This window comes from Cajanus cajan, chromosome 11 (assembly GCF_000230855.2).
Source record: "Cajanus cajan strain Asha chromosome 11, NIPB_CcT2T_4, whole genome shotgun sequence".
NCBI lineage: Eukaryota > Viridiplantae > Streptophyta > Magnoliopsida > Fabales > Fabaceae > Cajanus > Cajanus cajan.
Window position 1 is genome coordinate 38386753 of NC_138527.1, and position 70312 is coordinate 38457064.

Below are 70312 nucleotides of genomic sequence, written 5' to 3' on the forward strand. Positions count from 1 at the left end.
CGTTAGCAAATAAAACTTCATATTTGTGATGTTATTGTCACATAAAAACATTAACTTCACAAAAATTATGTGAATGGACTTATTTCCTCACTCTTAATTTATTTGAAGATTGTTCAAAGTTATTTAATCATGTTATAATACATTTTATATCTATACTAATAATAAAATGGATTCCTTCATGTTGAAAATCTCATATCAATCGGTGATAATTGATAAGATCAACAAAGTGTATATAAGTGGAGATCAATCATCATCTTACAAGTCGATTTTAGAAGTTAGAGTTAGGTCCTTAAACCATTTTCTTAAGATGATATCAAAATATATCTTAACAATTCATGTTGTTTGACTAACTATCAAACTGTTATAGATTCACTTATAGATGCCCAGTCTTGCAAACTTCACACTCAAGAGTCCTCAACATAAGAAAGAAATGTTAGAGATCTTATATCGACTAATGATAAGGTCAATAAAGTATATACAAGTGAAGAGCGATTCCCACCTTTTAAGTCATATTTATAAAATTAAGTTATATTCTTAATTTACTTTTCTAAGACCTCATTTGATGTTCACTTTTATCTTTCTGATTTTACGTTTAATAACTATACATAACCTCTAATTAATAATCGGACAAATTACTATAATATATTTATTATTTTATCTTTTTTTTTTAAGGAGACACATATATAAGATATTTTTTTTGATAATTATTATTACGTTATTTCAATTCCAATACCACTTTATTATTATTAAGTTGTTATATATTATAGTTGAATAAGGATATAATTGTTTCGAATAAAAAAAATATATCCTTTTTATATATTGTTATAAATTATAATTATGCAAGGATATATATCATTGTTAAAATAAAAAAAAAACCAAAATACAAAATATCCTATTTATATATTGTTATGGATAAACTATACATTATCCTTGAATAAGGATACAATTACCTAAAAACTCAGAAACATATATAATCGAAACAAGATATCTCCCTTTTTTTTTCTTAAATACAGATTATATTATACTATACAAAATAGCAAAACATATATAATAAAAATAACATATTATTGTATTGAATATTAATTTATAAAAATATATAGTAATATATATTATATTTGAAAAGATCAAATTACACTAATATAATTGTTATCTGTTATATCATTTAATAATTTTATATAAAAAGTGAATTTTATTAATTCAATCATTAAATTATAATCTTATATTACATGAAATATGTATATCAAGTTTTGTTAAAACTAAACAATAATAAGAAATAATCAAATCATCTATATTTTAGTATATTTCAAAATGTAATATTATTTCAATTTTAATATATATAAATATATTATTAAATAATTTAGATTAATATAAAATTTTGTATACATATTATAGGAGAAATAAATTTTCAATCTAACATTAAATTTTGATAAATAATCATTTAATTAAATGTTATTAAGTAATATAATAATCGGTAAAATTCACATTCATATAATTTAATCTATCTTCATATTTTATATAATATTATCTTTTATAGTAACATGTATAATATTATACTATATATGTGTGTAAAGAGGGATCTGTTTATTCCATGATTAAGTTTATCTAAACTTACTTTATTCAATAATTCATGTCATGTATCAGATTTTAACGATCTAACTGTTAAATTTAATTTTTTTAATATATATTAGATTTGTAAATTTTTTAAAAATTTAAAAACTTTGATATTTTATTTCATTAATTCAATTCAAGTATAAAATATTTTTATGATTATCCATCAATTCAAACTTATAAAATAAAATATCAAATAATTTTTAAATTTTTTAAAATTTAAAGACTTGATTTAAGTATGAAAAAATTTAAATTTAATAATTAAATCATATAAAATATGAATTATTAATTAAAATAAATTTAAATAGATTTTCTTTTAAAATAAACCGATATCTTTTCTCTTTTCTATGTGCATATAAATATCCTTGAAATGGACCTAACATTGATTAAAGAAAATAAAAAAAGTATATCCTTGAAATGGACCTAAAAGAGAAAAAGAAAAAGTAGCTTGGTTATGTTTATGTTAGTTTTGTGGGCGGTTTTTGTCCTTTAAAGCTTTATTTACCAAATACAGCAACAAGCTAGGGTTGAAGAGCTGAAACCTGAAGAAAATCTCGGTGCAAACGGTTGGGTAGCCAGAATTTGGTGTGAGCACCGACAGAGAAAAGGGTTTTGAGTTCCTTAACAGAGGTTGGCAACAACATCTCCGAACACGAACCATAGCCAGCACCTTCCACTGCCCTCAAAACCACGTTCTCTATTACACCCACAACGGAGCCAGAAACCACAACACCATCAACAAGCTCAACGTACATCTCAGCCATCTTCAAAGCCACGTACCCACCATAACTGAACCCAACCACCACGCACTTCTCCACTCCCTGCTTCCCTAACCCCGCCGCCACACACTCCGCTTGAAACGCCGGCGACCGATCCGCCTTGTCGCTGACGGAACCGCCGAAGAAGAGAAGGTCCGGCACGTAAACCGCGTAGTCTTTGGCCAATGCTGTAACTTGGAACTGCCAGTTCATGATACCGTCGCCGCAGAAACCGTGCAGGAGAACCACCACCGGCTTCGAAACGGCGTCGCATGGGACCCAGAATCTCATTACCGTCCCTGGCTCTATCTCCACCGTGGAGGGTCTCAACCCCACCCTCTTTATCAACCACTGCAACAACCACCCATATGCTTTCACTAAGTTAACCATCTTCTTCACCAGTATGCTATCTCTCTCTCTTGCTCCAACCAGTTTAGTTTACGTATTTAAAAGGATAAGACTCACTTCCCTTACCATTCTTAATTATTTTTCATTCCTCTTATTTTCTTATCAGAATTAAAATTTTATTTTAATAGACTTACATTAAATATAAATATAAATATAAATATATATTATTAAATAAAATAAGAGGTTATAGCTGGTCCCAGACAGTGAACTCCATCAGACATTTGTCACTTAATGCGTTTCAGCATTACTTGTGCTAGTTGTTTCAATAATTTTCAGAAGCATGGGCTCCTTTACCAATTATAGTGTGTTGCTACCTTACAATGAGGGACGGGTGTGCCACAGTAGATAAAGTGGTGGGTGTACAAGTCCTAGGTGGCGACGACGAGCTCATTCTGCTTCTTGTACCGGAAGGGGTGGCAGAAGGAGACTTTGCTCACCGAGGCACCGCGGCCTATGGGGATGATGGAACGGGAACCATTGCCCCAAACTGCATTTTTTTAAAATTCATATTTTATCTTTATTTAATTCACATGCTAACATATTATTTGTCAGAACAGAAGAGGCATTACACCATGACAGTGAATAGCGAGATACTCTTATTATATATATATATAGAGAGAGAAAGTAGGAAAAAAAAAAAAAGATTATAATAACAGGTGTATAACTTTGACAAAGTATTATATTGTTCAATATTTAATATTAAATGTCAATTTTAAAAATCTAACCGTCATATTAAAGTTCATATCACTTTATATATGTGTATATTAAATTTTGTTAAAATTGAACAACAAATTGAAAGTAATCAACGTGTTCATTAGTGTAACTTTTACTAAGTATTATATCGCTCAATAATTTTATATTAAATGTGAATTTTGTAAGACCATCAAATTGAAATTTCTTTATTCTTAGATTATATATACAAAATTTTATAGCAATTTAAGATAATTTGATACTCAATTTGCCGAGCTGACCGAACAGTGCATACCTTCCTGGTCCCATCCGACCGAGCAACCCAAACTTTAGGCTAGTCATTGACGTATTGATAGAGTGAGTTCCGATAAAACTATATGATTCTTGCAATTCTTGCGTAGATTTGATTACAATTATAAATACGGTTCATAGGCCCATTATAGAGAGGGATCCGAGCGCATTTAAGGGGATGAGGATCAAAGATCCGATTTACGTATATGGGACCCATATAAATAAGGAGAAAGGGGACTGGTGAAAGTTAGGGTTTTTCTCATTCTTGAATGTTCTAGGTTAAGACGGTAGCTAAGTTCTCTTAAGGTTCACGTGACTAAGGGTTCTCTGATTGTTATCCCTTTACTGGAATAGATACTTAATTCTTATAAAATAAAATTGACATAATATATATATTTCAAAATATACTAAAATATGAATATTTTGATTACCTTCAAGTTATTGTTTAATTTTAACAAAATTTGATATAAACATATAAAGTGATATAAACTTTCAATCTAACGGTTGGATTTACAAAATTTACATTTAATATAACGTTATTAATGTGTAATACTTAGTAAAAGTTATACCGGTATTATTACACCATTTAATAACGTTGTATTAAATGTGAATTTTGTAAATTCAACCATTAGATTGAAATTTAATTTATATCACTTTATACGTATATATTAAAATTTGTTAAAATTGAACAATAATTTAAAGATAATTAAAATGTTCATGTTTTTGTATATTTTGAGATGTATATATTATGTCAATTTTATTTTATAAGAATGAAGTATCAAATCATCTTGGATCAATATAAAAATTTGTATATATAATCTAAGAGAGAGTTTTCAATTTAACTGTTGAATTTACAAAATTCACATTTAATATAAAATTATTGAATAGTGTAATACTTAGTAAAAATTACACCTGTATTATTATAATTCCCTCTCTATATATATAATTTATAACATTAATTAATAATATACATATAAATATAGAATTATAATTTAATTTATATATTAAATATTTTCAATAATAAAAAATTATAGTAGTTAAATAAAATAAAAATTAAGAAAATAAAATACTTAAGATCTTATATTAAATTTTTATTACTTAAAATATTATTTGAATTATATTAATAATTAAAAATAAAGAGAAGTTACTGCCTAAAAAAAATAGAGAAGTAAAAAAAATTTACCTATGTCCATTAACCAAATAAAATAAAAAAAATTAGTGACTATCTAACTGAAAGTTCTTGATAAGTCCCATACCCCAAAACACACATATATGATCGATAACTAAAAAGATTCAAACCTTAACTTTTCGTAAAAAACTCGAATGCAACTTCCAAATTTATGGCGGTGAATATTAAAGTAGGAAAATAATTAAATGAATCCTACATCAACAATGCAACCTTTGTAAAAAAATAAAATTCCTTCACTCCAGCTTGCTAGTAATAATAATCTGACACGCTGACAAAGTGAATTTTATAATTCTAAAACGCCCACATCCTGGTCGGCCAACACTTTTTTAATAAGTAATAAATAACTGATAAGTATTTATCTCATATAATTTTATTATTTTGCAGATATTTTTGCAAAATTGTAAACAATAAATTAATAATTAATAATTTAATTTTTGGTTTAGTTGATGAAAAATTATTCAAATAAAGATAAATAAATAAATTAATTAAAATATAAAAGGAAAAATATTTTATATTCTAAAAATATCAGAATTTGATATAATTGTATTTTAACTTGAAGATAATTTATGAATATCTCATTATATTTAATGTTATTTGAATAAATGTAAATTTTGATTCAAACATAAGTATATACCGTAAGAAAATTCAGCCCACGATGAGAAAGTACATAATTTCATTAAGATAAAAGTATAAAGTGACTTAATAAAAGGTGTAAAAAAAAACACCACTTAATAAAAAAATATGATAGACAAATTTAGGGTTTAGGATTTAAGAGGTTTGATTGGGAGAGGCTTTAAATAAGATGATCCCTTATCACTTTTTTTGTTTTTAATAGCAGCTGAAGGAAGGTTTAGGAGGTTATTTGATGCGTAATGCGGTGTCAAAAGGCCTTTTCAAGGGAATTAAGCGGACGATGGACTTGAAATTTCTTTGCTTCAATTTATAGATGGCACGTTGTTGATAGGAGAAGTAACAAAGAGGAATTTATGGACATTAAAGGCAGTGTTACGTTGTTTTGAATTAATTTCAAGTTTGAAGGTTAATTTTCATAAGAGTTGTTTGATTAGAGTAAAGGTGGACCAATATTTTTTATTGACAACGGCTGCTCTTTTAAATTGTAAAGAGAGGACTTTGCCTTTTCGTTATTTGAGGTTGTATGTTGGTGATAAGCCTAGGCGTAAGATGGTTTGGGAGCGCTTGTTAGAGGTTTTGCGTAATAAGTTCGGTTCTTGGAGTGATAAGGGTGGTCCAAGTGGCTTGGGGGGAGGGACATAGGGTTGGAGTGATAAGGAGGGTGTGGGTTCGAATCCCCCCACTAACAACTAACAATTAACAATTAACATTTGCTGTTTCAAAAAAAAAAAAAAAAGTTCGGTTCTTGGAAACACAAATATGTTTCTATTGGGGGGAGGGTGAATCTTTTTAATGTTGTCCTAAACAGTCTCCCTTTACGTTATTTGTCTTTTTTGAAAATGCCTCCGCCTATTATTAAAGAGGTGATGAAGATTCAAAGACGTTTTTTGTGGATTAGGGTCAAGGAGTCCTCTAAAATTTGTTGGGTAAAATGGGACCAAGTTTGTAAACCTATAAAAGAAGGTGGCCTTGGGATAAAGAACGTGGCTTGGTTCAATATGAGCTTATTAGGAAAGTGGGTGTGGCACGATTTGAAATTTCCAAATTCTTTATGGGTACAAGTTCTCAAAGCACGATATGGTGAATTTTCATCGATGATGAGACATGATAGTGTGGATCAAAAAGCATCGGATTGGTAGAAGGATGTAACGTGGGTGTGTCAACAGACTAATTTTTGGGTGGATGTTAGTTTAACCGTGTTATTGGTGATGGTACCACAATGAGGTTTTGGGTGGACAAGTGGGTTGGAGGTGTTGCTCTTAGAGAGGTTTTTCCTAGACTATTTTTTGTGGCTGCAAATAAAGAGTCCAAAATTAGTGAAAATGGTCGATTTGTTGAAGGTGTTTGGATGTGGGATTTCCAATGGCGAAGACAAATAATTTTTCAACGGGAGGAGACAATGATTTGTGAATTGATAGGGTTCATTGGTGATGTACAACTGGGATTATACATGCCAGATATGTTAGTGTGGAACTGTGATACATCAAGGGCATATACGGTGAAATCTGCATATGATTTTTTGCATGATTATTTTTTGCAGGCTATGTTGTTGATAACGGTGTGGTGTTGGCATTGCGCCGTATGTGGAAGACACTGGTTCCCAAAAAGGTTAGTTTGTTCTCTTGGCAATTGTTATTACAAGCCTTGCAGGTACATAAGGAGCTTGTGAAGTGTGATATGTTGTTCTTAAATGAATCTTGTGTCCTATGTAATTATGAAGACGAAGAGGTGAATCACTTATTCTTGCATTTTCTATTTTTAACAGTATATGGTATTCGATTTGGTATTGGTTGAGCTTTTCTTCATGTATGCCAAAGTATTTAGAGGATCTTTTATTGGATATGTGTGATTTTGTGGGTGTAAAAAAGAAATGAAAGTATGTAGTAACTATTTGGGTAGTTATAGTATGGAGTATTTGATTACATAGAAATAACATTGTCTTTAACAATGATTTAGTAAATATTAGGGAGATTATAGATGCTATCAAATATAAGTCATGAAAATGGTTGACAGCAGGTCTAAACGATAGATAACTAGTATATATAAATTAATTAAATGAACTATTGATATGTATTCGGTCGTTATCTTAAATTTTGTACATAGATTGGAATATCCTTTATACTCTATTTTCTTAATATTGTTTTTTTCTTATAAAATATAATAAATTAAGGTTTAAGGTTGGATTTGTGAATTCGGTTAACATTGGTGATTTTAATTATTACTATATGAGTATAAAAAGATGTACCGTCAATCATGTTAGGTTTTATGATGAAAAGCTCAATTCCAGCTAGAAAGCTACTGCAGCATAAACTTTCACTGGACGATTAGATTCAATGCGGTATTCCAAGAAGATAAAGATATTATGTCACTGTATGCACTGGCACACTGCTATGCAAAAGAGATACAATTGAATATATAACAAAATATATTAATATATTGCACCAATAATTTTAATACATTATCTTGACATGATTTTAAGAAAAACCTTTATATAATCATCATTAAAAAATCAAAGAAAAATAGTAGTACAACATTTAATATAAAGTCCTTCATAAACGTGTCTTAATAAATAAATAAATTTTGGATGAAAAAACTTTATTGAAATATTTCAAAAGAAGTATGGAGAGTACAGTAATAATGTTTTTTAACTAAGAAATTGTAATTTTTTTAAGATTTAAATATGTTTTTAGTCTTTCAAATTTAGGATAAATATGTTTTTTTTTTAAATTTAAAATTATTATTTTTAGTCTTTATAATTTGAAAAAAAATTATTTTAGTCTTTATATTCAATTTTTGTTAATAAATTTATCAAACATTAACTATTACATAAAATTTACTTATTAATGTTCTTATTAGTGAAAATATTACATTAAATTCGATTGATATTACATAACTGTCTTAATTAGTCACTTTCAAATATGTTCCTGGTAATTTAAGAGACTAAAACAAGATTTTTAAAAATTATAAGGACTAAAAATAACAATTTTAAATTTGAGGGACCAAAATTAAATTTATCTTAAATTTGAGGGACTAAAAACATATTTAAATCTTTTTCTAATTATAGCCTCATCCTCATGATAGAAATTTTAATTTTGTAACAGTAATTGTGTGGTTGAGAGAGGTAATTTAGTGAGGAATGAAAAAAAAATAGATAAATTATCAAATAATTTTTAAAAAAATGTGTGTTTGATAGAGATGATTAAAGTGAATTTGTGATGGAATTCATATAATACTAATTTTAATCTCTTAAGGGTGAATTTGTGTGAAATTTTAACCCAAAATGTATGGACAAAATTTGCCTTAAACTATTATTATCTAAATAAATAATTAATTAATTAATAAAAAATAAATATTTAATAATATATTTTACATAAAAATCTAATTATATAAAATATATTTTTAAAATATCAATTTCTCTTTTTTTTTAAACTAATTATATTCTATTAAATAATTACAAATTTTATATTATTTCTTATTAATGGTGTGATAAAAATTCAAATCGATTCAAATTCATCCATACTAAAAAAAAAAAAGAAGAAAAACTTGATTCATTTTTAAAAAGTTCCACACCAATTCATTTTATAAAATTAGATCTATTTTTATAAAACGTTGATTAATTTTGATTCTCCCAAACACATATCGATATTTAAGTACATAATAGATAATTGTACTGAAATTGATTCAACATGGAACTAATATATTTTATAAAAGAATGGATCAATTAATCAATATTTAAAAATTAAAAAAAACCGGTTACATTCGAATTAAATTCTTTTTAAAAATATAAACATTCCTATTTTGTATTAAATTAATTGTGGTGAAGTGTAAAAAATAGGATTTATCATTAAAAGAAATAAGTTTTCCTGTTCTGAAGTGCAGTGTCCAGTTCAGAGAGAACCGTGATCCAACGTTGACTCATTGGACCACCAGAACGAAGTAAATGCACCTGTATCTATTTATGTTGGTTCGGGTATGAATGTCTGTGCTGTAGAAATCAGAAAAATGAAAACAACCACCCAAAAGTTTCAGACTCTGCTTAAGCATAAACAAACAGTTTGCTCTAAGAGGTAATCATGGTCACGTGTAACACATAACACCTGCAAAATGCTTACTAAGTTATAAATATCTTTGTAAATTGTAATCAAATGATTCAAACGGTCCATACATATATGTGATGGTCAACAAGAACTATATATATAAGCCAACAGGGAAAGTGAAGCAACAAAAAAGTAGGTTATATGTAACTGAAAGAGAAAGTTAAAGAAATAGTAAGTCCAAAGGATCGAAAAACAGGCTAAGAATATAGAATTATCCATTCTCACACCAAGAGGGAGAGAAGGAAGAAGCAAACAAAACGGAAAAGCTAAAAAGTAAAAAAAAGAAACATAATCTCGACGAGACCGACCGTAACCATCGCAATCAAAAACATCATCGTAAAACGTTGACGTATAACTGCCTCTTGACCGGTTCATGGTAACTACACGTTACTACCTCCTTTTGTAATCTTCTCTTCTGTCATTATTCTTATATATGCTTTATTTTAATTCTTTTTTTTTTTTGTTTTTCTTTTTCAACGTTCATCTGGTGAAGTCGTGAACGAGGCTGGTTCTGTCCGTCACGTTGAGTCTCCAAGAGAGAAACGGAATGCCGTTCTCGGCGTCTCGATCGGCGTCCTCCACGAAACGGAACTCGCTCCCCATCCCCGGCGAGAAGCACTGCATCTTCTGACTCTGCTGCTGCGCGTACCACGAGTTATTGTACGCCTGCGCCGACTCCATCACGCCGCCGGATGCCGCCGCCGCGCTCGCTCTTCTCTCCTCCTTCTTGAATCTTATCCCGCACGCATTGCACAGCGACTGCAATCCAATTCACACAAAAATAATTAGTACCTCGTTGAGTCTCATGATTAATATAGTTATTTAATAACTAGTTTCAAAGCTTGTTACAGGCAGGTAAAATAAAAATGAAAAAATAGTAATATAGTTTTTAGGTAATTAATTACCTTGGGGCCTCGGGGTCCATTTCTCCAAAGAGGCGTGGAAGTGGTGTCGCAATTGGCGCAGCGGCGAGCGAGGAGAGAGTCGGTGGTATTCGTGGGACGTGGGGATTTGGTTTGGGATTGGGGGTTGTTGTGTTTGGATTGTTGTAGTATGTCCCAGCAGAAGTTGGAGACGGAGCGGCGTTTGGTTGGTTTTTCTTGGTCCTGGGAGAAACGGGTGGAAGGGGTTCCGAGGGAGAGGGTGCAGTCGACGGAGGGGGAGGAGGAGTAGTCGTAGATTTGGGATTCGTGGTTGGGCATGGAGAAGAGCATGGAGAAGGAACTTGTTTGGGTGTGGAACATCCCACATGTGCAGGGTCCCAGTCCCATGACGTGCCCCTGGGAGCCACTACTGCAGCACCGATGCATGTTATTGATAGATAATAATATTGATCCTCCGAGTGAGGTCAGGGGAGATTTAAAGGAGTGGGGATTGCAATAATACAACGTTAGACTTGGAACAAAGAGCTGAGTGGTACGGAGAAATGAGAAGAGGGTGTTGTCGTGAGCTTATAAGATGTCGAAATACCAGTCAGCACCTGCAGTCCACCTTGTCGTTAATTGCAAATGGAGGGATAGGATATATATATATAGAGAGAGAGAGTGTGTGAGTGAGAGTGAGGGGGCTTTAGGTTAAAGTATATGATATGAGACTTGTAACTAGTAATAATAAATATTAAAGAAAGAATGAGAGGGACCCAGTGGCAATGGCAATGGCAATGGCAATGGGTGTGTTGAGTTTCTAGTTTCTATGTATGGCACCGTGGGTGACTTTATGCAAGATTTGGGCTTGCGTAGTTTCATTTTATAGCACTAGCGAGTAGCCAGTAGCGAGTAGCCAGTAGCCAGTAGCAGGTAAGCAGTGAGAAAAGAAAAGAGAGGGTGGAGAGGTTTTGTTTTGGTCATTGGGTAATGGGTAGTCAAAAGAACCCACGTGACCAGCGGGAACAGTCTTCCATGGATCTGCCTTTTCCGATCACGAGGTTTTAGTGTCTCAAACCCAATATCCGTATCTCTGCCTCTGCCTCTGCCACTGCCTTATTCTCACGCTCCTCTCCCTTCCCTCTTCCACCACGCTCTAATCCCAATATTACACTATACCTGCATCCTTGGATTTGCAAATCCACTATCAATTGATTCAATTCCCAACGCTCTCCTAATCAAACATTCAATTCTATATTCTCTTTTTCATTCATCATATACTATACTATGTCTTTTAATTTTTATTTTTATGTCATATTGAATAGTATTTGTGAGTGTGGGTGTCACGCACCACGTTAATGAAGGTGGGGTATGTGTCCATGGGATGATACATTTTCAACAGAACAATGACCACTCCTAGCTCCAAAGACCCCCACTCCGTTAGTTGTTATAGGGAGTCCAATCCATCAAATCTGCACCAACAATAACCACAACAACCAGTTTTTCCTACCGTACCGTGCGAATCACGTGAATCCGAAACAAAAGCCAAGCTTGTCATCATAGTACCTCATGCCCCGAATCCCAACCTCATCACAACATTGCTTTTTAAGAGCAGTTGCTTATGCGAGAACAGTACAAGTTGTAGAAGATCCCTCAGATTTTGAATCATCAGAGCAAGCAACCTTGTGTTAGTTCGGGTCAAAGAAGGCATTGCAAAAAGAAAAGAAAAGAAAAGGGCAAGAAAAAAAAAATAAAAGAAAATCCAAAACTAAGAGTTGTTTTAAAAAGAAAAACAGAGAGGTGCCCCACATCATGATTCATGATAGCCAAGCCCAAACAAAGTCCTCTGGAACATGGATGAAAAGATTCAAAAACATTCACTGAGAGTGAGAATCAGATCGTCTAGAGATTGATGACCACCACCGCTTTCCAAAAGATGCTCTATATATCTTTGCTTTGTATCGTAAACTACGAGCAAAAACTAGGATTAGAAAAAATAAATTTAGAACTCAGATCTGTCCATAGAATATATTCGCCAGGCCTGGGGGAGTATCAACTCTCCAATCCAAGTTTCAAATCATGTGAAAGGGGAAATAAAATAACATAACATTGTCCAAATTTGAAATGATTGGAATAGGCTACTCCGAAGACCAGCAACAACACAAGCGACATTCAATATTCACTTTAATCTCGTGATCATCTGCAAAAGGGCTTCAAAACCATGATTCCAAGTTTACGTACACAACTCAAAATTCTAACGGCAATCTGAGAAGAAAAAAAAAAGCTCCCGAAAAAGTTCACACAACATATATAGGATCCAACGCTATGTTGCCATCGTTAGTGTCCCACTTCAACCTTTGATACATGTCGGTACTGTTGCAAAATGCAAATAATTTAGCTCAGTATTAATTTATTTTTCAAAATCTCATTTTGAGAAAGTGTTACTTAAACTGAGACACTATTTAGAATTAATTTCTATTCATTTGGATACCCTCAAGGCTTCACTATCTTACCAACAAATTGGCCAGAAATAAAAGAGGCTGAAATTCAGTTTTAATTGTATCTAGTCCTACTCAAATAATGAATTAAAAGTTTGCTGTTTTAATTTGTACAAAGTTAGATGAAATTATAAAATGAGAATATGTAAACAAAGAGACATTGAGTAAAAATTATAAATGCATATCAAATTCATTTAAGATTTCAAGCAAGCGACAGTTGCGATATAGCGATTAATATTTAGTCTAATGTTTTGAGAACATCGGTGGCAAGCTAAAAAAAAGTCATTTAAGAAATTTTAAAATAAAAAAATGTCGAGAATCTAATATTTGCATTTATGACAAAAGATATTTTATAAAAAAATATATTATATTTTGTTTTTTATCTATAGGCTTCATAATATCCGAGCTTTATATAATTAAATTAATACATTTGTTGATCACTAAAATCAATATATATAATGGTTAGAGAGAAAGATTAAAATAAAAGTAAGAGAACTTAAATTCAATCTTCATCTATATAATTTTTTATGAATAAAAGAAATTAATTAATGCATTTGCAAATTAGCAAACAGCATACATTAGTTTAAATGTGATTACAAAAAAAAATCTAATTGATTGAGGGTTTTTTCAAAAAATTGACACATAAACCCTAAACTCGTAACACCGTTTCAAATATGAAAATGTGAATAGCAAGCAAGGGATCAATATTAATTAATGGATCAATATATATATACAGCCACTTGCCATAAAGTACGTACTTGATGATTAATTTAAAAATAAGCAAACTTGTTTGATTAACTCTTTACATAATTACTTCCAAACATGAACGACAAATGGCAATATAATAAGAAATTTAAAAATGGAAAGATAAAGAAATGTTCTTTTAAGGTGCATACTATAAACACAGGGGTTTAAGACCACCTTTGACCAGTTGACCAAAAGGTTAGACCTCCATAGAGGAGACAATTAGATGTTACAGAGTGTGGTCTCAGATGTTATGATACTGACAAGAAGTTAACTTTCTTAGGTAGCGAGGTTTCTCCTACAATACGGTACCCTTTTTCTATATGTTGGTTCTTTGCCTCCCACTTTAGATTTTGTTCCTTCTTTTCCTCCCTCTCTTATTCCTATTCTTCAATGTTGTTGCTACTTTGAAACCTTACCAATCTCTGCCAAAGAAGATCCCGTCAACAACAAAATCACTGGACCAATCCGATCCCAATCCACCAAGCCAAAAGGTCTCCATGGAACAAATTTAAACACAAAAAGAATAGAAAAATAAAAATATCCCAAACCCCCAGGTGAGAGAAAGACAGACATTCCAGTTGTATCTTGTTGCTTTTGAGGAATGTAATTTTATTCGTTCCCAAAGTTTATTTTAGTGATAATTCTGTTAATACTTGTTTTATGCACTAATAAAATACTATGAAAGTGTGGCTCCAGGCAATAGGCATTGTTGAACACATTTGCATGCATTGCATGCAATGCGAGGAAGTTGTTCGACGACACCCACGTGGCATCTTGGTGGATGATATTATTATGGAATTGATTGATTTTAGGAATTTTGTCGGATTAGGCGTTAGATGCTGCTTTGGCAATTGTCGTATAAATTTTCAATTGGTGAGACCCACCAAATCCAACGAGCCACGTAATATGATGATTAATTAACCAAACCATTACATGTAAGACCGTGCAAAACTGCGCTTCTGAGTTCTGAGGCGGTGACCAATACTGACACAAACCCCGTAACGCACACTCTCGTTTTCGGTTTCACCATTTCGTAATGCTGCGTGCGGATTTACTTACTATTTATCATCTATTTTATACTTTAAGTTGATCATCTATTATAAATAATAAATATTTAAAATAGTTTCTTAATTTTTATTTATTATGAATTTTTCTTCTTTCAAATTATAATTAGTATAATTTATTAAATATATTTAAATAATGTTATTAATAATTTCTTATATTAATTAAATTGTAATCTTAAATAATATTCGTTCACAAATACTAATAAATAATGCGCGAGATTCTGTAGCCTACGCTCGCGCAGAGCGTGTGACCCGCCCTTCGAACGGAAAGAGAAGTAGAACTGTATAGGTGTTGTGTTTCGTAATATTACAGTATAGCAATTTTATTTTGTTTAAAATTTTAATAAAATCATTAATTTGACCTACGGTCTGTTTTTAAAATTGTTTCGGTCTGAAAAGATGCATTAAAGATAACCTATCTCCTTATTCAAAGTAAAAATATTTAAAATTGTATTTTTCTTCTTTTTATCTCAGTATAAAAACTTTATACTTAATTATTATATTTTTTTGGCATTTAAAATCACGAGATTTTGTTAAAATTTCGTCTTATTATTAAACAATGTATTTTGATACTCAATTATTGTCATTAACTACTAGATTTGGTACAATATAAATTCTTAGTCGATAAAATGATGAGTTATTCTAAGTGCATAAATTAAGTCAGTTATAAAAAATAATTTTCTAGCAAAACTCTTCAGATAACACATTTTAGTTATAGGTCAAAATAGCTCACTTGCCTGTCAGTCTATAGCATGAAGTGATTGACGCTAAATCCAATAATATATAAGATAACACATATGAGTTATGTCGAAATAATCCACTTGTGTCCACCAACTTATAACATAAAATACATAAAGGTTAAGTCAAATAATATATTAAATAACATATCCCGGTTAAAGGTCAGGATAGTTCACTTGCCTACCGGCCTATAACATGAAATACGTAAAAGTTAAGTCAAATAACATTATAGATAACATGTTTCGATTGTAGGTCGGGATAGTCCACTAAGGTAGACACATAACAAAAAGTTTTCAAGTTTTGAAAGGCGAAGTATAGGTCTAGTTTTGGCTAGGATTCCATGTCAACTTTACGCGTAATGGTCAGGTTGTCTCTAACTTGCATAACTTTTTAAGTCGACTTTGTGCATGATATGGTCGAGTTATTTTTAACTTACACATTTTTTTGAAACAATTTTGTGTGTAATGACTGTTATTTTTGACTTACACATCTTTTAAGTTAATTTATGCGTGATGATCAAGTTGTCCTGAAATTACACGTCTTTTCAAGTTAATTTTGTATATGATGATTAAATTGAATTCAAAAAAATTTAATAGTTCAGTAATTAATTAATTTCAAATGCAAATAAGAAAAAAAATAAGTTGATGCATACAATAGAATTGAATTATCATATTTTTTTAATGACTATTAATTTTTCAATTTTCTTTCTCTATTTATTTAAAGAAATAAAAATAAAATCAAAGTTATGTGGTGGGAAGCAGAATATTTATATAAAATGTAATAAAAAAAGTGATATATATAATATTCATCTAAAAAAACTGTTACTATTAATTTTTCAATTTTCTTTCTCTGTTTATTTAAAGAAATAAAAACAAAGACAATATTTTGAAAGTTATGTGGAGAGAAGCAGAATATTTACATAAAAATGTAATAGAAAAGTGATATAGATAATTCGTCTAAAAAAATTGTGACTATTCATTTTTAATTTTCTTACTCTATTTATTTAAAGAAATAAAAACAAAGTCAAAATCTTTGAAAGTTATGTGGAGGGATGCAGAATATTTATACAAAATGTAATAGAAAATTGATATAAATAATATTAATCTAAAAAATTTGTGACAAAATCTGCACTACCAATTTACCAATTTTTTTTAATTTTAATTATCTAATTCCCAATGAAAAGAGTAACAAATAATAAATAATCGGATAACAAATAAGTAAGGAAGATTTTATTCAAGAAGACAAATAAACTTTCACAACTATTACTTTTTTTTAGTGAATTAGATGTGACAGACAAAATAATACATATATTATTTTTTATATTGTTTAATTAGTAACAATCATGATACGTTTATTATTAATTAATAATAAATATAATAATTTTTAGACAAATAATTATAATAAATGTATTATACAAACGATGATATATTATTGGAATAAACAGACCCTTAAATTTTGTCATGTGTCAAATTTATTTTTCATTTATTTATTTAATAGAAATTTTCACAATCAAATTATTTCTCTAATTAAATGTCTTTGACTTCTTTTCTCTCAAGATTGCATATTTATATAGTCATTGATTTTGCTTTTTTATTGAATTTTCAAAACACCCTCGAAGTTTCACTAATAAATCAACACGGGTAAAGAATAATATAATCATTAATATATATTGTTTGAATCAACAAGGGAACACAAAAGATGATTAAAATGAAAATAAGTGTCGATTGGATGCTATTAACGTGGAACTTGGTGTCAAAATTAGGAAAAATAAATTAAAAATAAAATATAAATGATATAATTTTATTGGATAAGATTATGAAGCACACAAATATTTTGATGAAGACAGAAAGTGGATAGAGAATCTTCACACAACTTAGAAGAAGAGTGAAGGTTCTTGATTTGTGTGACAATGATAAGTTTTACTAGATCCTACGATAGACGTCAAAATATTTTTGTATGAATAATACATTAAAAATAACCTTGCCTCTTATCCAAAGTTAGAGTATTTGAAGATATATTTTGTCTTTACTTTAAGATTGATACTTTATATCTAACTATTATATATTTCTGGCTCCAAAAACCACGGGATTTTGTGAGAAATTGATCCTGTTATAATCAATTACAAAAAAACAATTTTCTACAAAAATTCTTCGGATAACACATACCAAATACAAGTTGGGATAGTTCACTTACCTACCACGCATAAAGTGCGTAAAGGTTTAATCAAATAATATTTTAGATAATACATCTCGATTATAGGTCGAGATAGTAAAAAAACATAACAATTTTACTTTCCAAAATTCAAATTGGTTAAAAAATAGATCACAGAATTTTTTTCCGTTCCTATTAACTAGAGCTTGAGATTGAATCCAATTTTCATGGTGCTTTGTATCCTTTCTTGTGGACTTGCATTGGGAATTTGGGATGAGTAAATAGTTTGTAATTTCACTGAAAATCCTCAAAGCGCAGTTGGTTGTTGACTATGGTCTTGCATGAAATCGAGGCTCTCTAATATAAAAATTTATGTACAAAAAAAATGGTTAAAAATAAATTTGAATTGGATTAATTTAATAGAATGAGGCAGACAATAAACACCTAAAATTAGAGTAATGACATGATGATTGGATGCATGAGAAAGGGTGAGTCGAAGCTGGATTTTTTTTTCTTTCCAGTTTTCATTTATTTTGAATAATTATTTTATTAATATAAAATATTTATCAATTTTATCAATAATTAATCTTTGTTTAAAAATTTAGCTAGCCAGATTTAATTATAATTTAATTAGAGTTTCATCTCTCAACTAATTTTTTTCCATATTATGTTTTTTCTTTTTTATATATTCGAACATAATACTTATTTGTATATATAATTTATTATAAAATTTAGTTATATACAATAAATATTTAATATGTATATTTTAGATGTTAAAATATTAACTATTATTATAAGACAAAAGATAATAAAAATAATTATATTCTTTAATGAGTACTAATATTTTGATTTCTTATTCTTTTAAGACACGGATAGTTGTTTTGTATTTATATCATTGATTTATTAAATTAAAATTGCGCAATATATTTGCTTAATACGGAAAGAAAAAAATTACTTTAGAAAAGCAAGTGTTACATCGTTATCATTTTGGAAATTAAATTAAATTTTAGCAAAAAAAAATAAAATAAAATCGAACGACTTGATGTAGTTTTCATAATAAGTATAAAAAGTTTGATTGAAACAACCAAAATTATTGTTTAAAATTTGTAGGCTTGAATAAGGCTGGTCAAGGGTAATGTTCTATAGTACTCTTTTGAAGTGTTTTTTTTCTTCTTCTGGAAAATACTTTTTTGCCTGTTAAAAAACAAAAATGATAGGAGATGATAAACGAGTATGGGCCTTGGATCCAATAATATACTTGAAGTTGAATGTTAGAAGTCTCTTGATAGTGTTATCGTAGCTTAGCTTGGTTGTTGAAGTCACTTGAAGCTGCAGGGTAATTTTCCTCACTATTCGAATTAAGAGAAAAAGTTGAATTCAGCTGCAAAATAAATAAATAAACAAGAGAAATAATTTTTTTTTTCATTATTAAAAAAAAAGACAGTTTGTAAGGTATATATATTGGATGAAAGAGATACATAAATAAACAAAATTATGACGGGTGAAGTTATTTTTAGAAATTTAAGTTGTTATTTGAATCGGTAAAATATTCGTAGTTTGCAAAATATTTTTTTAAATATAACTAGCTTTTTGTGTCATTCTAAAGTTCAATTCAATCATGTGGTAAGTATATATTTAAATTGTTTAAATATATTTTTAAATTTTGAGGAATTTTTTTTTGTCACTTAAATTTAAAGTTATCGTGTTTTATAAATGTTAATTTTTTTTTTAATCTCTCATGCCATCAATAATATATATAAAAGTGATAGATTGACATAACTATGCCCATTTAATATTTAATTTTTCACTAATAGAGACAGGATGTAGATTTTATGCGATAATATTTAATATATTTTTCTAACAAAATTTAAAAATTAAAATTAAAATAAATATTTTTCAAATTACATAACTAAAACATTAATTTTGAATTTGAGGAACTAAAAACATATTTAAGTTTATTTAAGTTATTAATTTATTTATATTTTATTATTATAATATATTTTTATTATATATTTTTGTGTTTATAACAAAATTTATAAAATAGATATAGAAGATAAATTTAAATCTCTCTTATTAAATAAAATTAGAGAAAATCCAATATAAATTGTGAATAGATTAATAATTATTCTGATAATAGGAATGACTTACTCTTTGAATATTCAAAAATAAGTATGTTTAGCTAATTAGAAAAACAAAAACATGCTGTTAAGTTTAAGAGCATTTGACTTTTAAAATTTTCGGATGTGTTTGTTTTATCGTTTCAACATCGTTCAACAGAGTTTTTTCACTTTTCAAGATAGAAACATAGAAGTAAAAGGGGGATAGATTGACGTTCAATTTGATGAAACGTAGAAACAAACACACACTTCCTTCGTGTCTCTGTTTGCGAGAGTGATTTACAACAACATGCTCTGCCTTCCTTACAAAACATGAAATGTGCGTCTTAGTTTTGACAACTTTCATCCTAGTTACCCACTATAAGGCTCATGTTATAAAGACACTTCGTGGTCTATAAGTGATTGATCTAAGATGATCAACTTAATGTTTGACTTCAAAGTGGTCAGTCTAAAGGAAGTCATCCTTAGAAAGTTAGCTTAGAAGTGTTAGTCCAAAAGAAGGCGACCTAAAAGTACAAATAATATATTTGATATAAATACTAATATTAGTTGATATAAATAATAGTTATTTGTGTTCGATAATTAAGTTAATCAAAATTCAAATTCTAACTTTGGACTAAGACTCATCCAAAATTATTAAGTTTAAAATAAGTCTTAAAGTAAGATTTTTTCAAATTAATAATAATATATTTTGATAATTTTTTTATAGTCATGGATCTTAAAAAAAATATTTATATTTATATATATTTTTAAATATATACCTTTTAAAAGGATATTTAAGAATAAAAAAATTAACTTTTAAATTATAAAGCTTTAAAAATATTATATAAATATTAATATAAAATATAATTTTTTTCAAATGAGTTTATCGATGAGTTTTGTTGGCTTAACTATTGGGCTTGCTTGGCTTAAGTACGGAAGATAATATATCGAAAGGAAATATCTATTTTATATATGTTCATAATGTATTTTTCGTTATAAATACCTCGTATTAGTATTATGATAATATATATATATATATATATATATATATAAATATTTGATCTAAATTATGTTTAAATTATAATAATTATTAACTCTTATATATCAAACATAAATCTCTCATTTTTTGCGAAAGAATATTTTTAAAAATTTTTATTTGAAATTCTTTTAACTCCTTATATGATGTGTTTTTATTTATTTATTATAATTAGTTATTAATTAAATTTTAATATTTTAAAATAAATTATAAGTAAAATATAAATAATTTTATATTACAATATTAATTATTTATCATAAATATAAAATATAATTTATATACTTAAATTTATTTATATAAATTTTAAATATAATTTATATATTTAAACTTGATATTTATTACAGATTTTAATTATGTATAATAAATATTTGCTAAAATACTAATTATAAATTATGACTACTATTTTTTTTATCCATAAATTACGATGACTATAAAGATAAACTAAATTAATTCTTATTTTTTCCGCTTCAAAACTAATCCAATTAGTCGTTGAAAACTTTGCCGAATATTTAACACGTCAACCGCCATCGTTCTGCCATTGCCATAAACCCTAAACCCAAACAAGCCGTTATTCATTCTGCCGCGTCTCCACCACACACACTCACTGCGATGGAGGGCGACGCCATTGCCATGGACTCAACGGAGTTAAAGGTCACGGAGCTATTGAAAGAGGTCCACGTAGACTACTCTCCTCACTTCTGCAAGCACGTCGATGACACCGTCTCCGCCATTAAGACATCCATCGACAAAATCCCCAACGACTTCAAGGTCATTCTTCTATCCCTCTTTTCACTCTTCTTTGATTTTCGTTGCATTCAGCAACGTTCCTTATTAATGCGAGTGAAATTCCAGGTAACTGCGGATTTAGCATCGCGTTTCGTCACGGACATTGGCGCCGATAAGGTCGAATTCAAGTTTAAGAAGCCAGCGTTTGTTAAGATTGGTGGAAGTTACTCCATACAGAGTCTTGCGAAGCCTGAAGTCAATGTCGATCTTATTATCAGGTTACCGAAGGTGAAAAAGAAGCATAACCAATAACCATTATTATTTACTATTAGTTTATTAATGGGTAATTTAATTTATCAAGTGAGGTGTGTGCAACTGTTTTTACTTGTTTTCCTGTTTTGTTAGGAATGCTTCCATGAGAAGGATTATTTAAATTACAGATACCATGCCAAGAGGTGTCTCTATCTGTGCTTGATGAAAAAGTATTTGGAGAAGTCTAAATCTATTGGTATGGTTGAATGGTCCACTCTGCAGAATGAAGCCAGAAAACCCTTGCTCATTGTTCATCCAGGTTTACACTCGGTGTTAGCTTCGCAATTAAAATCTATTGCATTTTACTCTGAAACAATATTGGTGATACTGACAAGAAAATAATTGCAGCTGAAAAGCTTGTTGAAGCTCCTGGTTTTTTCGTAAGGATTATTCCGTCGGCTAAGGCTATATTTAACACAGCGAAGTTGAACATGAAGCGCAACAACATTCATAATTTGAGTAATGGTCTGTTTTTACAACACCTGTATTCTGTTTCTCTGAGATGGTTGATTCTTCTTTTGATTGAGTATTGATGATTGGTGGTTGATATCTTGAAGGGACTGCTCTTCAGGCTACGCCGAAGTACAATTCTAGTATTCTGGAAGACATGTTTATAGAGGATTTGGAATTCATCAACAAATATTTTATTGGATGGAAGGAAATAAGAGAGGCTTTAATCCTGCTTAAGGTTTGATATTTGAATTTTTTTTTTGGGGGTGTTTATGCATAAGATTCAACGAATAAATTTTTACAGTGGAAAACTGAATCCAATGCTTGTCTACATTGATTTAGGTTTGGGCTCGGCAAAGAAGTTCGATATACGTTCACGATTGCCTGAATGGGTTTTTGATTTCTGTCGTACTAGCTTATCTTGCTTCTAAGCAACATATCAGCAATTCAATGAAGGCAACTGAAATAATTCGTATCACCTTGAACTTCATTGGTATGTGTATAGACTCTCCTTTGCAGTTCAGTTTATTTGTGCAACTTTCCTGGTCAAGGTCATGTTAGTGTACTAAGATTAGTCTACTATGAATTATGGTTTCCAATGCATATATACCTGCACAACATTAAGTCTTATATTGTGGGTGTGATACACGTCCACTTTTTTTTTTTTATATAACAAAATGTTATTGAAAACATTCTTTAGCTCTCTTACAAGAGTCTAAAATTATTTTTATTTTTAAAAAATGTTGCAGAAAATAAGCACTTTCATTGTTTTTATTCCATAATATATTTGGTTTACAAGTTGTGTAATTGAAACCAATACCTTTTTTTTTCTATACAAAGGAATTACAAAATAAGAAGAAATAATCTTTGCTGCGATTTTTAGTTTCTTAGTGAATTTGTAGGCAATTTGCAACTGACTTAAAAATTAGCTTAGACTGGAAATGGGAATTGATATGTATTCCCACGATAGTTAGGTATTTATTAATTATTAATGCTATTGGTTTTGCAGCCACCTCAGAGTCGTGGAGCCGAGGACTCTACTTTCCAAAGGAAGGCCAGATCAACATTACAAAAGAGGTCCTGATCCTTACTCAGTTTTTGCTTAATTATTTTTTACTTTTGTCATTCTATTATATTTATCATAAGCATTCTTGTTTCATTTATTCTTTGTTCTTTTGTTTTGTAGATTTTTTGGTTGTTTTATAAAGCTAAATTTGAAAAATAATTTCTCATTTTCTGAAAGCACTTTGAAAAAACTGAAAAAAGAAAGGCTATTACTTTTTTTTTTCTTTTCAAAATAAGCTGAACTTAATCCACACTAGATTGATGCAAACTTTTAAATAAATCATATTCTGACAATGCAGTATAAAACTTTTGACCCTTCAATAACTATTAGCTTCATTATATTTCCAATTGCTTGGACACTAGTGTTAGTCCTGAACGACGGAAAATTTAACGCCCCATTTATCAAAAACTTGCTTTACTAGTTCTCTCTCTTTTTTACTTTTTGGGATAAGTCTCCTTTTATTGTCAGTCCTTCGTTGTTGTCACATATGCAATGTTTCTTGCCCAACATGCTATGTTCATTACATTGTTTGCTGGGATTGTTTTTTCTCATGCAATATGTTGTGTTCACTATTCCCATTTGCAGCAAAAGATGCAACTTAAAGAGTCATTTCCAGTTGTCATATGTCATCCATCTGGAGGATGCAATTTGGCTTTTCGAATGTCTAGGATTGGTTTTACTCGGGTACTCATGGCCAGCACACCAACTTGTTTTTTTTAATATTATAAATATTGCAGTACTCATTTTGATTATATATTTATTTTTGGCTCTTCTATATTCAGCTTCGAGGTGAGGCTGCTTTGACTCTTAGGTGCATGGAAAAGTGTAGAGATGGTGGATTTGAGGAAGTTTTTATGACCAAGATTGACTATGCTGTTAAATATGACTATTGTATGAGGTAATGTTTCATTTAATATTTGTTTGTCATTGACAGTGTTTGAGAGCTTTGCCTCTTGAATAGTGTTACAGGAATGCTCTCTTCCTGATTATGACTTGAAATTTTCAGTGTGTTTTACACTGTTGTTTATATTATCATATACATATATGTAAATTACATTCATTAGTTATAATCTCACCAGTGTAAGTAGTTAGAACAAGCTGCAAGCAGAACTTGGAACTTGGAAATAAGTGAAATGTATAGATGAAAAAAATGAAGTCAATTTTAGTCATCATAGTTAGATTTTGTGTAGCTCTTCAAAAGCATGTAAATAACAAAATAAGGTATTATTATATACATGACTTATAAATTTATAAAAGCTGAGTGATGTTCTTCCAGCCTATATATTTACATCAGTTGGTGCTTACAGGTCTTCTTTTAGAGAATAGGCTAATTTCCCAAGTTTTGGTCTATGTTGTGGATTGATCATTGGGTATCATTTCCCTTGTTTTATATCATTTTGATGGGTGATTATCATTTGCATCATGTTCTATTTAAATATCGTCTTTTTATGCTTTCTAATAGAAAAAAAATTTGTTTGTAATTGTGTACTTTAGCAGTTTGGCACTCCTTCAAGTTTCTGGTAGACAAAGTAAAATTTAATCAAGGGGATCTAAGTGTAGTGTTACCGAAAGGATCAACAAGATACAGTTGGATAGGCTATGGATTTGGATTGAGAGTTATAAGTGGGTTTTAAATTGGAACAATAGTTACTTACGCAGAGTTTTAAGAAGAAAATATAAAAAGGTTGTGGTGAGATATGCTGGTAATTTAATCCAAATATGATGGTCTTATATTTACAAGGTTTTGCAGCCTCTTAATTTCTGCAGTTGACATGGAGGGATATCTATACATAAAAGCTTTTGAAAGTGCTAATATTGGTGAATGTAGATAATACGATGGATATTGATTTGAAAGCATAATAATTATAATGATGTAAATAATCAGCCTTGGGGCATGTATTATGATCCATGTGTTTATCTGTGCTACCCGATAGCATGTGGGAGACTCGTTAACTTTTTTGCTTCTGCCTTTACTTTTCTTCTGGATGATATATACTTGTCTATCCAGATACTTCATTCTATGAAGTGTTATTCTGTCCTTGAATAGTTTTCACGAGGGCTTGCTTCTTGTTATAAAAGCTGTAAGTTTATTTATTACATGTTGTGCTCTTACAGAATAAATTTGAAGGGAAAGAAGGAGGTATTTTCATCAGGATTTTGTTTGGATGATGAGTGCTGGAGATCATATGAGGATAAAGTACATAGTATTTTATCTAAAGGGTTGAATGATAGAGCAAATTCCATTCAAGTTACATGGAGAAATACACAATGCCAGTGGAGTGTGCACGATGTATGATCTCAAGCATGAATTTCAGTATCTCATTTAAAATGTATTTCATGCTTTGGGTCTTCTTTTCTGTTTCTAATTGAGTTTACAACTTCAGGGGTTGTCGGTACTTGATAAAGAGCCACTGTTCATAGGAATTTCAGTGAGTACTTTGGAGAAAGCATTTAGGATGGTTGATATTGGCCCAAATGCTGAAAGTAAAGAAGAGGTATATTCTTCTGTTCATACGCACTTTTTCATTTTGTTTTCAAGTTTAGGTTGTTGTGCATGTTATATGGCCCTCACCCATTATTTGAAGCAGGCTCTTGAATTCCGGAAGTTTTGGGGAGAAAAAGCAGAGCTTAGAAGATTTAAAGATGGTAGAATTGCAGAAAGCACAGGTGAGGCATCTATTGTTACAATTCAACTTTGATCTAGTATACCTATCATAACTTTCTTGTCTTGTTGGCTGAGATAAAGTATCTTGGTGACTGCTAACGTGGTGATGATTTTTTCCCTAAAAAAAATTCCTAGTGTGGGAAAGTGAGCAATGGGCAAGGCATCTTGTTTTAAAAAGAATAGCTGAGCATGTACTTAGTCGGCATCTTTCTCTATCCAAGGAAAATATTGTAGTTGTCGTGGATCAACTTGATTTCTCTTTGCTTCATGGTGCTGGAGGTAAAGATCTTTGTGAATTCCCCCTTTTTGGTCTCATATGTTCTATACTTAATTACTTATATTGTGCTTTTGAAATGATTAACCTACAGATCCTATATCATACTCTGGAAGTTTGCTTGGGTCATTTGATGTTTTATCGAAGCGTTTGCGTCTTATTGAAGATCTCCCTTTGAAGGTGTCCAGTGTACAGCCTTTAGACTCTGGTATTTTACGCTCTTGAACAAATATTTTATTTTTTGAAGTCATGGGTCAATGCTTGCTGGTGGTGTGTTTCTGTTGCTAATTAGAAATTTAAATAAAAAATTGCAAAGAAGAAAAAATCAAGTATAAGGTTGTTTAAGTTATACATGATGAATCTCATTTAGGCTTGAGCTCAATCAATGTTCTGTGCTTATTGTTATTTACAGCTTTCAGGTTTACATCAGTCTTCCCTCCTGAGCCTCATCTTCTAGCTAATGAAAAAGTTGAGTCTCTCAGAATGAATAAGGTAGTTCCATCCTGCATTCAACCACTGGAAGTTATGATTCAGGTATAGCTTTATGCACAGTGATGTTCAGAATCCTGATGTTTTTATAGACAATTTATAAAGAGATAATCTTTTTGCTCTTTACAGCTAGAAGGTTCCGGGAACTGGCCAATGGATGAAATTGCAATTGAGAAAACAAAATCTAGTTTCCTTATTCAAATTGCAGTGAGGTAGGGGTGTAGATCCTTCATTTGTTTCTAGATGTTATTTTTTTTCTCCAATATCTATTACAAAATGATAATTTTATTATGTCAGTCTTCAAAAGACGTGGGGAATGACATGTGCTGCCACCGAGGATAATGTGGATGTCTTAATGTCTGGATATGCATTTCGTCTAAAAATTTTGCATGAGAAGGGCCTTAATTTGCTCCAAAAGGAAAGTATGTACTTCCACTTCGTATATGATAATGATGATTTAAATGGAAATGCTGCTTCTCAATTTCACTTATCAAACCAATTTAACATGTAGGTGGGAATGATCAAGCTAAGCGGGTTCCATCTATTGACAAGAAACTTTTTATCCATAGTCAGCATGCTAACATGATCAATGGATTACAAAGTCGTTATCCAATATTTGGACCAGTAGTTAGGTAAAGATTTGAAGATTTCTATGTCAAGCTACATTCCATTTGTAATCTGTAACTCATTTAGACCTCTTATATGTCTAGACTTGCAAAACGATGGGCTGCTTCACATCTATTTTCAGCTTGCTTGGCAGAGGAGGCTGTTGAGCTATTGGTTGCTCATCTTTTTCTTAATCCTTTGCCATTTGATGTTCCCTGCTCACGGATCACTGGGTTTTTAAGGTGAGTTTCCTAATCATTGTTACTCATCTAATCAAGCAATTGTAATTTTTTCTTTTTGACAAGATAAAATGGCTACTTAAGCAGTTATTGCTTCAACATTGCGTCACATACTGTCAAAGTATTGCATTTATCTCTTTTACAATAAACTGTTAAGGACTATTTTCTCTCTGTTTAATGATTTTCTCCTTTTATCATCCTTTTCTTTTTTAAAAAAGACTAGCTTGCTGGCTAAGAAGATATCTTATCATGCCCTCTCATCAATCCACAAATCGATCATATACATCATTCTCTCACATTTCCACTGCCTTAGCAGTTACATTTTCTCTCCCTTAGTCATGAACACTAAGCCCCTTTCCACCCCTTCTCTCGTATTATCCTTGGGTTTCTATCAAATTCTCTTTACACTCAGCATTCAAATATCAGATTGCTGCAAAGGACTTGGGCCTATTCAGATGTTTTTTTTAAACATATTATAGTACCGTCTAATGTTTATTGATTTCATTGACAGGTTCCTGCGGCTACTCTCACACTATGACTGGACGTTCTCTCCACTGGTTGTTGACATAAATAATGACTTGAGCCAAAGTGATGAGAAAGAAATAAATGTAAGTTGTGTCTGAGTGTATGATTAGGTAAAAACTTAAGGACAAAACTTAGTTATAGTTCTTTAGATATGATTGGTATTGTTCTTCAATTAGATTTGGACTTTTATCTAGATATTATGTTTTTGCATTTAATATAGGTTTCATTAATGTTTAGTTACGCATATTATCAAAGTAAAACTTCAACTCTGATTGAATAACAAGTTAACAACATCAACTGCACCTAAGTTTTGTCTAAAACTTAATAATGTTGGCCTTTGAAAATATACTTTGAATGGATTTTCAGGACAACTTTTTACTAAGAAGAAAAGGTGAAGGAGAGAATGGACAAAGTGTAGGACCAGTGATGTTCTTAGCTACAGTTTATGACAAAGAATCCGAGGCTTGGACTGGATTATCCCCTAGTGGAATGGTTAGTTGCTCTTTAAATCGGTAATAATTGAGTTTTGTTGGATACATAAGGCCTGAGGCCCTGATGTTTCTTCATTGCATTCCTCACTCCCCCATTTTGTTGTCATGTAATTCAAGGAATGTATAATATATAATAATATAGACTGGGTTATGTAAAAATAAACTTCCTGCAAGTATATCCTCAGTATTTGGGGTTGAGTAAAAGTTGAGTGTGCTGAAAATATATATGAAATTCCTACCGTTAACTATACTGTTAAGTTTTCCATACATAAGTATTTTGATTTGCTTATGTTTTAACCTTCATGTCTGCATTTTAACACTTTTTACTCCAATGATTCTGTTGCATATGTTTCGAGTGTGTGCTAATTTATAATAATGACATATTGGTTGCCTTGATATTATTCACCAATCTTAATAATTTTCCAGGAACTTAAAAGGTTAGTTGCATATGCCCGAAGCAGTGCCAATTTGCTGACAAAACTCACATTTCAGGAAGAGATTGGTCCATATAGATGGGAGGTGAGTGGAACGCATGTTTCAGTTAATCACTAATTTGAACTTTTAGTTTTAGAAGATATATCTTTTGAGGTACATAATGAATTTTTCTATTCTTGCTGCAGTGTCTTTTTAGAACTCCTTTAAACAATTACGATGCAGTCATTATTCTCCACAAGGAAAAACTCCTGTATCCCCAAAGGCTTCTCTTCACATCAGAAGTTGATCATGGTATAACTATTAGCTGGTAGTTTACTTAATTAAACAGTCCTTAAATGATTCAAGGCTAAGGGGGTATATAATAAGTTGGTAGTTATAATTGTAGCAAGGTGGATACATTATATCATAGTCATAACTGGGTTTTTTATGAAACATACATTTAATGCAGGATGACATTGGTTCAAACTTCATTAGACTAAGATTTGAAGCTTGATCTTACATGTTTTACTGTATTTGTTTCCCTTTCACAAGTTATGCTCAATCAAATAACATTCTCATTTACAATGTTTGCAGGAACACGTGTTGCAGAAGGACAAGCCAGCAAGTGTTTCCAACCCTTTTTGTTGCCTAAAGATTTGAAGGGCAGGCCAGAGGAACTTAAAACTAAGTTGCTGGTAGATTTTGATCCATCAAAGTGCTTTATCAGACATTTAAAGGCAAGTACAGCGAAAATGATTTGACGTTGTACATAATTGTGTTTCCCTTTGCACAATATCCTCTTTGCTAATTAGATACTATCTTTTATCTCGTGCAGCAAGAGTTCTCAACCACATTCCAAGTATGGCATGATTATCTGGGAGGTGATGTTATTGGCCTTACATGGGGGGAACTACCTTCTTCCAAGGTATAAAACTTAGACTTATATTAGTCTACTTTTTGCAAAGTATATTAGGAATTCTTAATTTGCAAATATCAAAAAATGGATCTGCTGATAACCGTTTTTTCCTTCTTTAAAGAAGCGGAAGCTCGAGGAAGTAGTTGAGGAGGAAGAATACAACCCTTCCAAGGTGTTAAAAGCGGTGGGGGAACTTGGGAAAGGGTTTGTGAGGAGTATATACTTTCTCAAGCCCCCAAGGGCCAAGGCTCATGAATTAATATAGTTTTGGTCCTCTTATCAATATGTATATTGAGAGAATTTTGCCCCTGTAACTTTCTAATTTTATCAATTAGAAAATTAACTTTAATTGGCATGGAGGAATCAGTCCAATGTAGTAGAGCACGAGTGTACCACTTGTTGAGGGAAAAAAGAGAGTTACTGTAGATTGATTTATGTATATTCTTCCTTATACATTTTTCTCTTCCACCGCCACATCTGGGCAGCTCAACAAGGATGAAAAAAGAGCTTCCGATTCTTATTGGTAAAGAAGCTGATAATATGGCATAATATTATACATGATATATTTCAATCGACTGTCTTATTGGTTTACTTTGCTTTATGGCATAATATTACTATGGCATAATAAGGATGAAGAAAGAGCTTCCGATTATTGTTGGTTTATTTCATTCGTATACGTTTAGTGTTGGCCAATTTTCTTTGGTTGCAATGTTAAATGTTAACCTAATTTCGTTTCTGATTGTGATATTTCGTATTATAAAAATCTGCTGTCTTAGTGTCACTGAAAAACAAAAAGGCAGGAGTTAGGTTAATTTAATAACAAGCTTAAAAATTATTAGTCCAGTTGGTTCTTTGCGAGTTGCAACTTGGAAGTGAAAATGAGTTGTTCATTAGCCCTTTTTTTTAATAGAATTTTTAATTTTAGATTTATAAGAATTAAGTGCAGAAGCTGTTACTAATTAATTAAATGTTTAAATATATGATCAACTGTTTAAATCTATTATTCTTTAAAGGCTTAAATATGTTTTTAGTCCTTCAAATTTAAGGTAAATTTGGATTTGGTCCCTCAAATTTAAAACTGTTGTTTTTAGTCCCTGTAATTTTCAAAAATCTTGTTTTAGTCTCTTAGATTACCAATAACATATTTGAAAGTGACTAATTAAGACAGTTATGCGATATTAACCAGATTTAATGTGATATTTTTACTAATAGGGATATCGATAAGTAAATTTTATACAATAATGCTTGATAAATTTCTTAACAAAATTTGAATATAAGGACTAAAATAAGATTTTTTGAAATTACAGGGACTAAAAATAATAATTTTAAATTTGAAGGACTAAAAATAAATTTATTCTAAATTTGAGGGACTAAAAACATATTTAAGCCTTCTTTAAATTATGTTAAATTTAAGTTCTAACAATTATTTTTGACAAGATTGAGCTCAAAATTTTCAAAACCAACTCGCAATTCTGAGCAGGCTAAATGAAATGGATTAATCGGACTTAATCCACTTTAATAGTTTTACAGAACAGATTACTTGAAATTGTCAATAAAAAATAATGAATTTAAACTTTTAAAAAGTAACATAACAGATAAACAATGGCGTTAGTTTCATGTAATAATAATAAAAAAGCTGGTGCTAGTATTGTTGAAAAAGAATTTTGACGATATACAACTCTTATAAATAACTATTGGTCACTCTAATCCCCTCTTCCAAGTTCCAACAAAAAATAATGACGACCAACAACTAATACTATTAAACTATTTGATTAGCAACTTATAAGCAAGGTATTTTTAACATTTATTTCTACAGCAATAAGTTTGAGCTTATTGCTTTATGCACTTTGCTATTTCAACATAAATTTTCATGTGATTTAATAAATCCATATCTCTTTTTAGATAAAGTTTATATTATATATTACTTTTTGATCAATTTTTTATATATATTATTTTAAATTCTCAAGTTATACTAATAATCAAATTTTATTGTAATATATTTTCTGATTAAATTTATGTACGGATAAGTTGAAAAGTTATGAAATAGTTTTTTTTAAACATTTTTTTAGAAACTAATTTTTTCAATTTTCAACTTTATTTTAAAAAAATCTTTTTCAACTTGTGAAAAAATACTTTTTTTTTTTTTTAGTTATTACTTGTTTAAAAAGTTTATTTAATTATTATAATTTTTAATTATATTTAAATGAAAAATATTTTTCTAAAAAAAAGGAGAAAAACATAATCAGATTGAGCCTTAAAAGAAAACTGTATCATAAATTTTTTTCACAATTTACCTTCTCAAAAATCAAAATGAAAAAGAAAAATAGATCATAAAATACGTTTCTCGTATAAATTTTAAAATGTATTAAAATAACTGGTGTGTTGGGTTGCATATTTATCCCTGTGGAGTGTGGAGTGTGGATTGTGGAATTAAATTGAAGATCCAGAAAAGCATTTTGGGAGCGAAATGGGTCTTCTGAGCATCATCAGGAAAATCAAGCGGAAAGAGAAGGAAATGCGAATTCTGATGGTGTAAGTCTTCCAATTTCTCTTTTATTCTGTCAATCCATGATACCTGAAATCACTTTTTATGCAGCGGATTGGACAATTCCGGGAAAACCACAATCGTCCTAAAGATTAACGGAGAGGACACCAGCGTTATCAGTCCCACGCTCGGCTTCAACATCAAAACCATTACTTACCAAAAGTACTTTTCACTTTTCACCATTAAGTTTCATTTTCTTTTATGTTTAACTTGAAATTAATTCACTTTGACATTGTTAGGTACTCCCTAAATATATGGGATGTTGGGGGCCAGAAAACAATAAGATCTTATTGGAGAAACTACTTTGAGCAAACAGATGGTTTGGTTTGGGTGGTTGACAGTTCAGATCTCAGAAGGTTGGATGATTGCAAATTCGAGTTGGATAACCTTCTCAAGGAAGAGGTTTCTTCAACTAAACTCTATTCATGCTTTCTACTAATACTATCTATACTCAGTAGTTTGCATTGCTTTTACCACTTTAAAGTATTATTTGTAGCAGTAGTAGGAGTGTCATACCAGTTCTTAAAATTTGGATTTCAGCCTAACTCAGTTAGCTCATGAGCTCCCTGCTTATATAGTATTTTTTACTTATATACAATAAGGATTGGACATTTTGAGGGGGAAGTAAGTTTGCAATGCTCTGAAACCATTTTAGAATTTGAGTTCAAGTTTAACACTTTAACTCAACTCCAAAAGCTAACTCATGAAATGGGGATTGTCCTCCTCTTATATATACTATTTTCGTCATATCATTTATCAATGTTAGATCCGAGTACCAATCACAATAAATGCTTGTTCCTTTGACACTTAGAAGAAATATTTGTGTTAGTATTGAGAAAGTAAACTGTAGTTGTTGCTCGTTGTTTACCAGTTTGGAATGGTACATGGTTGCTCTTTTTCTTTCTTATTCTCGTGGGTGTTTGTTAACTGTTAGTATTAACAATGTTTATATTCTTCATCTAACAGAGGCTATCTGGAGCATCCTTACTGATACTAGCAAATAAACAGGACATAAAAGGTGCCCTTACACCTGAAGAAATAGCTAAGGTGAGCTTAATTTTATAGGGTGTTTCTTTCATACATTTGACTTCATATGGAAACCCTGAATACCTTTAAGAGAAACAACCTAGCAGATTCAACAACTTTAAACTGATTTTAGGAATTCATGGTTATGATTTACTTGAAGTGCTAAAAAAATAGAATTTTCATTTTTTATTTATTATTTCATGAAACACAGAGGAGCTAAATGTTTGAGAAGAAAATTTTAAACGGGTCAAATCCCAAATAACTTCACTACTTCAGTTACAATTGTTTCTAAGTAGTTGTTTTGCTCCAACCATGCAGGTGCTGAACTTAGAAGCCATGGATAAATCTCGGCATTGGCAGATAGTTGGGTGTAGCGCATACACTGGTGAGGGTCTGCTTGAGGGATTCGATTGGTTGGTCCAGGACATAGCCTCTAGAATTTACATGCTTGATTGATGCTTGTTTATGCCGTCAAACCCAATATGCTGTCTTAGGAAGAAATTATGGATTCACGGCATCATTGATATGTTGCAGATGGATTTTATTTTTTCTTTTGAATGAGGTGTCTGTACAATTCGATATTAGATATTGAAGCAGAAAGATATTAGATTTTTTGCAGGTTACTTACCTATCAATCATATGTGAGAATTGCAATGACTTTTTATGAACACTCGGAGAAGAATGATTGTGTGAAGCACGTATTTATAATCAAATTAAGTTCATTGAACAAAAGCACACGCACATAAGGAGCAGCCACACATTTTAAGAACATAGGCAGTGAACAGAACTTGTTAGTTCTAAGATTTTAATGTGAAAAAATTGAAGTTGAGGAATTTATTTAAAAGGTTTAAAATAATTTTACCTTTTAACCCCTACAATTAAAAAACATTTCATTTTACTTAATATATGTTTGTATATATATTATTTTAGTTTTTTTTTAAAAATTTTTATAGCTTTTATTATTAATTTTACATTTTAGTCTCTATGACAATATACGACAGGAAACAAAAAGAATAAAAAAAATAGTATGTATAAATACAATAATAGAACATTTTTAATTATGAAATCTAAAATGGACAATTAGTTGAATTACATTTTTATTTTTTAAAAAGTGTTTTAACACCACATTTTGATTTGCTGAAGAGCTCTACGGCTCTACCTCAAGCGGTACTAAGTTTATTTGGTATACAAGGGCAAAGCTTTGTTTTTATTTTTATTTTTAGGTTCCAAATCATACATTTACAATTTAACTAATAACTAAAAATATTTATAGTTACTAATACTCGCATAGAAATAGAACACAGATACAAATTAAAAACAAAAGAGAGTAATATGCTAACATGAGATTAAAAAGTAGAGGTGTTTATTAGATAGGATTAATTTGATGAATTCAATAATTTAAATCAAATTAATTAAATTAGTTCAGATTTTATTTTTTTATTTGAGTTCAATTTGAATCAAATTAATTAAATTTGATATTGATTGATTTGAGTATCCAATTTATACATTTAAAATTTGAACAACTTGAATTAAATCAATTAATTTATATATTATTATTATTTAGTTAGTTAATAATTAATATATATGAATCATTTTGATTATATTGTAAACGTTTTTGTTATAATATGTAAATTTTTCTCATTATTTTTTTTCAAATATTTAAAAAAACTGAGAAAAAATATATTGCAACATTTGAGTGTCATTTTTACGTATTGTAATATATTTGAAATCCTTAAATAAATTAAAAGGTTAAAAAAATATAAAATTATTAATTTAGTTATTTTTTTGACAATATATCAATTTAGTTAATATTAAAAAATTTATTTATTTTAAAAAATATTTTTTAATTTAATTTTCTTAAAAAATATTAAATATTTGATAATACAAATTAAATCAATCTAACCAACATCAGATTAATTCACTTCAAATTAAATATAAAAATTTATAAAATTTAAAGTAATTCAAACTAATTAAATTTCACTCCTTACCCAACCGAGCTCACCCGTGAAGAACCATGTTAAAAAGCAGTAATTTTTTGAAATGGTTATGAGAGGGTTTTCAGATGCAAAATTAAAAAAAAAAAAAAAGAATGGGCTTTGGGCTGTTGTAAATTAAGATCTCAAACTTGAAAAGTATGTGTGGTGAAGCTACTGGAAAATCTCGTAATACGACGCCATTGCCATTCGTATATCTTGACGGTGCCATCATCATCACTCTTCTTCCCTTTCCTCGCGCTAAGTATGTTCTCTTCCGTCTTCTCCTTTTTCCATGCGCATTTTATTTACTTACTTTTTTTCTTTTTTCTTTTTTTGTAGTATCCAGTTATTTCCTACAAAAAGTAATGAAAATGAATAATCATATTTTTTCAAGCATTAGCGTACACACGTTATCTGACAGCGCTTTGTCTCTCCAATAAGTAGGTGTTTATGATGTCTGGACTCTAAAGTGATTTTGTGATTGCGACTAATCCATAAGATTCTGAGGTGAATTTTAATTGTATGCATGAAAACATAGGTTAACAGTAATACGTTAAATTAATTCCCAATTTACAAACATCAACAAATTTAGTTCCTAACTTGAACAACTATCAGCTAATTTAGTTCATTAAACGTGGTATCTTTTGATTTGAATCTATTATGTTATAATTGGATCATAATGTGTTAGCTGTTGGATTATGTAAAAAGGAAAATGAGTTTGCATTCAAGATGGGTTTTAAACCAGATACAGTAATTGTGCAAGGTGGTGGCTTGAATGGATTCCAACGACAAGCAGACTGATGAGAAACGAGCTGTCAATTCAGCATCAAGAGTCTCATTCTGCCAAAGGAAGAAGTCTGGGAATGGGAGCTTCGTGTCTAATTTGAGAAATCACTTTCATGAGTTTATACACGCTTCCGCCGATGAACACAGGACATGCTTGAGAAACACAATTCAAAAGGTAAATTTCTACTGCAGATATTTGCTTCTAATAAGGTCTCTGTTTATGATGTCCTCACTGCTCTAAGTGATAAATTATGTCTTGTTCGAAACAGATATTAAATGCGTCAAAGATTTTTGGGAAAAACGGGGACAGCACAGATCAAGGTGACTCTGTACCCTTCCAGTCATCTACAAGGAACTAGAAGGCTTTCTTGAATCATCATCACAAGAGTGTTGAAAGAGTTTATAAGATATCCTGTAGCCTTAGAATGCATGATTTTTCTCGATTATGACAATAGAGAAATGTTGGCACATATAAGCATTATGAGATAATGCTTATCAAGATCTTTCATCTTAAGTGAGCAACACTTCGTCTCAAAGAATTTTTGTCTGATCTTTCTGTCTGTAAGGGCTCCATCTCCTATGAATTCTTCATGGAGCGCACCTAGGACTGCAGATGTATTTCCTAGTTCATGAAATGTATTTCCTAGTACAAAATTTATCAAGTCTTCTTATTTAGAATTGTGTAGTTTCCATTAAGTTTTAACCAATCATTAAAAAGTGTTTTAAAAAAAAAGTGTTTGTGGGTATGTTGCAGCACTTCTCACAGCGATAATATAATAGATGTGATGCATTTATGTTTCACCGCCAAGCAGATTTGTCATTTGAATGATTGACTCCCTTTCATGATTCTGGAATGCCATTGCCTGCAATTGTTTACGATCTAAACCCACCTAATACTTAATAATGTAGTCTAGTGGGCCTTTGTTTTTTGGCTGCACGTGTGATTGTGGAATTTGAATTTATAGGTCTGTACTTAACTTGATATTCCGCTCCTGTTTCAGTCCTCATACAAGTAGTTTGCGATAAATGCTCAATTTGTCAAAATAAGAAGTTGCAGCAATGCTTATTAAACCTTTTTTTTTATCTATCCTTATATATAAAAGAGACGTCATAGTGAAAGGTAAGCATGGAAGAAATTTATTGCAGAAAGAGTTCTGGTGAAAACAAAGTTACAGATGGTCAATGCTAAAATGATTTCTCTAAAAATGGTGTTCCTCTTCACTTTGAAGGTCATTCTTCATCTAGAGCTTTAAATTCCTCAGCCTGTACACAATTTGTAACGAAAAATTACGATTAGCAAACACAGGAAATATATTGGTCTTAATCCAGTTAAGGGTATCAATAATGAAGGGTGAAAAAACAAGTCGCTCGAGAGTATACACTATATAGGCATGAATTTACAAATGGGTACCTCAACTAATGTTATCTTCGGCCTTAAAGATTGCAACAACACAAGAGCTTGAAGATTCGTAATGAATTTCTCAATAAGATATTCATTAAAATTGGTTTTGAAGATGTAAAATGATTGATCATTCATTCATTCATAGACTCAGTGGTTGTGGTTTGTACATTATGTGTTAGTAGACATGGTTGAGTCCAAAAGAGGAGAGAGAAAATCAGTAGATTAGAATGTGAAAGATGATTACATTAAACTATATTATGTGTGGAGTAACTAATTCCAAACTACCTATATCTCTAACAATATGCATGTAAACTGGTGCCATTTGCATTCAATCTATATGCAACTCCTATTGCCTCAGTTTTTGACCTAGTTTAAGAGTTGGGTTAGACATCCAAATTTTACTACCTGTCCTAGACATGTTATAACACCAGGCTCTACTAGGCAGGTAGAGGATTAAAAGCCATTGATCACTGAAGTAATAGTTTATCAGTGAAGTATCGGGGAACCATGATCAAAAGTGTATCATAACATTTATCAGTGAAGTCATAATTAATTGTTGGAAGTAATAGTTTCATTAAGAGAGGAAAATCCTATTTATGAGGTGATGGTATATAGGTGAAAATATCATGTTACCTTTGCTCTGCATTGCTGGTGTTTACTTTGCTGCATCCAGAATTATTTCTCCTATAAGCAGGGAGAGGAACCTTGCCTGACTCAATGCTTTTGATGTCCTCTAGAAGTATCTGATATTGCCTCTTCACTTCAACTTCAGATGTGCCTCCAACAAACATGGCTATGTTGTTCCAACGGTCAGGGGTATCCTTGTCATATATTGCCAAGGCATTTTCAAACAGTTTGTTCTTCTCACTTGTCCATCTTAGAGAAGAAAGTGTGTTGGATGTCATTGCTTCAAAAACCAGAAGATTTCAGATGGGAAGAAAGAGAAAATCCTTTGACTGTAAATGGCAATGGGTAGGAACTGTAGAAGTAGAAGAGTGGTGGGAAACACAAGGGAGTAGGAAGTTGTTGATGTGAATATTATAAGGACACTGGATTCAAGAAATGACACTGCAAAAGTAGTAATTGGTGCGCCATTTAAACTATATATGGTAAGTTTGCAAGTTGTCAAACAAAAGTACAAGTTATTAATACTCAGCTTATATAATATGATGATTGTGCAGCTGGGAGATTAATCAAAGGATTTAAGTTCTGAAGATTAATCACTTGCTTCCTCTTCAAGTACTCTTGTGTTATTCCTGAATGGCTGAAAGTATAAATAAGGATTTCGGTCCCAGAGTCCCATGTTTGTTCTTGTGGTTTAGTGCCATGTGATTTTTCAAGCACTAAACAATAATTTGAAAAGATGAATCTAGTGAACTAATATGAACTCAAATACTAGAAGAATCGGTGTCAGCTAATAAATGTTCACTGGGAAAGAAAATAAAAAAAATAGAACACTTATTATATTATAATATCATAAAACATTTAACAAAAATAATATAAATATGAAGTAGATGTTTCTTAACTAATACTTCTTTGCATACGCCAATAACTCTCCAACATAGCAATTATTTGGAGTTGAATAAACCATTAAATATATCATGATTTAAGTCACTTTCATGAAAAAAAAAGGTGACAAACTTATATTTTCGTAATAATGTGAAAATATTTACTTAATTTGATTATAAATTTTATTCTAACTTTTTAAATTATTTTAATTTTAAAATATTTATAAAAATATTTGATTTTAACTAAATATAATTTTAAATGTTTTTTGAAAATAACATTTTTTTTATTCACTATAATATGATTCTCAAGAATACAATATATCATTTCATAAAACAAACATTCTAAATAGCCATATTTATATGTCACGTACTCTATTTAAAATAACTAAAGTATTTTATCACAATATTATTTTCTACCTAAAATTATTATATTCTCTATCTCTCGATTTTTATCACAACATATTACTTACAATTTACTAAAGGAGTTTAATTTAGTTTGTTAAACTTTGTGTGTAAGTTGTTGTAACTTATTAATATCAAGGTCAATTTCAGCTCATGAAATCATGATTAAAAATATTATTTTACTTTTAAATTGCTTAATCTAGTATAGAGATATACCCCGTGTGTATATATACACCCGAAGTATATAGAATGATTACATAATATATTAATTAAGGTGAAATTCTGAACAATGTATTTTACTTCGATGAAACACACCATAGATATGTAACAAAAAATAAAACGCCATAGGAGCAATATTTTCTAACTCATGGGAATGGATCTTTTAGCCCATGGAGAGTTTATTTTTATTTCTCTTTTTATATTTAAATAAATATTTTGACACTGTCCTATATTTCTTTTTCTTACTATATATATGATCAGTTATGTTATCCTTTGGCAGCAAAGAAAGAAATATTGTATATGGAAATAAAAATAATTAAGAGAAATAAAAAAGCAATATATAAAAATAGGTTAAAAAAATTTTATGTTGTTTGATTTGAAAAAAAATAAAAACAAATATTAAAAATAATATTGAGCCTGTTTATTTTAAGATAAAAAAGAAAAAATAATATTAAAAGTAAAACTATTATTATACATGCACTTTCACAAACATGCATCCAATAAGATGGTACAAAACAAACTAGAAAGCACATCCAATCTATTGTGAGACATTTTAAAAGCAGAACTCATTACTTTTTGATTCTCTCACTAATTTATCTCAACTAAATAATTTCAATTTCCTCTCTATTTTTCCTATCTCACCTTAGTTTTTCACCTATTTCACCACCAAGTGTTAATTAAGAACAGTGTGTTTGAAAACTTTCATGTTTATTAAAAAAAAAAGTTAAAAATTCAAACGTGATTTACTATTTGCAAAGACGCATAAAATTTTAGTTTACTGTAGTTGACGTGATGGGACCGAAAAAGGAGTTGAGTTGTCAAAGGCATTGATTGATAGATAGATAGGGTTTAGGTTTTGGAGCAATTTGGTTATCGATTGAAGAGATACATAGGACACAATAGACATAACACGTGGATGAGAGTAGTGAAAAATGTAGAGACACGTGTATGCATTAAAAATGTGAGTAAGTGTATTAGGTATCTTCATCTACATTTAATTAAGCATCTCGATTCTCACTGTCGCATCAATCCAAATTCCACATGATGCAACCTCTCGCTTGTGCCTGTGCCCAACATTTTATTCAAAAACTATAATAAACCAAAATGTCATGTGTTTCGGAAGAGAAAAGGTAAAACTGCAAGAAAAGAAAAATTTTTAAAAATAAAATAGAATATCGAAAAATATAATATGTTTGGTATAAGGAAAATGAAGAGAGTATTGATAAATTATTTTAAGTCTCATTGATTGAAAAGTCCCCCTAATCAAATCAAGATTATACGAGTATTTGTTTTGATTTAAAATGAATGAAAATTTACAAAATAAAGGTCCCACCGAGATTTGAACTCGGGTTACTGGATTCAGAGTCCAATGTCCTGACCACTAGACCATGGGACCATTTGTTTGAAAGATAACTCTAATAATCATAACTATATTCAGTTTGTTTTCTTATTTAATGATAAAACCTTCTTTATAATAGCTAATATTTTAATCAGTATTTTATAATTGAAATTTTTTATAAATTATTTATTTAACTAAATTTAATGTGATTTTCTATTGGTCAAGTTTTTTTAGTATAAATTTCTATTTAATTAATCTTAAACATCAAAAAGAAATATAAAAAATTCTAAATACTTTATATTTTGAAACCATAGTATTTTAAATATTCTTAATTTTTACATAATATTATTTATAATTAATTATCTATTACTTGTTTTGAATTCTACCTTCAATGCAATAGAAAGTTAAATATGATATTTAAGTCATGAATATTTGTTTAGACTTTTGAGTTTGTCTTTTCTCTAGTTTGTAAATCATAATAATTATTACTTGCATTAAAAGTTAAACTTTAGAAAATAATATATATATATATATATATATATATATATATATATATATATATATATATGCTATATTAGGAATTAGGGAGTAACTAGTGAAGCAACCAAATAGAAAATTTATTGTCCTTGTCACTGTTGATAAAGTGAAGCCGCCATAGAAACTAGATCTTACACATTATTTGTTTCTATATAAATAGAAAGGAGAAAAAAATAGGATAAAAATGTCAAATTTTCGTTATTTGTTTAAGAGAAGAAATAAAAAAGAATAAAAAATAGTAAGTCCTACAAGAAAAAAGTCCATGAAATAGGAGAGGGGGATCTCTCTATTTTCTTAGTTTCTTAAATTAAATGAAATTTTATAAAGTTAAAAATAATAAATAATTGAATATTAAGAAAAATAATAGAGAAAAAAATTTAGTTTTTTGGAATTAAATTTATTATTTTAATTAGCACAAAAATGTGTAACAAATAATATTTATTTATTTTCACTATCTTATTTATCCATGCAAATATAGAGACAATTTTCTATTTCTTTCTCATTTATATTCATCAAAATAAAATATTTTTAATTATTTATTTGTATTTTTCTTTTACTTCTATTTCTTTCTTATTTTTTTCATTTATAATCCAAATAAAATTAAAGGAGTGTAACAATGTTATGAATCTCTTTCAACTAAAATAATAGGTTCAATGTGATATTTAAGTTGTGAAATTCTCTCACCTAAAAGACTATTGTTTTGAGTTAAACTCTCCTTATATGATTATCAATACTACTTATATTTTAATCTCAACTACAATATTTATGACGTAGGAAAAATTACCCCTAAAATGTATTTAAATCTTGTTTTTGAAGGTGAGATAACTTGATTGAAGTATAAAAGTAGCTAGGTTTAATTTTTAAAATTAGTAATGCTACAATTTAAGAAAGATTTTTTTAGTGTCAAGAAGAAAAAGGATAATGTAAAATTTTGATTTCAAATATTTCTAATAAGTGTGACTACATGAGATCCTATGAGTTTTGTTTATATTTATATAAAGTATGAAGATTATTTTTTAGTAAGAGTCTTTTTCTTTATCTAATATGACAAGGTAGAAAGGAATATGTTATATAAAAAAGTGTTGTCTCCTTATATAAGATTTTTTTTTGCTAAAACAATTTGATCGTAAAATTTGTTCAAACTTCTATCAAGTAAAAAAAAACTCTTTTGATTGAACAAAATTTTATCCTTTGACAAGAACTTAAAAGTAATCTTTTAGAAATCCATTTAAAGAGTTTACATGTCTCAAGCAACAACTTAATTTTAACGAGCATTTTTTTTTTGTAAACCATTTTGTAATATCAATTTAACTCTTTTATTTAATCCATTATAAATTATAAACCAATAAAATATTAATTTTCCTTCTAATTCTTTTTTATTACCCTCCTACTACATAAACTCAATTATTATTTTAATAATAACTAATATTGAAATTTAAATTTTCATGCTGATAATACAACACATGAAAAAGGAGGGAGGGAATCTGCTCCCTTTAATGATCAAAATAAATGTCCCATTCCCTAACCCAATATTTACATCACAAAAGAAAAAAGATAAACACATCACGCTCTTCACATATCAAAATCTCACTTTTCACACGAATTGACTGGGGAAAAAAAAAAAAAAAAGAATTTCTGAAGATAAATTACAGTGCCACTTTCATCATAATCCACCAATCAGCAGCTACCGTGGATAAAAACAAGACAACTGGACCATCAAATATCAATTCGTATTGCCTTTCAGCTTTCATAATCGCTTCCTCAATTGAGACCCTTTGCCTACTGCTTTCATATTTTGAGAATCTCTGAAACAGACAAAGTGCACGAGAGTGCTACCATTTGGGTAGACTGCGAAAACACTAGTCCCTATTTTCTTATGGCACAGAGAACACATGCTATCACTGGTTATCTTCACAACTGCTTTCCTCTGACTAAAGAGTTCATCTTTCACCTGTGCGAAACAAATTGAATCATACACTAGTTAGATTCTAACAAAACAGAAGTATCTGAATACGCAAGAGTGTGTGGCTAATTGGCTCTGGCATGTTGCATCCTATAGTACAAGGGCTAGAAGGTACGAAGTAATGATGATATACAAGAAATACATTCAGAACCATGAAATTAACAAGTCTCCAAAACAGCCTCCAATCCAACAAATCCCTCTAAAATATTAATAGATAAGATTTTTATTCCTAGTGAATGCTTACCTGAAGGTTCTCACTCTGTCTCAAGCTCTTTATCACCGAACAATTTCGGTGCATTTCACTAGATTTTCTCAGAAGGGGCCCAAGAAATGAAAGCAGGTCCTGCAGATTATAGATACGTTTCTTACCAGATTGAAGAATATAAAAAATGTTGGACAAAATATAACTTTCTCAAAACAGAACAAAATCCCAAGCGCAAAAATTAGACAAGTAAAAGGTGAATTCTAAGGGTTAAGAATAACCGTTGTATATATTATTAAAATAAATAAATGTCTGCGATTAAATCACTCTTCCATCTATCATGATTCTCCATTTATTTTAATAAAATATCTAGCAATTACTTTTAACCTCACATAAAAGGCTTTTTTTGGCTCCTCACCTTAGAATTCAACCAAGTAAAAGTAAGTGTTTTTTAACTGTCGTGCACCAACAAGCAATGGATACCTGTAATTTTGTCTCTTTTGGTAAAAGTTTAAGGGCCTGAGCTCCATTTATTCTATCCCACCGGCGGCTCAATAAATTAAGGACCTCATCAAGCATGATAGTAGAACTACCCTCACTATATTCATCTGCATCACCATCATCACTCTTGCCACTGTCAGTGCTGCTCAAACTAACTTTTGTGTCCTCTGCACCCTCTATTGAAGCAATTTTCTTTGATCCTCGGCCTCTAGTTTTCATGGATGGTGTAGAAGTAAGTTTTGGAATGGTTTTATTCTGTGGGGATAATAGATTTGTTATTCTCCTTTCAAAACCAGCTGTGGTCCTTCGAGGATTCAAATAGATTTGCAGAAGCACAAGGTATATGCTGCTGGAAGATTTTGCAGAAGGCTGTTGCATAGACTCGTAGACTCGATCACAATAAGACAATGCCAGTTCTGGAGTGTTGAGCTACAAATGAAAGTACACTAATTTATTACTATAATATTCATCAGTTTAAAAACCATGATTTTTAAACATTCATACATGAAACAATGAACGTAAGTGCATTAGTGATTTCACAAAATGACAGCATCTCTGAATCTCCTCTTGCAGTAAATAGATGATATATAATTGATATACCTTATGAACATACAAAGATAATGCCAGTTCATGTTGGTTCATTTTCCCCAACAATATTGCACGCTCTTCATATAAAGCATCTGGTGGAAGACGTTTTAGCAAAGCCTCTGGATTGTATCCTGCTATACTTTCTAAGGCAGATAATAATTTTTTCCTTGTTGGGGAATAGGCTTTCTCATCCCAATTTTGATGAGCACTTAAATCAGCATGCCACTCGAGTACTTCAGAAAGATAGATGTGTACCTACATTGCAAAATAATGTAAATAAATATAGAATTTTCTTGTATTATTAATCATATATAAAACATACAAACAATTAAGCATCTGGATAGCAGCAGCATCAAAAAATGGTTGTCCCAAATATTTTAAGAGCTTTTTTAATGAAATTCCTCACCCCCCCCCCCCCCCCACCCCCCTCCGCAACCAAAAGAAAAAGTATAACTGATTCATCCCTTAAAGCCTCGGAATAAGATGCAAGAGGTCCTCACCATTTCATTTTGCAAATTTCCAGATACAGCATTCTCATTCATTGCAAGCATGAGCTCCAAGTACCTAGCTTGCATATTTGGAGAGTGCTTCTTCAAATATGAGCTCACCATATCTGCTGGAATATTTCCAGACAGAAAGAGATCTATAGTTTGAGATGGACAGCTTTCAAGAACAAGCATCGAGAACTCTAGAACAAGTATGGGGTCTGTCCCACATAGTGGCTGCATCAGAAACACACCAAATTAAAAATTAAGAATCAGAAACAATGATTTGGAGTCCTCCAGCAAACTTAAAATCCATGTGCAATGAAGATTTAATACATTTTTCTAATTAATTTTTGACTAGATACAGCCAACATTTTTCTGTATGCTTGACGCAGAGGAAAATAACTGAATTAAGTCAATTAACTAATATAGGAAAAAACCTGTATAACATTTGCTGTTAGCATATCAGTGCCACAACCAAAAGGTTCATATACTAAATGACCGAGTGTATCTGATGTAGACTACCAAATATTGCAAAATAACAGTACCTTCATATAATCTCCATCAATGCTAGAACGGTAGAACCTAATGTTAATAATGCCCCCAATAAGTACATCAACAACTTCAGTGGAGTGAGTACTTCTATCTCATAGAATCTCATATTTCAGACACTAATGCTTTCTAAATCCTAAGTACCATTTATATCAGTTAGGTTTTGAGGCAGCAAAAAATTTAGCCATCACAACCTTTTGAAAATATAATGGAAAAATTATGAATTCAATTTTTAACCAAATAGAAAATTACCTTGAGATACTCCACAATATCCTCAGGCTTGAATCTTTGGTTAACTTCGGACTGGCCAGATTTTGACTCATCCAGCAATTTGTGAAGGAGTTCAAGAGCTTCCCGGTGCAACGAGTTGTGCTTGTAAAGTTCTAATAAAGCAACATGATGGTTGCCTTTTTGAAGTATTTCCTCACATATTTTCAAATCACAGTAGTTAACACCTCTCAGTAATTCTAAAGCGACTGAAGATTGTCCAGTTAGAAGTAATGCTTGGAGTAGAGCAGTATCCAATATTGAAGCCATCTCCCGAGCTCCAGAACTAACAGATATATTACCACGCCCCTGACACCAACAATTTCAAAATGATAAGGACATCATACATCCCACAGCTTCATCATCTATCCTGCACGTGTGTGTTGTGGGAAACGAGGGGCATATCAAGAGCATCCAAAGAGCTAATTTTGCTCACAAAAATAAATTTACCACACACAAAATAAACCTTTATATAGACATGACATAACACTCACCTAGTTGACTTCCCACTGAAAGATGAGTTGAAAAATTTACCCACAAAAATGTTGTTATCACACATTGGAGATATATTCAATGTGGGGGGGGGGCAAAAAAAAAAAAAAAATATATATATATATATATATATATGTAATAAAAAATAGTTTATTTTACCTTGTTTGTTTTCTTAAGCCTATTGTAAGATGCAAAGTTATCCCCAACTGCATCTAAAACAACTTCTTCAGTTCCTTCTGCAGTGGCTTTCTCAATAAAACTAAATCTCTTCTTCTGTAAATATTTTATGAGAGCCATAAGCATATTATGGTTCATTTTTTTGGATTCAAGTGCTGCATACTCATCATATTCTGACATATGAGATGTTGATGAGGGTTCCATATCATCTGACCCACCTGAAGAACCTCTTGTGAGATATGAAGCATCCCCATAAATGTCCAACTTCTCTGGATCATGAACAATAGTTGTCTTTGGAAGGATAATGGATGAATACAGGGAAAGCACATAGGTTATATCTACTTGAGATGCCAAAAAATGTTCCATAGCCTCTTCATAGCTCCCATTGTCAAAAAGATAATGAGCATATCTGTAACATTATACAAACACATTTAATAGAACTTCTGGAAAAAATACAAAGTAATGATTAATATGTTGAGCTGGTGTAATTTAGAAAAACTACTGATTAAACATAAATGCGTGAAAGGCAAAGGCTTCCACCAAGCAAAGTTAACCTTATCATTATTGTAGGCATCATTATGCAACTCATAGTGGCCCAATAACAATATCAGCATGTATACTGATATTCTGGGCCTAGAACATGTTACTGAAATGAGTTTTATATGCACCTAGTCTAGTATCTCAATTATCAGCGATTCAGCGTAAAGATTTTGATTATAACTACTTAATGACACAACTCTTATAAAATACTACCATGATCATAATAATACAATTCTGTATAATGATCAAAATGGTTATGCATAACATATAGTTTGGGATATTTCTAGTAAAATATAGGAACTCCCGGTATATTGTACAGACCAAAATCTAATTGTATGATGCATAATCCAAGACTTTTGGTTATAATTTTATGCCCTTTACCAAAAATAGCAACAGCTACAAATAATTTTGTTAACATGATATATAAAGCACATACCAACTTAAACTAATAATACCTATAAAAAAAAACTACCAGTAAATTTATTTGAGGAACACTTAAATTAGACATCTTTATTTTTTCTTTACATTAGCTATCAAGATCATATTGATACAAATTACAAGTCATCAATTAGTCCAGACCTCAAATTTGGGTGCTGATTTATTTCAATCATAACTACCCCGAATCCTACAAGTTTCAGGCCATTCAGCAATAAATATGTGAGACTTTGGAATAAATACAAGCTTTAACTGTGCCAGCTAAACAGTGCTCACTGCTCAGAATTAAGATGAACTTAAAAATCAAAGGATTTCAACTTAATAGGTGCAATAATGTCAGTTTGTATTTTCAAAAGGAAGAATATCATAATAGCATATAACCTTATATGAATTGACCCCTCCTTTGCGGCACGGAGACTTGAATCTTCAGGTGGAAGAAGCTTGCACAATGACAAGGCCTCTTCAAAGTTGCCAGAAGCCGTTAATTGGACTATCTGCAATGAAATATCAAAATTCTTAACTTCCAACATAAGTTTAACAATGCGGCACAAAATTAAGTACAAACATTATAGTGTAAAAAGAAGTGATGTGATTCAACTGCCCTGCCATTTGCATTAGAATCCAGAAACAGGCGACCACAGCAAAAAATAAAAAAATAAAAAAAAATAAAAAGACATCAATAATTCAGCAAAATTAGTATTACCTGGGCTCCAAGGGGAACAGGAAAAAGGCCATGAATGGAATTATCCAAAGCAAGTATCACGGAATTATTGCTATGGGAAAGATGGCGAACATTTCGAAGAACAACTGTCTGTATCAGTGGATAAGGAGCTCGAAGAGACCGAATCTGCAAAATAACATAGCACATCAATCAATCCACAACCTCTTGACAACAACAAATATCCAGGAGATTATTTCAATCAGTTACCTCCACAAATCTAGGCAGCAAAGCCATAGCATACGGCTTCTGAATTACAACTTCCAAAGGAGCCTCTGACCAACAAATCCTACCTTCGGGAAGAAGCTTCCCATTTTGGTCCACAAAAACCCCAATGTTTTCCTAAAAAACCGCATCAGCAAAAACAAATGTCAAATTCCCTCCTCTAACCTAAGAAAACTAGCTATACGAAACACCAAAGTTCACTCAAGCATCAAGATACCACAAATTCACAGAAAAGCACAATACCTTTCCAAGGAGAAGCTCTCCAGAAGGAAGAGAAACAACCAGAGGTGGCGCTAGTCTCCCAGAAGTAAAAACCTCAGACAAAGCTCCGGTGGAAGTATTCAGAATCACATACTCTCTTCTAATCCCTAAACATATATTCTCACCACACCAACACATAGACTTCACTGTATCCACCACACCGAACTCTTTCACCTCCACAAATCCCCTGCCATCTGCACCACATGTAACCATTTACAAAATTGATTAATCGACTTTTATTAAAATTGATCCCGACGTAAAGTGATCTATATTTAGATATTCTTATTTGTATACAAGTTAGGATTAAAACTCGCTATAATTTTTTTTTATTCAATACAAAAACTACTTAAAATTACTTCAACTCAGAATCTATTTCCAATACAGAATCAATTTCTCAATGTCAAACTAAATCACGTTTACCGGCTTTTCAACAACGTGATTTCGGATAAATTAATGCGAATACAAACGCGCAGTTAATTTTAATTTCAATAATCGCAAAATCGAGTAACGCAGCGGAAGGAAGCGTTGTTACCGTCGTGTCTGAAAACGCAAACGCGCTTCTGTCTAGCGAAGCAGAGGAATCCTCTGCGGTGGTCCCAGCAGAAGACGTTGGCGCCCTTGGCCTTGGTGATAACCGCTATGGTCTCGAAGGAAGGGAGTTTATGGAAGGCGATGGATTCGGAGAGCGATATGAGGAGCTCTCGCGATTCCACCACCGCCATTGAGACCACCGGCTTCTTGGCGAATCCGAGGAGGTTCCTCTCGAGCGCGTAGGACTTGGAGCCGTCGGAGGATTCCGCTTCGGCGGCGAAAATTCGGAGCGATCCATCGGAGCATCCGGCGAGAAGCTTGGAACCGTAGGATTGGATGGATTCGATCTTCGTAGGGACGTCGCGCACCAGTTCCACACAATCGTACGCGCTGTGCACCATTTTCTCCCTCAATCCCACTTTCTTTCTTTTTTTTGTTTTTACACAATTTTAAGCTTGCTGGAAGACAACATCGCTCTTATGCTTCTACCCCTTTCGCTGGCAATGCACAACGGTTTGGAAAGGAAAGAGAATAATACCTCAAGGAAGGGCCACAGGGAGAAGGAGGCTAAGGGGGCAAGTGATCTTAGAAAGTGAGGGGAAAAAAAAAACTATAAAAGTTTGACAATGAAAATGCGAATGAATTTCAAGTGGTGATGAGATAGTAAATTTAGCCAAGTTTTTTAATTTGATGTGTTTTGTTGAGTTTTAAGTTTGATGTAATTGTAAGGCTTACTGTAACTATATATATTTAATCATCAACTATATATTTATGAAAACTTTACACACCAATAAAAAATTAATTTATATAAATAAAGATTACTGTAACTTTTTCTTTTAAAGTAAATTAGTTAATATTCAAAGCAATTACTAAAACTTATTGTTCTAAGTATATATTAATAAAAATAGTTAAATTTTCCTTTTTTTTTCTTTTCTTATTTGGAGTAGATATCCCTGTACATATTTAGTAGTAAGATTTTCATTGGACATGTATTTTAAACTTAAATAAATTTCTTATAAACAAAAATAAATTAAAGGAAATAATATTTTTTATTATTAAAAGTGAATATTTTATTTTACTGTGTACAAATAGATAAAAATATATAACACTTTTAACATTAATAAAGAAATTTTGAAAATTGATTATTTAAAATAAAACATATAATTTTATTGATATAGTGTGTCAGAATTGAAGATGTAAAAAGAAATTTAAAATAGAATTACTTAAATTACTATAAAATTTAAATTAAATTTATCATAAGAGAAAAACGTTTTAATATGACAATGCACTGATATTCAAAATTAAACTTAAAATCAAGTTATATATAAATAATATTTTTTAGAAGAAAAAAATATTCAAATACAAACATCACACAATTTAGTGAGGAAATAAACAAATGCTTAAAATATTATATTATTGCTGATCAGAACTAAAATATAAAATATTTTAATGCCCACTGAATTATATGGTCCCGGCAGGGCTCGAACCCGCGACCTTCGGCTCATAAGACCAACGCTCTAACCAACTGAGCTACGGGACCTCAACGTTAATGTGTAACACTTGTTTTCATGAAATAGTTTTGCATCTTTGTTTCAAAATGGCTAGGACGGCAACACGGTGAGACTGTACATATTTCAATATCTTTGTTTTTATCTGAGTTGATATTATATTTATTGAGTTAATCTATATATTATTAGTGTGAAATTTTTTTATACTGAAATTAATTATATTTTTTAATTGTGTCATGCTATTATAAATACATTATTTTTAAAATATATAATTAATTGTTAGTATAAAAAAATTTTATACCGATAATTAACTCATATTTATTTGTGTTATTATGTTTGTATTAAATTTGTATTTTATATTGTATATACATATATCTATTGAATATACTATCGTATACTCTATCTGTATTGAGGATATTTTGTGTGTGAGGAAGAAAAAATATGGTATTCTCGTCTTATATTATTTTATCTTATTTTAACTTTTTTTTTTTAAATCAAACAAAATATTAGTAACATTTTTTTGCCGCTTTCTCTTTTTGTGTCTTAAAATAAAGAGTTAGCAACCTGTATTTGTCTTTTCTTTTTTTATTAAACTGAATAAAGGGATAGTATTTTGTAACTTGTATTTTGAAAAATATGTGCACCTGCTCATTGTTGTTTGACATTTTAATTGTGAAAGATAGGTGAAATGAAGTTATTGAGAGAGAAACTATAATGAAATTTGTTTATGAATTGGTTAATAATAAAATATTATTTTAGTATATCACATGTCTTTAATATTTGTATATATAAAAGATAGAATTTGAGATATTAAAAAGACATGAAAAAAAATGCTTATTAGTTTAATTATTTTTTATAAGAACTTATGTTAAAAATTAATTGTCTAAAATTAATGTGAAATATGTGTACTTACTTAAATAAATAAAATATATTACATACATCAAAGATTATAATTATAACAATTATTATACTAAATAGTGTAGAAAAAAATGATTTTCTTTCGTATAAGAAAATATAGATCATAATTGTTTATTATTATTTGATTTTTTAAGAGGTGGGATATTTTTTCCCTCAAACTTACTAATACATTAAATTATTATTTCATCAATTTCTTAATTTATTATTAATATTTTCTAAATATAATATTAAGATAAGTATAAGATAATTATAATTAATAATGTTTACATGGAAGCTTGTTTAAATTTGGATATAAAAAAGATGAAAATTGTTTCATCCCACGTCAAAAGTACTTTGATTATTTTTGCCACATGAAATGTCCATGATATGTAGGGATAAATAGAGATGTTAAAATGAGGCAATATTCGATGGGTCAATCCATCTCATCATGGGTCTGGGTTAAGCTGGGTTAGGGGAAAAAAATTATATCAATTTTAGCTAAATTCTAACCTGGTTCACTTAATTCGTGAGTTAAACGAGTTCAAGCCTAAGTGAGTCGAGTTTATTTGTTTAACCTATTATTAGAAAAATTATATATATATATATATATATATATATATATATATGTTTTATGTAATTTTTATTTGAAATTTTGATTGATATTTTATGCATTTGCATTTGAATCAATGATAAACTTGATTTCTGAATATAAAAAATTAATTTCTTTATTTTATTTATTAAAAGTAGAAACGTAATTAATTTTTTTATTTTTTATTTTAAAAAAATCTGGTGAGTCAATTCACCTAATCCACCAACCTGTGGTGGGTCAAATCGGATTGAAATTTTTTTGACTTACCAAAAAGTGAATTAGATTGGATTGACTGATTTAAAACATCAATCCATGATAAGTCAACCCATGTGAGCTGGATTATGACACCTCTAAGGATAAAACACTTCCAAGAATAAAATATCATGTTTGTGAATCCAATTAATAACTTTCCTTTTCCTTCTAGTGAGGGTGATCGACTCCATGCTTAATTTTTTTCTTCTTTAAATTGGAGCTTTGGGAATCGACCTACAATATCCACCTCACAATTTGTTTAAGGTCGAAGTTATTGACATTAATATATAGTGTAGTGACCGTAGTCAGAGCGAGGAGATCGAGGTCATGTTGCCACTTTCAAGTCACAACCCAATAAAGAGTGAAATGAAACAAAATGTTAGTTATTTTTAGAAAAAAAAGACACGTTATAAACCAATTTTATTCTTATCCATGTTATGTACATGCGATGTCTTTTAATATTCATCAAAAAAATATCCAAGAATAATAAATTGTGATTAGTGCTCCCTAATACTATTTTGCAATTGCTTTAGACCTTAAAATTGAGCCACAATTGTCCAATGACAAAGAGGGGAAGTAAAGGTGAGAATTTTTTTTTACCAAAATGGGCAAAAATTGAGGTTGTTGGCTATTTTATGGCATAAAAATCTTGCGATGAGTAGGCTAACTTAAGGTGATGTGGTTCAATATCAAGTCTTTTAAGTAAGTAGGTTCAGTATCGTGGTTTCATCTTTAGTTGATGTGAAATCTATAATATCCTCTTCCCTCATGTCGAGAATTGGACATTTCGAGTATAAAAGTTATAGGATTAAACATCTGGTGGTCCATTGTCGACCCGATAATTTATAGGACTAGACATCAGGTGATTTGATAACAATTCGATAACAAATGGTTTGCTAAGTCCACTAAGAAATAAGAATGATAACAATAGGCTCTAATACCATCTTAGAAAATGAATTGGAATTATTGTGCACTAGGGTTACCACACACACATCTCCACATTAGTATGATATTATTCACTTTAGACTTAAACTCTCGTGATTTTGTTTTTGGTCATTTCTCAAAAGGTCTTTCAAAATTAACTTGTAAAGTGAATATTATTTTTCACTTGTATACATTATTATGTCTTCATCTTTAATTAATGTGAAATCTCTAATACCCTCTTCTCTCATGTCGATAATTGGATATCTCAAACATAAAGTTTACAAGACAAGACATCTGGTGGTCTGATAATGACTTGATAATGTACGATTTAGATCTGGTAGTCCAATAACGATCCGATAATAAATGGTTTGATAAACCCATTAAGAAATAAGAGTCACATAGGCTCTAATACTATCTTAGAAAATAAATTAGAACTGTTGTGCATTAGGAGTTACCACACACACCTTTCCATAATAGTAAGATATTGTTTATTTTAAATTTAAACTTTCATTATTTTGCTATTGATCATCTCACAAAAGGTCTTTGACAATTGGAGATTTTATGTGTATATAAATTCATATCAATCATCTTGTTTGAATGATGTAGGACTTTGATTGTATTCCAACAATCCTTTCCTCAGACAAAGGATTATGATTTACTCCCCCTTTATAACATAAGCTAATCCGAAAGTATATCCAATGATGATCCATAGAACTTAGTCACACTCTAAGTACTTGCATCAACGCTTCATTGTTAACTCAACCTTTCATGTTATCATGAAGACTCTCTTCCATATATGGACTTACCATTAAGAAGACCTTTAACATAAAGGATCCTATAATTAGACCCACCTACCAATTATCATACTTTTTGTGTCGATCATCGGGTCAATCATTAACTTTAATACCACTTTAAACTTAAATCATCATAATTTTACTTCTAAACATCATTAAAAATGTGGAGATGCAATACAATAGTTGTCATAGTTTTGTATTCTCATCTCATTAATACAATAATTGTCAGCTTTGAATTTTAAAAAAAATTATTAAAAAACATGGACCGACCAAAATGGATGATAGTTTGCATAAGGTAAAGCTTAGACATTAATTTAAAAGACGACCTTTATGACACAATCCATGGCTTAAAATAATAAAATTAAAAAATAAAAAATAAAATTTATATGTAATTACATCATTTATATAAAATAAAAAATATTTACGCAATTAAATTATGCATGAAAAGATACTTTAAATTGTTTTAATTTAAAATATTATTTGTTACCTTGAATATCTTAATTAATCAACCCTTATATATAAAATACAAATAAAATGTTACGTGAAAGCATTTTTAAATATTTTTCTTTAACAAGAAGATTTTAAAAATAGAAGGACAAAAGAAAGTACAAAATCGTGTCTAGCTGCAAAACCAAAAACAACAGCCAAACAAAGACTAGAACCAGAGAGAGTTGCCATATCAGCCGTGAATGTTGCAGAATCTCCTCCCGGATCAGAAACAACAGCAGATAAAATCCTCTGCTGTAGAACATGTGCAGCTAAACCAGGAACAGCAACTGGTTCTGAATCATTAGCTGAACCAGAGTCGTCGGGTTTATCCAAAACATTTTATGTTACAGCACCATGATCAGTAGCCACTACCAAAACAAACAGCTTTATACAGCAAAATGATCCAGAGTAAAAATATCATGAAAATCTGGTGGACTTTGCAGCTCTGACACTTGGGAGCTGCAAGCTGGATGGGAGGATCTCTTCATGAGCATGCCAATCAAATCCATTGGCTGCAAGGAGATGAAGGTCATGCAGGACAAAGTGAAAAAATGAAACAAATCGGCTGTATCAGTAAATGTAACTGGGACTGAGACATCAGCAGGTCTATCAATCTGAATCATCTGATCCAAAACAGGTTTATGTTGGCTTGTTCCATGTTCCTGATCTGAAATACTATGAGGGGCCAATCCAATCTGACCATTATCATCAAATTAGACTACAATAAAATATTCTAACAGAAGAAGTCAATCATTCAAAATCAGTATAATATATTACCAGTCCAAAGTACACCTGGAATTTTGAAATATCACAACACTTTTATGTATATTAATTGTCATATGGTGAACAGAGTTTGCATTGGAGACAGCAAAGTACCAGATATAAGTAAGATGCAATCAAAGAGGAGATAAGGGTGAAAACAATAGAGTTAAATGGTAGAACTAGAGACTTTACCTCACTTAACCATGCCCAAAACTCAGGCCTCAATATTAGAAGTGTATGATCTATTCAGTTACATATAGAGAGCTTGCCTGTCCACTCATCAGCTACACCATAGTCAAGGCTGAGCTCTCCCATGGGAGGGATGTTCTCCATTGTAAATAGCATAACGTGAGGGAACATCAAATTGTGGTGATCATACAGAACAAACTGAACCAAGACATTTGGAGTTGAACTATGGCTCATATAACAAGCAACATTCCTCATTGTTGACACATCCAGAGAAAAATCCAAAGGAGGAATTGATGAATATGATGGTCGCACATACTGTGGGTATATCTGAGACAAATCCCCCCATTCTGCCCATCTTTCAGAAAAACGATTAGGATATATCAACGAATCACCATTCATTGTCAAGAGCTGCGCTTGCTCCCTAGTCAAAACAACCCCTGCAAACTCGCAGATAAAAGCACCAGCTAGAATTAGATCCAAGGACCTAACCCCCCCAAGCTGTCTGCTGAGACCTAAACACTTCCAACCTAATTTTCAGCCCCTTCTGTGCAACACTATTGCGACAATGAGGAGGAAAAGAGCAGAAAGGGTCACATTCAAAAATCAAAGGCTTCCCCTGCAGAGTATAAGGAAACTCACCCCCATTTTTCATAGCACAGAAGCATTCATCACCACAACCATCCACATAGTCACAACCAGTAGCCTTCCCACTCTGATGAAACACAAACTGCATAAAACTAGTCCTGGCAAGATACTTGTAGCAAAGAGGACCCCGGTCGTCATCTATGTCACTAAAAAGCTGAACCGGAACATTATCCTTCCTGTTCGACATATCAGCAGCAAGACAAAACACATGATTAAAATCCAAACCACTCCTAATATTCCTAGCTTCCTTCAAAACAGCACTACCCATTCAGTGTAAATATATATTTCTTTTCGGATTCTTTACTTTTTTGTTGAAATGAACAAAAAGTTCATCATACATACATGTGCATAAACAATTCTTGTGTCCCATCACATAACAAGATCTCCATATCAACAGAGCTCTATAATCTGAGGTACCTGTATCCTGAACCAATATCTTCACTGTCAAAAGCTCAATAATGTAGCAGCATCCTAAAAACTAGCAGAAAATTAGTCTACAAATTAGGAATAAAATTTAAAGATATCCCCTTCTGTCTGCATCTTTCTATGATGTTTCGGGCCTCTTCAAAATGGTCCTGCTGAACCAATATTTTAATAATCAAGTTACATATATATGAATCGGGAGAGCAACCATTTGCCTCCATTGAGTAAAACATCTTCTTGGCTTCCTCTGATCTCCCAGATTCGGACAGTGCCACTATAAAAGCACTGTAAGTGTAATTGTCCGGATTCAAGCCAGATTGTGACATTGAATCAAAAAGCTTTTTAGCTTTCTCAATTTTATTCATCCTACAGAAGAGTTGAAGCAAAGCATTATAGGAGTATGTGTCAGGGCTTATTCCTTCTGTTTGCATCCTTCTGAAAAGCTTCATCGACCTTGCAACATCCCCAGTGGCACATAAAGATCGAATCAAGATATTATAAATGACAGCATTAGGATTGATGCCCCACTCAATCATCTCAGTAAAGCATTCAAAAGCTTCCTCAATCCTCTTTATTCGACAGAGTCCATCAATTATAGAGCTAAAAGTGAAGATATCAGGTTTAAGTCCATTTTCTAAAAGCATCTCCAGCAGCTCCCGTGCCTTATCTATTGATCCATCCTTGCAATGACCATTAATAAGGGTATTGAAAGTAACAAGGTTGGGAACAAAGCCTCTAAGCTGCATGTCTCTGAAAGCCTGAGACGCATTATCCATCAGTTTGGCTCTGCAGAAGCAATTAATTATCATGTTATATGAGAAGACATCTGAAATCATCCCATCACTAACCATTCGACCAGCGACTCGACCCCCCTCCTCTCTCCATCCATTCTTGTATAACGCTTCAATAAGCGCGAGATAAGCACCAATGCCCGCCTTCACACCTTGCTTTCTTAAAACATCAAACATGTCACACGCCTCTCTCAGCTCACCTCCCTTAACCAAACAAGCCATCACAACATTGAAAACAGAATTATCAGGTACATAACCTCTTTCTAGAACCTTCCTCAGAAACATAACCATCTCCTTCGCCATACACTCATTTGCAAGGCAATACAATACAGTATCACAAGCCAACTTAAAATGACCATGCTCCCTTTCTAAAAACTTACACAACAACAACTCGAGCGCCTTACCCGGATTCACGCAACGAAAAACACCGTGAACCAACGCTCTGACCGTGGCCTCGTTGGCATGAACTCCAGTCTCCTTCATGGTGTCGAAAACTCCAAAGGCTTCATCAACCCTGTTGGCATTACAAAAGCCGTGAATGAGAATAGTGTAAGTGAAAACATTAGGAAAATGCCCCTTTTCCTTCATTTGTTTGACCAATCGAAGCGCCTCATCGACGACGCCGATCTTGCAAGCCCCGTGAATGAGGGTGTTGTAAGTAACTGTATCGGCGCGGCAATTATCCGCAGGCATCTGCTGAAACTTGAGATAAGCAAGGTCAATTGAGTTAGATTTCACCAAAGCATGAATAAGAGCGTTATACAACCTAGTAGTAGGAGTAAGACTCAAGAACGAGATTTGACCGAAAATGTGAGCACAGTAATTCGCCAAGCCCAGACTCCCCCAACTTGCCATCAAAACGCAGAGCAAGTCCTCGGTGACGCCGTTAACGTCGCGGAGGAGATCAACGGATAGCAGCGCGGGGCCTTTGCGGTGCAGCGTGTTGGCGAAAGCGCGTTGCACGGAGTGGTGCGTTGCGAGGGCGGGGTTGACACGTGAGAGCCACGTGTAGAGCTTGATGGCGTGGGAGGGGTCATGTTGGTGGTGGAAGATGGTTAGGGCGGAGCGAGGGGTGATGTTTGGGGAGAGGTGGTGGTTGAGGAGGAGGGCCCAGTCGGGTCGCGAGAGGAGTCGCGAAATGTATTGGTGGTCGATGGGTTTGCGGGGAATGGCGTGCCTCATGAAGGGTTCGAGTGGAAGAGGCATGGTTGTTTGGAGAAGTTAGGTCCGCGCTCCACACTCACCACGCAAATGCCTCAATTCAGTCATCTTTCTTTAACTTTGTTTTTTTTCTTTTAAATTATTAAATTGCTCTTTAATCATACAAATAAATACTGTTATTTTATTTTATTTATGAAGTCCTTTAATGTTTAATATTTTTTTTAATATTTTAAGTTATTAAATATATGTATATTTTTTATTTAAAATTAATAAATTAATAATATGGGACCTCTTTTTAAGAAATAAACTTAATTACTATAATTTAAAACATAGTGAATAATACAATAATAGTGTGTTTGGATGAAGAATTTTACAAATTCAAAGAATTTTAAATTCTTGGTATTTGAATTACTTTGATTTCAATTTCTATCATTCTTAAAATATTTTGTTTGGATGAGTCAATTCAAATTTCTTAAATTTTAAATTGTTAGGTTGAATATGATAATTTGATTTCATCATAGTAAAATTGATTTTAAAAATATATTTATATGTTGAGATTTTTAAATTAAATTTTATAAAAATAAATATTAATTCATTTTTAAATATTTAATAATTTTAAAAATTAATATTAGATAATATTTAATAATTTTAAAAATTAATATAATATAATATTTAATAATTTTAAAAATATTTTTAAATATCCAATAATTAAAAGAATTAAGAGATAAGATAAAATATATAGGTGAAATAAGAAAAACATATATGAGAAATTTCAAATTCTCCCATTTTTTGGAGAATTTGAAATTCTACTATTTTAATGAATTTCACAAATACTTGGATTTCAAATTCTTTGTAAATTTCTCATCCAAACAAAGCATTTCATCTCAAGAAATTTGAAATTCTTCAAATAAATGAATTACCCTATATAAATTCCTCATCCAAACACACCATAAGGAATATGATTAAAATCCTTTGGATCAACTTGAGACTCATTAGCCCTTATTAACATGAGCAACTGAATTTGTTTGTTTATAGACAAAATTGACCTCATGATTTCCTAACCTATTTAACAATCCCTTATAACTATCAATAATGCATCCAAACTCAATAATGTTTATCGTCAATTGTTAAAACAATTAACAATGTATTGGCAATATGATTCAAAAATAATGTTAAACAAATTCAAGTCTAACGCCGAGTTGAGAGCTTCTCTCAAAGGTAAAGCCCCACACTCATGTGATTCTAGAAAGAACAAAAAGTTGTGCACCTAACTACGCGAAATACTCTCTCATGATCTTTGACGCACATACTAGCATTGAAACCATTATTGACAGAGAAAAACACTGCATCCAAATTACATTTTAGCTTATCATATCTAGGTGGGGTCCAAGCATAATTACTAAGAGGTTTAGGTATTATAGAAACCCTTATCAATATGATGAGACAGCACCCATGCATCATGCACATTCTTAGTCGTGAAAATGGTGTCATGACTACCCTATTTTTTCCCCTCTCAAAGCTCCTTCTTTCTACTATACCATATACTCCATTGGACCATTGCAGTCTCAATAACTTGTTGCTCCCTATTATTCAACACGACCAAAAACAGATTCTTAATACCATCAGTTATGTTCATCAAAGTTAATAAGCTTATCAACAAAACACACAAACCAACATTGTTGAGTTTTACTACAACTGGCAAACAAATGCTAAGCATTCGCTAACTGATATTCACAAAGCACACACAAATAAGGTCTTTACTCCATCTCCATGAGCGATAATGTTGGTCATCAACCCTCGAGAGGGGAATACTAAGTATGTCCTTACAATCCTCTGGGTCAAATAACTCATTAATCACATCCAACTTCCAACAAGACCTCTCATTGTCAATGATTCCACTCACCCTCATATCGTGTAGCTCCTCAATAATTTGGTTCATAAATAGCACCTACCTACAAACCTTTTAAGCCACAAATCATTCCAAACAGAGATGTTATCACCACCTCCCATCTCTCACTTCCGACCCTCTTAAACTAAAAGCTTTGACCTCAAAATACTTCTCCATGCATAGTTAGGGTTATGAGCCAAGTTAGCTTTGAAGAAATATGAGTTTCAATAATACTTTGATTTTAGTAGCTTACTTGCAAGAGAGTTGAGCTCACTAATAAGTCTCTAAGCTTGCTTACTCAACATGGTCATGTTAAACACCTAAATATCCTTAAAACCAAATACCCCATAACTTTCTCAATAACAAGCTTATCCCACTTTAGTTAATTTATAACTCTACTCAAACTCAATTTTGAACCCTACGAGAAGGAATTTATCATATTCTCTAACTTTACACTAAGTGACCGAGGAAGGAGGAAAATACTCATAGTATAAGTGGGAATGAATTGCGAAATATTCTTAATTAACACCTTTTTGCCACCTTTAAAAAGAGGTCTATTACCTCAAGATTGGATTCTACACCACATAAGATCCTTTACATAAGAAAAAATCTCCTTATTTCTACTTAACAAGAATGAAAGACTCAATTGTCTGTCAATATAGTTACATCATTAATCTTTAAAATATTAGTAATATTAAATATAATATTAAGAGGGGTATTCTTCTTATAGAAAATCTCCAACTTAAAATGAAGAATTATTTTAGTAAAAAATTTCTTAAAAACACTTTTAAATTTATTTTCAGATCAAAAGTTAAGCAAATAAATTATTAAAATATTAAAAATATAAAATTTGAATCGATATTTCTTCGCTCCAAGATATCACTGAATAATTAGACTAATAAACTTCTTGAATTCTTAAAAAAAAAAAAGAAGTGATAATATACATACTTTAAATGAAAATCAAATTGAAAACATTATTAATAATAAATATACGTATAATTTTATTTATATTAAAATTTCAGTCAAGTGATGTCAAAGATAAGAATAAAAATGTAATATAATCCATCTTTAAATATTTGAATATATTTTTGTCCCAGCAGTTCCTTCCTTATCTGACGCGTTATGAGTTAAGAGTCCAGTCATGTGACGAAGCATTTTGTTGATGAAAAGTGCACCGAAGACAAAATAGAGAGAGAGAGAGAGAGAGCACATATAAATATATACAGCAAAGGAGGTCCGTGAGCGTGACAGTGGAAAAGGAATGACGCTGGGTCTGATCAATGCGAACCCCGTGGTTCACGCCAAGAAAGAGAGAATCTCTCGCTCCGAAGATCCTCACGCCGTTGATGCTCTCGATATCTATGATATCCTTTTTCCACTCTTTTTCATTCTCTTTTCACCCAATACTCTGCTAAACTTTTCAGATCCTTGACTTCGCTTCGATGTGCCAAATTTCGTGAGGGATATTAGGGATCCCGAACATCCTTATTCCCTGGAACAGCTCAGTGTCCTCTCCGAGGAATCAATCACCGTCGATCACGAATTAGGCCGAATTCTGTTAGTTTCTAACTCTTAATTTGGTCTCAGGGTTTGTTAAAAACCTTTTAATCTGCGGTTGTTTTTGTTCAGGATTACTTTTACGCCCACCGTTCAGCACTGTAGCATGGCCACGGTTATCGGTCTTTGTCTCAGAGTCAAACTCAAGCACTACTTCCCTCCTCACTACAAAGTTTGTTCCCTGTCCTTCCTTTTTCTATGCATGTCTTTTTTGTTGCTGTATGTTTTTGCTGGTTGGATATGTGTCTCGTTTATTGATTGCATACCTTATGTTTAAACCGCATTTTTGTTTGTTAAGAGCTAGCTAGGATTTGATAGCATGTGAAGGTGTGAATGAAGGGAGAGAAGTAACTGAAACAAAGCAGAAACAAGGGTGAATTGCGGAATAGGGTTCTTGTTGGTTCAAACTTGCTGTTATTGTGGTTGTTATTTTATTTTAGTCTTCTCTTTATCAATTATTCTGATCTTCTCGCGGAGTTGTTGTGATGTCTTTCTATTTAATCACGTGTCTCTGTTAGTTCTTATTTGTATTGTTCAATTGGATCTGGATTCCCTGCAGTCTGGGATTTGATGCATCCATACAGTCACTCAGTCAGTCAATTGGAACTGTTGGATGGAGATCGGATGACTCATTTTATCTTGGTAAAACCAAACTTAGGATATATATATTCGACATTTGAACCATTCATGCAGTTAGTCAATCCTGGATGAAGATCAGATGACTTGTATTTTATCTCGGTAAATCTGACTTAAAATATGCATGAATTTCATTCGCACCTATTCATAATTATGTATTGAATATTGTGGCATGTTGGTATGGATTGCGATTCATTTGATAGAAAGAAGTGAAGTGTGTATTTTTCCTGTGCTGCTACGTGGATTTCCCAGAAGAAGAAAAAAAGTTGTCGGATTTTTATTCAATTCCCTATTCAAGATATCCAGTCCATCAAAATATAGTATAAGGTATTTATACTTGTCAATTCGTTTATGTAGAAATGATACGATCAGGGTCCATTTCCGTTATGTGTATTACTTTCGACAATAATTTGACTCCACAAGAATCAGTGGTTACCATTATGACTCTTGGGGATGGGATGCTCGTGCCACATGTATTAAGTAATGAAGATAATCACCGAGTGAAATAGATTCTAGCTTATTAAATGGGGTTGAATATGTTGACATGAATGCCATAAGTGGAAGTTTGTAGTGTCTCTATTAAGGTCATCAATAAATGCATATGGTGATGCCAAGGGAGTATCTAGGATTACATTCTTGTTGCACCTCTGTACAAATAGTTTGGTATTTTCCTGTGTCATTGCTGTGTGATTTCATTCATTTGAACTTGTCTGGTGGCATAGTTGTCAATATAAGTGCTATTCCAGAATCACAGATCGAAGCAGATGGAGCATCTCCAAAAAATCGAGAGTCACAGTTTGGTGTAGTGGCCATTGCGGCTGCAACAGCAGGCAAAATCATAGCTGGAGTGAGCACTATTGTGATGGATTTTGCAAACAAAAACTACTATTCTCAGTAACTTGTTTCCACTCTGTCATGAAGTAGCACCTATTGACTACTGTTCTGTATGAGAAACACTCACCGCTTTCTGTTAACATTTCTGATCATCCCTGTCATTGTTTTGCAGCCAACTATGACTTTTACTGCCTATCTTTGTTCTGTTTTTTAATCTCTCTAAGACAGTTCTTTCATCGCACTGTCTTTTGCACTCTTATAAGTTTTACCCTTTTCTTATTCTAAATGGTTAGAATAGTGGCCATCCTGCTACCCACTATAGCATTTTTCAGGGTTGGTTGCTCTGTGCCACTATTTGGGATTGACAACCATGGTTGGTGGCATGTTAGTTGCCCTTGCTCCTGCTGGCTTTCTTTATTTTCATGTGAATTGTAGTTCTCAATGTTGAAAAAGTGAAAAATGGATTCTAATCTGTGTAGATGAGGGTATAATTGTTTCCTGACTAATAATTATCTCATTCATTTTTCAAATTTCTCTTTGCAGGTGGACATCAAGGTTTCTCCTGGATCTCATGCTGACGAAGAATCAGGTAAAGTTTAAACAATTGTTAAAACAATAACATTTAAGACTTAGGAAATGGATCCTCATATGTTAAAATTTGACATGACATGGTCGTGATCAAATCTTGTATATTTGATAGACGTTAAATTTGGGGGACGGGGGTATTAAATGTCTACTTAGAGAGAATTTGAACATGGCTAATCTTGTACACGAGGGGATCCATTCGTAAGGCCAAGTCTTTCCCATCTCCTTTCTTCCACTTTTTTTACCTTCTGTTTTCAGCAGCATCTCAAACAATACTAAAAACCTTATTGATCCTATTCTCACCAAAACTACTATGCTCACCTACTTAATGACGCCCTTTCACTTTTGCCCCTGTACCTCACTGAGAAACCACACGAGCTTCTAATAATACTACAAATATTCTTTATGCAGTCAACAAGCAGTTAAATGATAAAGAAAGAGTGGTTGCTGCCTTGGAGAATCCCAACCTCCGCCAGCTTGTGGAAGAGTGTCTCTACTCAAATGAACTGTGAACAAGCAAATATGTCAGCATTATAGTAACTTTTGTACAGCGTTTTTACCGCTTACGATGCTATAAAAAGTAGTCGATATGTACGGAAAGTAGTTGGACGGGATTTACCTTTCGAGAAGCTTTATCTCTTTAATTTTCATAGGATGTATCTTTGTGTTTAGTATGTGGTATGTGTGTAAATCAAGTTGAACATCAATCATGTCATATTTTTGTACCTTCTACTACACAGAATATGCTTGATCAGTCTGTTTACGGGTTGACCCGGTTCTTACACTTAATTCATGCCATGCCGTTTAAATTTGTTTGTTTTAAAGTAAGCATCATTTCTTATGTTCCTACTCAGCCGTTGTTGGCGTTGCAATGAATTTCCAAAGCAAATATTGCACACAAAATGGTATGTTATGATTGATGAATAGCTGAAGACTATTGTGGTATTACTTATGTCAGACGATTCGCAAAAGGAAGGTCAATGCGGTTTAGTTATTAATGCAGACGTTGATATTTTTTTTCTTCAGTACCAGACACGTGAGGTTGCTCTGTTATAGATTACGCACATCACATGACTTATAACAGCATAAGGGGCCGTCTGAAAACACGTCTCAAAACCTGTATCAACTTAAAAGTAACAAAGGATATTCTTCAAATGATAAATTATATATACGATTTTCAAACTCGTAATGTATCACTTTATGAACTTTCCATAAACATACTTGGGATATTTATTGAATCTGTGTTTTTTATTAATTCTTTTATAGATAAAATCAAATCCATCAATCGATAGATGTCCAAACCAAAGAGATTGCAATAAAGTATATCATCTTGCTCGCCTAAATCGAAATTTCAAATTTATAATTTCTTGATCATGCTTTGAGGATCACAGCCAAGTATTACTATAAACCATTTCCCCCATTGTCCTCAAAATATCAAGGACACGGGATGTAATGCACTCAATCACCGAATTGTAGAGGTTTTATAAGAAATAAAATTGAAAAACACTAATCTTTAGACTAAAAATAATTTTTTTTAAAAGAAAATATCATTTTTGTGAATTCCTTATGCCAAGGTCTGAAGGCAAGACTCACGTCTCACCACTTCCATGATCCAGCCCATTCATCTCCTTTGACTTGCTTTAGCTTTCGCTGACACGGCCTCACAAGGTTTGATTTTGATAATTGAATTCCACTACGCGGAGAAAAGTCAAAAACAACAATTCTAAGCAACACAGCGATATACATCCAAATATATTATGCTTTTGCAATCACTAATGTCACACTCAATCAACCCAACCACGCAGCAATTGAATAATGTCCATCCAAAGTTGACCCTCTCTTTCTTACAACAAAAAAGGAATCTGCAATTAAAACAGCTCACAACATCTCCCAACTATTCATCCCTTCCATCATTCACCAAATACCATTAATTCCAGGAACACACGGAGTTGGAACCAAAAAAGAACACGACCATAGTAATCTCAAGTTTGAGGATGATGGAATTTAGCAGAAGCTTCAGGTTGTCAAGATCACACCACATACTTCTTTCATCAGAATCTGTGACTTCGGAATGTGCCAAAATCGCTGGCTATGAGAGACTCTCACAATCCTTGAGGATAAGTGGGGAACACGATTTCAGTGATAAGCACAAGAAGCATAAAAGGGGTGTGGGGCTTCTTGGTAAAGTTTTCTCCTTTAAAAAAATATCTTCTCCCCATGAAGATCCTAATAAGGTGGTAAAGAAAGAGAAGAAACGCTCTTCTTGGCTTCCTGATCCAGATAGACGGTGGCCAATTCAGGGATGGTGATGATGGGTTTCATGAAATCTCACAAGGTTTTCTATTCAGCTCTTCTATTTGTTGCATATTTGTATTTGGAATTCGAATTCATCTTTGCCTTTGTACTATAAGATCTAACAATATTCTCAAGATTCACCCTTCAATGATTCTAGTAAAGAAATTCATCAAGAAATATCTGTTGTGTTTTTAGGTAAATTAGTCTAACCATCCAGGGTTCCAGTTCTGTAAAATCACTCCAGCTTGCAATAAATGAAGCGATTTTTAAATTTAATACACTTTAATTCTTTAACCAGCATTTTTGAGACTCTGGTTAGCAAAATCCTTAAAAAAAAAAAAAGTCTTGACAAAAAATAGATTCATTTAACTAGATCATAACGAGGGTTTCTTTTTTTAATACCAGACATTGTTATATCTATTCACACATTCTATTTTCTAAATTGGTCCTTATTTAAATTTTAAAAAAATTAATTTAAATAAATAGTTTTATTATTTAATGTGATTTATTAATAAATATATGCTTAAAACCTCTTTTTATCACATAAATGAATTATTTATCTTCTCATATTTCTTCCATCAAAATTATTTTTCTTCGATATATTTCCGTGATCATGTAACTTTTCAGTAGAGTCATTAAACACAAATTCGTAAAATATCTTGTTTTGTTACAAAACCATGCAAGTATATGTAACTTTATCATTAAAAAATTGAATATAATATCAATAAATCACTATTTTATTTTAAAAAATATTTGAATTATTTGAATTTTTTTTTTATTTGTTCTACCTAGATACTAGGTTAATTATATTCATATGTATTGGTGGATGATATTGCAACCAAGCAAAATTAGTTGCATTAGAGTGTCGAAACTAGTTTCTACTATGGTTTTTAATTCAAATTGGTTTAAACTTAAATTAAATGAAATAATTTTAAGAAAAAAATAAAATTACAATTAAAAATAAGTTTTTGTTGAAAAATGTTTTTTTTTTTCTCTTGGAATTTAAACAGGGTCAAGTTTAAAAATATAAAAAGAATTAAAAGTGAGAAATATTAATAAACATGTTAAAGTGTGTTAATAATTTTCTATTATTAACAATGATTATTTACTACTAGTATTATAGTATGTGTAATACAGTCTTAACCTTATTATATATAACTAAAGTTTATAACACATTACATTATATATGCAAATAATACTATGTTTTAATATGTAAATTATATTTAAAGTTTGTATAAATAGATATTTTTAAACTTATAAATGGTATTTTAGATAAAAGATAAATAATTTATTATAACACGTGATTATTTTTTTTATTGATAAGTTATTTTAAAAGTTTTAAAATTTAATTCATAAATAACTATGATAAATAAAAATTGAATTGGAAAAGGAGTTAAAAAAATCTCTACAAATTTTCATCGAAATTTTTTTCTAAAAATATTTTTATACATGATAATTATTCATGTTTAATATATAATAATTAATTTTATTAAGGTAAATTATTTTTATAAAATTTAATTAAGATCAACTTTAACAAGTAATTGGATTATATAGTACTGACATTATGAGTAAGATTTAGAGTTCAAAATTTTTTATCATTAAAAAAAATGATTGTGTAAAAAAATCAATTAAAGTCGGTCAATTAATTTGACAAACACTAGTCATCTGGTAGAAACTTTATATCCATAATATAGTGTTAAAATAAATATAAAAAAAAAATACTAACAAGCATGTTAAAGTATATATGGCTCTATTATATGTTTATAATCTTTTGTTTTTGGCTTTTTTGTAACAGGGAGCTTAAAAGCCCAAAAGGAAAATAAAATTCAAACTACCTCACTAGATTAACGGCTAATAAGAAGAAGAGAAGAGGGGAGAGTCATAAACAATAAAATTATCCTCTGACACAACTTTATGTTTGGCTAGCTAATCAGCCATTGAATTTGTTTCTTTACAAATATGCGAAGTTGAAAAACTCAAAAAAACATTGGCTAATTGGCAAATCTTTTAAATTATATTAGCATAAGGATGATTCATAGCACATCCTTCTTTCAACAGATTAATTGCTTCCAAAGAGTCTAATTTAAGTATGACTTGCATGCCAGGTTGATGATCCACAATAAGTTGGAAGTCCCTGCAAAATGACCCTTAATTTCGATTAGATAATTGAACAACTACCCATTCTTCTAGTAAAAGCAACGATGAATCCACCTTTAGAGTTTCGGATCACTCCTCCATATGAACTATCTCTACCATTGGACACTGCACCGTCACAGTCAACTTTAATAAACCCCTAGGAAGACAAATCCAAGAACTAAAGAGGGTTGTATGTTGGTTCATTTTTTAATCGTTAATAAATATTAAATAATATTATTCAAATATGAATTTTTTAAGAAATTGAGAAATACTTTATGACTTATAAATTGTTCATTATTCAGTGTAAATATTATTATTTAGAATTTTTAAATTTTTAATATAATAAATACTTTTTAATCTTTTTTATCACTAATAAATGTCATTAATTAATTTCAAAAATACTAATTCATACATATTAAAAATAGTATAAATATATTTAAATATTAAAATTTGTAATTATGAATAAAAATGATTTCCACGATGAAAATTAATATTGAAATATTAATTGAAAAGTCGATAGGGTCGACATAGTGAGAGGTTTGGATAGTTAGCAAAAGTTTTAGACTCATTTTGTTGTAGTTGTTGTACCCAAAAAGTTCTATTGATAGCAAGTAATTTCTTGAATAATAAACAAATAATTTCTTATCTTTTAAATTCTTCTATTTAAAATTTAAAGTGCGTTATCTTTCGAAGTTAATCTTTATTTACTTTTATTTAAAATATTAGTAAAATGTGAAAGTCACTCACTCATCAAGTTAAAATGCTGTTTTTTTTTAATAATTTAATAAAAATGTATTGATAACACAAGTTTTACGTTGTCATTCAATATTAATACATCAAGTATAATTACTTTAAAATTATTTTTTTTATTGATTAACGTTTTGAAAATATTTACATAATAATTACATGATAATTAAATACTAATTTTAAAAGCATACCTTTATACTAACTAATTATATTAAAAAACTATAATTAAGGATTTAAATTTTTGTATTGAGAAAGCTAATATATTGATAAAATATTTGAATTATTTAGATATGTACATTTTTCTGGTTAATAATATATATGATGTGTTTCTAAATTCTATGACTGTCCTTTAAAAAATTCTATCAAAACAAAAAAAAATATAAAGAAATAATTTAAGATAATAAATAATGAAGAGTAAATGATTTATATAATGTGATAAAATAGTTTTAATAAAAATAATATAAAATGAAATAAAATAAATATCAATATC

General features: G+C 31.0%; 9 protein-coding genes, 2 long non-coding RNA genes and 2 other non-coding genes across 17 annotated transcripts in view; 4 read left to right on the plus strand and 9 right to left on the minus strand.

The window, feature by feature from the left end:
- The window catches only part of LOC109800494 (uncharacterized), a 4807-nt gene extending 1958 nt beyond the window's left edge, over nt 1–2849 (minus strand). Inside the window, exon 1 of the mRNA XM_020361273.3 lies at nt 2151–2849. Within this exon, the coding sequence (XP_020216862.2) occupies nt 2151–2756 (606 nt within the window). The 5' untranslated portion in view covers nt 2757–2849. The remainder of the gene's footprint in view (nt 1–2150) is intronic.
- A 6900-nt stretch (nt 2850–9749) lies between these two features.
- Nucleotides 9750–11395, minus strand: LOC109801476 (GATA transcription factor 19). The gene is made up of 2 exons (XM_020362555.3): nt 10580–11395; nt 9750–10433 (listed from the first exon to the last, which is right to left on the minus strand). Exons 1-2 carry the CDS (start codon nt 10982–10984, stop codon nt 10155–10157), a joined length of 684 nt encoding a protein of 227 aa, XP_020218144.1. The 5' UTR covers nt 10985–11395; the 3' UTR covers nt 9750–10154.
- A 9982-nt stretch (nt 11396–21377) lies between these two features.
- On the plus strand, nt 21378–30634 carry LOC109799849 (nucleolar protein). The gene is made up of 26 exons (XM_083066459.1): nt 21378–21638; nt 21723–21884; nt 22002–22167; nt 22257–22373; nt 22466–22596; nt 22701–22851; nt 23368–23435; nt 24010–24108; nt 24207–24322; nt 25540–25714; nt 25809–25919; nt 26013–26091; nt 26225–26368; nt 26458–26571; nt 26776–26897; nt 26982–27064; nt 27150–27274; nt 27364–27484; nt 27563–27700; nt 28209–28305; nt 28589–28714; nt 29140–29232; nt 29334–29439; nt 29722–29868; nt 29967–30052; nt 30165–30634. The coding sequence occupies exons 1-26, from the start codon at nt 21480–21482 to the stop codon at nt 30306–30308; spliced, it is 3180 nt and encodes a 1059-aa protein (XP_082922585.1). The 5' UTR covers nt 21378–21479; the 3' UTR covers nt 30309–30634.
- Nucleotides 30635–32412: 1778 nt separating this feature from the next.
- Nucleotides 32413–34282, plus strand: TTN5 (ADP-ribosylation factor family protein). The gene is made up of 5 exons (XM_020362317.3): nt 32413–32575; nt 32640–32750; nt 32828–32990; nt 33555–33635; nt 33933–34282. Exons 1-5 carry the CDS (start codon nt 32511–32513, stop codon nt 34068–34070), a joined length of 558 nt encoding a protein of 185 aa, XP_020217906.1. The 5' UTR covers nt 32413–32510; the 3' UTR covers nt 34071–34282.
- Nucleotides 34283–35685: 1403 nt separating this feature from the next.
- Nucleotides 35686–37054, plus strand: LOC145953178 (uncharacterized). 3 transcript variants are annotated; one of them, XR_014430731.1, is made up of 4 exons: nt 35686–35852; nt 35930–36097; nt 36299–36551; nt 36646–37054. It is a non-coding gene; the product is annotated as an uncharacterized LOC145953178 (long non-coding RNA). The 3 variants fall into 3 exon arrangements; XR_014430729.1 differs by lacking the exon at nt 35930–36097 and having other exon boundaries at nt 35692–35852; nt 36342–36551; XR_014430730.1 differs by lacking the exon at nt 35930–36097 and having other exon boundaries at nt 35700–35852.
- A 436-nt stretch (nt 37055–37490) lies between these two features.
- On the minus strand, nt 37491–39452 carry LOC109799825 (protein RADIALIS-like 4). Its single transcript, XM_020360460.3, has 2 exons — nt 38412–39452; nt 37491–37639 (listed from the first exon to the last, which is right to left on the minus strand). The coding sequence occupies exons 1-2, from the start codon at nt 38681–38683 to the stop codon at nt 37618–37620; spliced, it is 294 nt and encodes a 97-aa protein (XP_020216049.1). The 5' UTR covers nt 38684–39452; the 3' UTR covers nt 37491–37617.
- A 1779-nt stretch (nt 39453–41231) lies between these two features.
- TRNAQ-CUG (transfer RNA glutamine (anticodon CUG)) lies at nt 41232–41303 on the minus strand. Its single transcript has one exon. It is a non-coding gene; the product is annotated as a tRNA-Gln (tRNA).
- Nucleotides 41304–43247: 1944 nt separating this feature from the next.
- On the minus strand, nt 43248–50349 carry EMB2754 (Vacuolar sorting protein 39). The gene is made up of 12 exons (XM_020361390.3): nt 49722–50349; nt 49172–49383; nt 48914–49045; nt 48689–48832; nt 48367–48479; nt 46993–47419; nt 46327–46650; nt 45538–45759; nt 45050–45292; nt 44432–44878; nt 43991–44089; nt 43248–43734 (listed from the first exon to the last, which is right to left on the minus strand). Exons 1-12 carry the CDS (start codon nt 50119–50121, stop codon nt 43531–43533), a joined length of 2967 nt encoding a protein of 988 aa, XP_020216979.1. The 5' UTR covers nt 50122–50349; the 3' UTR covers nt 43248–43530.
- An 837-nt stretch (nt 50350–51186) lies between these two features.
- Nucleotides 51187–51260, minus strand: TRNAI-UAU (transfer RNA isoleucine (anticodon UAU)). Its single transcript has one exon. It is a non-coding gene; the product is annotated as a tRNA-Ile (tRNA).
- Nucleotides 51261–55216: 3956 nt separating this feature from the next.
- On the minus strand, nt 55217–57248 carry LOC145953033 (histone-lysine N-methyltransferase family member SUVH9). The gene is made up of 2 exons (XM_083066457.1): nt 57112–57248; nt 55217–56945 (listed from the first exon to the last, which is right to left on the minus strand). The coding sequence occupies exons 1-2, from the start codon at nt 57156–57158 to the stop codon at nt 56609–56611; spliced, it is 384 nt and encodes a 127-aa protein (XP_082922583.1). The 5' UTR covers nt 57159–57248; the 3' UTR covers nt 55217–56608.
- On the minus strand, nt 55217–59259 carry PPR40 (pentatricopeptide (PPR) domain protein 40). The gene is made up of 2 exons (XM_020361032.3): nt 56128–59259; nt 55217–55868 (listed from the first exon to the last, which is right to left on the minus strand). The coding sequence occupies exon 1, from the start codon at nt 59187–59189 to the stop codon at nt 57264–57266; it is 1926 nt and encodes a 641-aa protein (XP_020216621.2). The 5' UTR covers nt 59190–59259; the 3' UTR covers nt 55217–55868; nt 56128–57263.
- A 2874-nt stretch (nt 59260–62133) lies between these two features.
- Nucleotides 62134–65433, plus strand: LOC109800940 (MIP18 family protein (DUF59)). Of its 3 annotated transcripts, none has more exons than XM_083066577.1 (6): nt 62134–62396; nt 62484–62589; nt 62662–62761; nt 63429–63552; nt 64603–64648; nt 65056–65244. In XM_083066577.1, exons 1-4 carry the CDS (start codon nt 62294–62296, stop codon nt 63549–63551), a joined length of 432 nt encoding a protein of 143 aa, XP_082922703.1. In that variant the 5' UTR covers nt 62134–62293; the 3' UTR covers nt 63552; nt 64603–64648; nt 65056–65244. The 3 variants fall into 3 exon arrangements, 2 of the variants coding, with proteins under 2 accessions (XP_082922703.1, XP_020217467.1); XR_014430589.1 differs by having other exon boundaries at nt 62136–62396; nt 63478–63552; XM_020361878.3 differs by lacking the exon at nt 63429–63552 and having other exon boundaries at nt 62146–62396; nt 65056–65433.
- Nucleotides 65434–68821: 3388 nt separating this feature from the next.
- Nucleotides 68822–70312, minus strand: part of LOC109800119 (uncharacterized) — a 5399-nt gene continuing 3908 nt past the window's right edge. Inside the window, exons 2-3 of the long non-coding RNA XR_014430590.1 lie at nt 69151–70312; nt 68822–69073 (exon numbers count right to left, since the gene is read on the minus strand). The exon at nt 69151–70312 is cut by the window's right edge and continues 3541 nt beyond it. This is a non-coding gene — a long non-coding RNA (uncharacterized LOC109800119). The remainder of the gene's footprint in view (nt 69074–69150) is intronic.

Coding starts and splice junctions, on each gene's coding strand:
- LOC109801476 (XM_020362555.3), bottom strand. CDS start 10,984: ATGCATCGGTGCTGCAGTAGTGGCTCCCAGGGGCACGTCATGGGACTG. Junction 10,434..10,579: donor ATGGACCCCGAGGCCCCAAG/GTAATTAATTAC, acceptor ATTGGATTGCAG/TCGCTGTGCAATGCGTGCGG.
- LOC109799849 (XM_083066459.1), top strand. CDS start 21,480: ATGGAGGGCGACGCCATTGCCATGGACTCAACGGAGTTAAAGGTCACG. Junction 28,715..29,139: donor GATTATCCCCTAGTGGAATG/GTTAGTTGCTCT, acceptor ATAATTTTCCAG/GAACTTAAAAGGTTAGTTGC. Junction 29,869..29,966: donor TATCAGACATTTAAAGGCAA/GTACAGCGAAAA, acceptor TCGTGCAGCAAG/AGTTCTCAACCACATTCCAA.
- TTN5 (XM_020362317.3), top strand. CDS start 32,511: ATGGGTCTTCTGAGCATCATCAGGAAAATCAAGCGGAAAGAGAAGGAA. Junction 32,991..33,554: donor ATAACCTTCTCAAGGAAGAG/GTTTCTTCAACT, acceptor TTCATCTAACAG/AGGCTATCTGGAGCATCCTT. Junction 33,636..33,932: donor CACCTGAAGAAATAGCTAAG/GTGAGCTTAATT, acceptor CCAACCATGCAG/GTGCTGAACTTAGAAGCCAT.
- LOC109799825 (XM_020360460.3), bottom strand. CDS start 38,683: ATGACATCCAACACACTTTCTTCTCTAAGATGGACAAGTGAGAAGAAC. Junction 37,640..38,411: donor ACCAGCAATGCAGAGCAAAG/GTAACATGATAT, acceptor AATTGTGTACAG/GCTGAGGAATTTAAAGCTCT.
- EMB2754 (XM_020361390.3), bottom strand. CDS start 50,121: ATGGTGCACAGCGCGTACGATTGTGTGGAACTGGTGCGCGACGTCCCT. Junction 49,384..49,721: donor TTGCGTTTTCAGACACGACG/GTAACAACGCTT, acceptor CATGTGGTGCAG/ATGGCAGGGGATTTGTGGAG. Junction 45,760..46,326: donor ATATTGTGGAGTATCTCAAG/GTAATTTTCTAT, acceptor TTTCTGATGCAG/CCACTATGTGGGACAGACCC.
- LOC145953033 (XM_083066457.1), bottom strand. CDS start 57,158: ATGGAGATCTTGTTATGTGATGGGACACAAGAATTGTTTATGCACAT. Junction 56,946..57,111: donor CAAGAATTGTTTATGCACAT/GTATGTATGATG, acceptor TATGTCGAACAG/GAAGGATAATGTTCCGGTTC.
- PPR40 (XM_020361032.3), bottom strand. CDS start 59,189: ATGCCTCTTCCACTCGAACCCTTCATGAGGCACGCCATTCCCCGCAAA.
- LOC109800940 (XM_020361878.3), top strand. CDS start 62,294: ATGACGCTGGGTCTGATCAATGCGAACCCCGTGGTTCACGCCAAGAAA. Junction 62,590..62,661: donor CACGAATTAGGCCGAATTCT/GTTAGTTTCTAA, acceptor GTTTTTGTTCAG/GATTACTTTTACGCCCACCG. Junction 64,649..65,055: donor TCATGCTGACGAAGAATCAG/GTAAAGTTTAAA, acceptor TTCTTTATGCAG/TCAACAAGCAGTTAAATGAT.